At 41.2% G+C, this 71,941-nt stretch overlaps 2 protein-coding genes across 6 annotated transcripts; one reads left to right on the forward strand and one right to left on the reverse strand.

The window, feature by feature from the left end:
* The first annotated feature begins 16,778 nt into the window (after positions 1 to 16,778).
* On the forward strand, positions 16,779 to 34,683 carry TMEM14A (transmembrane protein 14A). Of its 5 annotated transcripts, none has more exons than XM_064287376.1 (7): positions 16,821 to 16,924; positions 20,523 to 20,608; positions 22,054 to 22,139; positions 23,017 to 23,118; positions 24,893 to 24,980; positions 26,280 to 33,115; positions 34,170 to 34,683. In XM_064287376.1, exons 2-6 carry the CDS (start codon positions 20,523 to 20,525, stop codon positions 26,389 to 26,391), a joined length of 474 nt encoding a protein of 157 aa, XP_064143446.1. In that variant the 5' UTR covers positions 16,821 to 16,924; the 3' UTR covers positions 26,392 to 33,115; positions 34,170 to 34,683. The 5 variants fall into 5 exon arrangements, with proteins under 5 accessions (XP_064143438.1, XP_064143442.1, XP_023400674.1 ...); XM_064287381.1 differs by lacking the exon at positions 16,821 to 16,924 and adding an exon at positions 16,935 to 17,387; XM_064287368.1 differs by lacking the exon at positions 20,523 to 20,608 and having other exon boundaries at positions 16,779 to 16,924.
* LOC100674860 (glutathione S-transferase-like) lies at positions 28,008 to 48,449 on the reverse strand. The gene is made up of 7 exons (XM_003404137.3): positions 48,369 to 48,449; positions 47,346 to 47,444; positions 38,602 to 38,653; positions 36,254 to 36,386; positions 32,522 to 32,663; positions 29,831 to 29,962; positions 28,008 to 28,178 (listed from the first exon to the last, which is right to left on the reverse strand). The coding sequence occupies exons 1-7, from the start codon at positions 48,447 to 48,449 to the stop codon at positions 28,008 to 28,010; spliced, it is 810 nt and encodes a 269-aa protein (XP_003404185.2).
* Between the last annotated feature and the right edge of the window lie 23,492 nt (positions 48,450 to 71,941).

Raw genomic sequence — 71,941 nt, forward strand, 5'->3', positions numbered from 1 at the left:
CCTTAGAGGCCCTATAGGAAAGAGTAGAACTGCTCTGTAAGGTTTCCAAGGGTATAAATCTTTATGGAAGCAGACTGCCACGTCTTTCTGCCTTGGAGTGGCTGGCGGGTTGGAACCGCCCAAGCACTTAACCACTATGCCACCAGTGCTCCTTGTGATGGTCTCCAGGCACCTAACACTTTGAGGATGGGGAATCCTTTCTCTTCTTTGATTGGAAGAACTGTGGTCCCAAGAAGGTGGTGCAAATGCCTGTTTTGTTGTTGTTTGTTTGTCTTGTTTTTTTGCTTTTTCTGTTTCCTCTGTCCTCCCACCACTTGCCCTCTGTAATAAAGATTCTCATCTTATGTTTGATATTGACTGCTGACAGCTTTCATGCCTTGTCACTTCCCCTGCCCCTTCTGTCCCACATCTAGCCAAGCTGATAAGAAAGCTCTTGTGCTCCTTTGGCACCACCAGGAAGTTCAAACATGCAAGCCCTGGCCTCATACAGCAACCCTCAGCCCAGCCGCATCCCCTAACCATCATGAAAACCAAGCCAGTCTCCTTTCTCAGCTCTCCCGAGTCATTTTCAGACAAACTTGGAAGCCTATCCTGACTTTCCAAAGCTTCATTATGTGAATAACGAACCTTTCATACCCTCATCAGTCTTAATATCCAAACTAAATTTTCTGGGTGGGGGGGTTCATCCCATTTCTTCTGGGTGACCACAATGGCCCTAGACATGGCTGTAGTTATGAGAAATGCACAATAGAGTGTAAGAAAGGAGGATCAAGAAATGAAACTCCAGGAAACCAGAAAGTACCAGGGAGATCTCAGAGAGGGAAGAGTTTGAAAAAGACCATATCAAGTTGTTTTTAAGAACTCCTGGGCTTACTACTGAGCAGCGTATGCATGAATCTGACCATTAAGAGTACATACCATGGACGTTGAGAATTGAACTATGGGAGACCATTGTGCAGGTGCAAGACCGGCCACTAGGTGGGGTTCATATCAGACAAATCTGAATAGCACTGCAAGAGCTTTGAAAACTGAACTGACACGGAAATCACAACTCACAGAAGCTGGTCAAACATGCAGCGTGAAACTAACTGATTGCCTGCTAAAACAAAAATGTCAATACTCCATAGGCCTTAAACAAGACTCAGAGTCTCAAAACATTCAAATGTCTAGGATACAATCCAAAAATAACCAGCATTCAAAGAACTAGGAAAACCTCAACTCTAATGAGAAAAGATAATCCACAGATATCAATGCCAAGATAACAAAGATGTTGGAATTATCTAACAAGGACTTTAAAGTAGCTATTATAAAACTGCTCCACCAAGTTAAGGTTAAACCAAACCCAAAGCAAATCTGTTGCCATGGGATCAATTCTGAGTCTTAGCGACCTTATAGGACAGAGTAAAACTGCCCTATAGGGTTTCCAAGGAGTGGCTAGTGGATTCAAACTGCTGACCATTTGCTCAGCAGCCGAGCTCTTAACCACTGCGCCACCAGGGTGCCAAGTAAAGGTTAAACCCAGTAACCCAGTGCCCTCGAGTTGATTCCGACTCATAGCCCAGGGTTTCCAAGTAAAGGTTAGCACTCTTGAAATGAAAGAAAGATAGAAAATCCCAGCAAAGAAATAGAAAATATATGGAATAATGAAACGGAAATTTTAGAACTAAAAAATACAATAACCAAAATGAAAGAAAAAACGAACAAACAAAAAACCTCACTGGATGGGCCTGATAGTAGAATGGAGGTAACAGAGAAAAAAGGCAGTAAACTTGAAGACAGACCAATAAATGTTATCCAGTTTAAACAAAGAAAGAAACAGACTGAAAAAAATAAACAAAAATTCCAAGGTATCTACAGGACACTATCAGAAAGTCTAACATTTGTGTTCTCAGCATTATAGAAGGAGAATAACTGTGGAAGAAATAATGGCTGAAAAGTTGCCAGACTGCAGTCATTCATATGTTCTCTGGCAACGATAAAATTTGACTAGAAATCAGTAACAGAGAGATAACAGAAAAATCTCCAAACACCACAATGGAACACTATGCAACAATGATGAATCTACAAAACGTCTCAGAACATGGATGAATTTGGAGGGCATTATGCTGAGTGAAATAAGTCAGTCACAAAAGGGCAAATATTGTATGAGATGATTATTATAAAAATCCAAGAAAAGGTTTACACCCAGAAAAAAAAAACAAAACAGAATGCTCATTAGAAGCAAGGATGGCAAGACTTTATCTCACATACTTTGGTCATGTTTTCAGGAGGGACCAGTCCCTGGAAGACATCAAACTTGGTAAAGTAGAGGCTCAGTGAAAAAGAGGAAGACTCTCAATGAGATGGATTGACACAGTGGCTGCAACAATGGGCTCAAGCATAACAATGATTATGAGAATGGCGCTGAACTGAGCATTGTTTTGTTCTGTTGTGCATAAGGTCGCTATGAGTTGGAACCAAGTTGAAGGCACCTAACAACAACAACATAAAAAAACAAAGCAAAAACAATAACACATGTGAGGAACGTGCTTCTTAGTTCAATCAAGCATACAAAACCAAATGGGCAATACCTGCCCAAAAGCAGAGAAGAGCAGGTAGTTAGGGACAGGAAAACTAGGTGAATGGACACGGAGAACCAAGGGGGAAAGGGAAAGGGGGAGAGTGCTGACACATTGCGGGGATTGCAACCAACATCACAAAAACAATTTGTGTATAAGTTTCTGAATGAAAAACTAACTTGTGCTGTAAATTCTCACCTAAAGCACAAGAAAATAAAGTAGAATAATTGCAGCCTAGAAAGCCCTATGGGGCAGTTCTACACATGGGGTCGCTATGAGTCAGAATCAACTCAATGGCACACAATAACAACAACCGTCATCTTTCAGGGTCGTGATGGGTCTGGCAACATCTCACCTGAGGCCATACAGCTAGTAAGGAAGTAGCAGAGCTGAGCTATAGACCAGAGACCATGCCCTTAGCCTATACTCTGACCTCTTAGTAGTTACTTTTTTTCACGATGTGATTTGTCAAAATAAAAACTTGGTAACTCTCTTGTCTCTTGTCTATTGCCAAATTGTTTTTGATATGTTGGTGGTCTGTGTAATCCAGGACACAAGGAGCCATTTGCCTAGAGAGTGGTTGGTCATGGATTTTAAAAAAGAACTGGAAACAGGTTTTTGATGACTGCTTTTCTATGTCGTTGTTAGGTTCCACTGTAACCTTTACCAGAGCAGATTGCCAAGTCTTTTCATCCGAAGAGCCACTGGGTGGGTTTGAACTGCCAACCTTTTGGTTAGCAACCGACTACTTAAGCATTGCACCACAGGGGCTCCTTTTTACTATGTAAATGTGTAAATATTTAAGTATTGTAAGCCTCATAAACCCCTAAGACGGATTTTAAAAATATCCAACCTACAGTCATGTATATTAGTGAAAGACAAAAAGAATCAATTAAAAAGATTCAATTGTACAGCCTATGGATAAACCCTCAAGCTTTGGAGTTGGGGAGGCATGGATCTGAATCTCTACTCCACTTTAGGGGCAGCATGAGCAAAGACACAAGGCTAAGTGGGCATGGGGAACTATAAGCAGTTTTGTTTTATTGGAGCTCTAGGTGTCAGGCAGAGAATGGCAGGAGAGGATGGTGGAATGCCCAGGACCAGGTCATAGAAGACTTCAAGTACCATAATATACCACATTTAACCCTATAGGTCATCCTATCTTGGATTTGACCCTAGTTCTGTCATTAACTCAGTCATAATAAAAGTATGGTACTCCTTTGGGTTTTGTTTTTTTGTGGCAGAAACTATTGGTGTGCACCGATATCTGTATGGTCTTCTCTGTTTCCCAGCCTCCCTTGTGCTTAGCTGGGCTGCGTAATCAATTCTGCCTAGTGGATGAGAGGAAGTAATGCATGTCATACTCTCATACTCTCAGTCTGGAGAGCTAAAGTATCCGGGGTGCCTTTCCTGAACTCTCTTTCCCTTCCACAGTCTCATTACCTATTGACCTGTTGCCATCAAGTCAATCCTGACTCATAGTAACCCTATAGGACAGAGTAGGACTGCCCCATAGGATTTCCAAGGAGCAAAAAGTAGAAACAATCCAGTTGTTTAAACAAATTATGGTACATCCACACCATGAAATATTAAAAAAAAAATTTTTTTTTTAAAAATATTACTCAGGTATAAAAAGGAACAAGCTATTTATACATGCTAGAGCCCAGGGAATTATACTGAGTGAAAAAAGCCAATCCTCAAAGTTGCATGCTCTGTAATTTCATTTATTTAACACTCTTGAAATGACAGAATTACTGAAATGGAGAACAGATTAGGGTTGCCAGAAGTTAGGAGGGGCTGGTGGGGAAAGAAGTGGGTGTGGGTATAAAAAGGCAGCATGAGGGGTCAGTATCCTGGTTATGATATTGTATTATAGTATTGCAAGATGTTACCATTTTGGGAAACTATGTAAAGGACACAAGCAAGGTTTTGAACCCATTTGTTCTGGATGGAATCCCTGAGGATGATTTGCATTTCTAACAAGTTCCCAGGGGATCCTAATGCTGCTGGTTAGGGATCAATTCTGAGAACCACTAGCAGAGCTGTGGTTCTCAAAATTTATTATACATAGGCATCACCTGGGGAACTTATTAAAAACGTAGATTCTGATTCAGTACATCTGAGGTGGAAATGCAAATTCTCATCAGAGGTTCGAACTGGAATGAACCAGTTTGAAGCCCCGGGCACAAGGAATCGCTCAGTGTTAGCTCTCATAACTGCATGTGAATCTACAATTATCTCAATATAAAAAGTTTAATTAAAAAAACAAAACACTTCCAATGCCTGGGTTGCAGCCAATACCAATTAAATAGAATGCCTGGGGGTGGGGAGCCAGGCATCAGTAATTTTTAAAGATTCCCAGGTGGTTCACACCGGCAGCAGATTCGGGGACCACTTTATTAGGCATCTCAGAAAAGAAAATCTCTAAGAAGAGGAGGAAAAAAAAAGTTTTCCCGGAGTCTGTCTACAGAAGACATCTTTGTGAAAGGGAAGGGCACACTGAAGCTTCCCGTTACATTTTGGCTACGACCCAGTCAATATGAGGGAGAAGCATTGGCAATTCCTTATTCATTTGGCAAGTCCCTAGCCTTGAAGCTTCACTAATTGAAAGCTTAAGACTAAAAGCCAATATTATTAACTACTTTGTTACTGGAGTAATTTACCAAGATTTTTAAAAAGCCATTTCATAAATAATGCAATTTCTTCCTCTTTGTCTTCATCCAATAATCTTTATTAACTCTAGCCTGAGAAGGTGAATTATACAGATGCTGCCAAGTGTTCCAGGGCCTGCCTAAGGTATTACAGGTGCATTGTTCTGTTTTAAAATGAACATTCCATCCATAGCTCACTTGCATTTTAGATTTAATATTCATTCCCGTTCTTTCCAAGAAATTTCTTGGAGCTAGCACTTAAACTTGCTAGAACAAATAGCCCTGCCTGTCTTAGTCATCTAGTGCTGCTGTAACAGAAATACCACAAGTAGATGGCTTTAACAAAGAGAAATTTATTTTCTCACAGTCTAGTAGGCTAGAAGTCCAAATTCAGGGGTGTCAGCTCCAGGGAAAGGCTTTCTCTCTCTGTCGGCTCTGGAGGAAGGTCCTTCTCATCAATCTTCTCCTGGACTAGGAGCTTTTCTGTGCAGGAACCCCAGGTCCAAAAGATGTTCTCTGCTCCCGGTACTTCTTTCTTGGTGGTATGAAGTTCTTCCCTCTCAGCTCACTTCCCTTTCCTTTTATCTCTTGTAAAATAAAAGGTGATGCAGGCCACATCCCAAGGAAACTCCTTTTATATTGGATCAGGGATATGACCTAGTAAGAGTGTTATAATCCCACCCTCATCATCTTTAACATAAAATTACAATCACAAAGTGGAGGACAACCACACAATACTGGGAATCATGGCCTAACCAAGGTGACACATTTTTGGGGGGACACAATTCAATCATGACAAGCCCCTTAAACCAAACCCTAAGAAGAAAAGAGAGAAAAAAGGACAAAATCTTTCTTCTCATTAAACTTGTATTCATTTTCACGTTTACAGTGAGTCCTGGTGCATTGCTGAGAGGATTTTTAGAATGTTCCTCAACTGCAAGATTTCAAGTATTATCACGCCCTATTTTTCTGGCCTAAGCATTCTCTTGGAACTTTTTCTATTAAATTAAAAACATTTAAAATGAATTATCAAATTAATGAGATGCAGAACAATGAGATGCAGCAGCTTTATCAGACAAGATAATCTGCTTTTCCTCCAGGATATTTTTATTCCATTAAGTGTTGTTTCCTCAAAGGGATTTGAAGAAGACCTACAGAATAACCCTGTCCATTAAGTCCCTACCCTCATCAAGCCAAAAGGTTGGCAGTTTGAACCCACCAGGTGCTCCTTAGAAATTCTATGGGGCAGTTCTACCCTGTCCTACAGAGTCACTATAAGTCAGAATTGACTTGATGGCAACGGGTTTGTTTTTTTTTTTTGTTGCTCACCAAGCCAGTTTTCTGTTTATTTTTATACTCGAAGTATCATAAGTACAGTAGCTGCTCCATGAAGACTAAAACAACAGAAAAGATAGAGCTATCTTTAGTATTTGTTTTTGCTTTTAATTTCCATGAAGTCTACTTTGGCTAAGATGAACTTGTCTGTATATACTACTGAATACCTGCACATCTATTTTACCATAGAGAAGAAGAAAATTCTTTCACTATTAAGCAAAATAGAAGAGTAAGAAGTCATTTCATTCAAGACAGAGGCTCAACTGGACTTAAGTGTACACAGACATATAGCATTAAACTCAGTTAAGGACAACCAATGAAAAAGAAGCTACCCAAAAAGATTATCTCCTACCCGATGATGCAAAGTTTCCACCCAGCAACATCTGGTGACCGCAAAGTCTAGATAATTTAAAAAGAAGACTCACAGGCAGGAAACCATACTTGGCCCTGGCTCTCTGCGAACACAGCTTGTCACTAAACCAATTCATCTGCTTCTTTTTCGCAGTTCTCCAGCCCAAACACCTTCATTTGATTCTCCCAAACCATGAAGTCCTTCCCCCACATAGGCCCTTTGCTCAGGCCATTCCTGCTGTCCACGGTGTGCCTCCCCTGGCTCTTTGTCTGCTGGCTCCCTCTCAGACTTCAAGTTTCAGTTAAAATAATATCCCTTCCTATCCTCTCCTCTCCAGTGTTAGTCTCTGTCTCAGCACCCCGTTTGTGGTCTAGCCCCATTTCAGTGCTTGATGTTAATATAGAAATATCTGTGAAATTAATAAATGCTTCCTGTCCAGGCTTTAAAAAGTAAGTACCACGTTATTACCTTAATGGAATTTTAATGACGAAAATTGACTACATTTTTAGTTAACACACACACATATGATAATCAAACACAAAGGATGTAATAATTAGCTCAAACCAGTCAGGATCAGTGGGTGCCTTCTAATGGCGACAAACATGTCGTTTGCACAGAATTTCAAGCACCTGCCACACAGAGCAATCTGTGACCCAGACCTGACCATTCTGTTTTCACATCAACTGTTCTCTCTTCTGAACACATATAAGCATCTGCCCCATTAACCCATTCTGTAGGCACCTCTAATGCTTTATGAATCTTACTGTTCTCTTCAATTAGATTTCAAGCTCCTGGAGGGCAGAAACCACTCTTTCCGATAACAATGGCACACTCTTGAGTATTTCCTGCATCCCAGTCATAATATTATGTGCTTTCCTGCTTCATGATTTGAATCCCAGCAGACTGACCACGGAGGTTGCATGTGTACCTTTTTCTTAAACTTGGATCTGACACTTGTTAGCTGTTTGTCTGACCTTGGGCAAGTTGCCTCAGCTTCTTTCTCTGTAAAATGGGATGGTACTAGTACCTACCTCAGAGGGTTGTCGTGAAGACTGATAAAGTGGATGCCTGTAAAATACCTAAAATGCTGCCTGGCACCCAGTAGGTACTCATGAAATGTCTGTTGTTATTGTTATCATTATTGTTTGTAGGAACATCAAGAATCCCAGAAAACCCCTCCATCCCAGGTTTAGCACAGGAAGTCCTCTGTTCCCGGCACAAGCTCAAAATGGGTCCAAATGGCAGGCCCTGGGGCAGGGAAATGGCCGTCCTGACTCAAGGCCTGGTCCCCCGTTTGTGGTCACTCCTCACTGCCCTGCCTCTTTCTCAGAGCCCAACTCAAAATTCCGCTGTAATAGGATTTTTTGCTTCCCCGCCACAATAGTTCAGGAAACGGTACTCCTTAGTCAACAGGTTACTGTGCAGATATCATATACCTTTTCCACATAAACATTCTTCTAACCAGGCTCTGTTTTCCCCATTTGCTGTTCAGTTTTATAAACGGCCGTTTTCTAAGCGCAAACTATTTGATGTTTGAAAATAACTGGCAAGATTAAAACGCGTGGACTGCCGAATGAAATCAGAGCATCTAGGGCCCCCTGCTGCCTTTTCATAGGAAAGGCAATCAAACTAGAAAAGCTTGATAGTGAAGTTTTACTTAAACCAACCAAGCAAACCTATCGCCTCGATTCTGAGTCAGAGCGACTCTATAGCCGCAGAACCACCCCATACTGTTTCCAAGGAGTGGCTGGCGGAGGCGAATTGCCGACCCTTTAATTAGCAGCCTTAGCTCTTAACCACTGCGCCACCAGGGCTCATGGAGGTCTGCGAGGGAACCGGTATAAATGTCCTAAATGTGAAGTCAGATCAGTGGGGCTTTATTTTTTTTTAATTCAACTCTTGAATTTTAGTTTTCTGCTTTGCCAAAATTTATTGTTCTTTATACTTTTCTTGTTTAGATTTGCTTCCCTTGAATTTGCATTTGGCTCTTTGCTTTGGAAATTTAAACTTGTTTTGTCTCACTCTTGGCCCTTTTTCACTTCCAACGAGGGAGACGGCCGCGTCCCAGCTCTGCAGCGGACCCCCACAGGTCTCGTCCGGCCGGGCGGAAGGGACTCGCAGCAGAGCTCTGCCGAGTTCCAAAATGAAGAAAGGCCCGCCCAGATCTGGGGCGTGTGCCGTCAGAGCCAATGGGACGCTGGACAAGGCTGAGTGACGAGCGGGTGCAGCCAATGAACGTACAGTGTGTGCGCGTTGGTACCATCTTGGCGACATGGAGCTGGTGGGGGCTGGGTCTGTGGCCCAGCTGGTCCCGCGGCGTTGACTGCGAAGAGGCAAGCGGCCGGGTCAGTCCAGCATTTCGGAAGCAGGCGAGGACGAGCAGCTCATGGAGACGGCGGGCGCCACCGAGGCGAGTCGCTGGCCGGGGCTGGGGCGCCCCCAGTCGGGGGCTAGAACGGCTGCAAGAACAGAGAGAAGCCGGGGTCAGTGCTGTGGAGTTAGTTCTTGGATGAACTTCTTGGCAGCTCCCGGACCGCCCGGCGGAGAGGGCATTTACTCGGACCTGGGCTGAGCCGAGCCGAGCCAGCTCTGGGTCTGGCTCCGAAGCCCGGGCCTCACTCGCGCGCACGCCCAAAGCCTCCCTCCTTCCGTCCAGCCGAGGACAGAGTGTGACCGGAGTCTCTGCCACAGGACACCTGGGCTCCTTGAGAGTGACATCTGGGCGCAGGTGAAGACAGGGATAGATGATAGCGCTTTGATCCGAGGTTTTTTTAGGATAAACTAACTTCCAGTTGTGACCAGTGCCCAGGGCCTACACCCTGGCGACAGTATCTTTCTTTTCCTTCTCCCAGCCTGGAGGTGTTGTGATGCTGTGGCCTAATGCTTTGCTAGAGTTTAGGTAGAGTTGACTCCTTGGTGGTGTAGCGTTTAAAGACCTCGGCTGCTAACTAAAAGGTGACAGTTGAAATCCACCAGCCGCTCCTTGGGAACCCTGTGGGGCAGTTCTCCTCTAGGGTCGCTGTGAGTAGGAACAGACTCGAGGGCACCTTAGCAACAATAATAAGGTGGAGTTGAGATCTTAAGGGAGGTAGCATAGATCTGTTAACGTCTTTCAAAGGTATCTTTGCAGATTTAGAGTGGCTGTAGACCTTTGCCCTAAATGATGGCTTTGTTTGTAATCCTTCCAGTGAAAGCTTTGGGAGGTCCAGCCCTTCCTAAACTCACGGCTTTCTTCCAAGACTTCTTGTCTCCATGTGTCTCACCTTGCCATTTCAGAAAAATGTTCTTTGGTGGCCTGAGCTGGGATACCAGCAAAAATGACCCAAAAGACTGCTTTATCAAATTTGGAGGAATCGTTGACTGTGCTATAAAAATGAATCCCAACATTGGAAAATCAAGAGGGTTGGGGTTTATCAAACTCTTTAAAGGTGCTGCCAGTGTGGCGAAGGTAAATGAGGTACTCTGTCAGTGGTCCCTGTGTACAAGATTGGATTTATAAGAGAACTACATTTCTAGATCATGACAGCTTGTCATGCTATGCATGTGGCCAAGTGCTTTGGGGAAAGCAGAGTTTAGGGACTTGTTCCTTTACAGATTAATTGGGGAGTGGGACTTATGGACTGGAGTAGTTTAGAAAGAGGATAATGGATATTTATGACCTGTTTATGTGTCTGTTTCAGGCACTGTGCTAAGCACTGCACATGTGAGGATTAGAAAGGAATTCAAGGGTGCTATGGGATTTTTTTATGGGATAGGCTTTATTTTTAGTACCCTGGTGGTATAGTGGTTCAGCACTCAGCTGCTAACCAAAAGGTTGGTAGTTTAAATACACCAGCCACTCTTTGGAAACCCTATGGGGCAGTTGTCTGTTCCACAGGGTCTACTTTATCCTACAGGGTCACTGTGAGTTGGAATTGACTCGACAGCAACGAGTTTTTTTTTTACAGAAGAAAAAAGTCTCAGAGAAGGTTAAATAACTAGAGGGAATTGCACAGCGAGTAAGGGGTGCACGACAGTGAGGATTCCAGCTCCAGCAGCCCAGACCAGCCTGTGCTCTTAATCCCTGCTGCTTTACTTCTGGACCAGACAATGCTTAGATTGGGACTGTCAGGACTGGAAGAAAGAAAGGCACTCAGCAGGGACAGAGGGGGAGGGAACTGATTTATATGTGCTTAGGCAAACCCCAGCCTGACTTCCGAATTCTCTCCAAACTTGAAATCCAGCTGGTTTGCCTCTTGTTGGTGTTATGTGCTGTCCAGTCGATTCTGACTCATAGCAACTCGATAGAACAGAGTAGAATTGCCCCACAGGGTTTCCAAGGAGTGGCTGGTGGATTCGAACTGCCAACCTTTTGGTTAACAGCAAAGCTCTTAACCACTGCATGACCAGGACTCCATGATACAATCAAGTACTTGCAAAAAAATAAAAAGATTTTTGTTTTCCCAAAACATGCCAATGCTCAGTCAAAAAGAGCAGCTGCTGAATTAGCTTGGGTGTACCACACAAACACGCATTCTCCTATCGTTCCTTTGATTGCTCTATGAAGTTGAGTAAAGTAACATTTCTGATTCAGAGGTTATGACTAAAATATCTTGGGGGTGAACAAAAGGGGAAATTTTGATAACCGATGTGTTAGCCCTGTACGATGTAGAGCTGATTCTGTCATACCTTACCCATGATCATGCTTCGTACAGGGTTTCAACTTCAAGTGGTACACTGAATCAGGCAACCAAAAACATTCACCCTAGCTCTTAGTTACTTTGATTTGAAAAACAGAGTTTCACATTGTCTTCTTGATTTCTGTGAGGATTTTAATGAAACCGCCAAAATCATAAAACAAAAGATCGCTGACATTTTGTCCAAATACAAACCAGACTTAGCTCTTCTATCTACAAATTTGGCAGAGAGCGCAGAGGTAAATTTTGGGAAATTCCATTCAGTCTATAAACTTCTTACCAAAGAAAATGAAAAGATCTTACCTGTTTAGTGTCCTGCATACCTTGGAGACAACATGCTAAAAGGGGGTGTGACTTGCTCAAATATGATATTGAAACTTTCATAGTGAAAGTTTTTGGTCACTTTTCAGTGTCTTCAAAATGTGCAGAACCATCTGATGAGATTTTTGACTCATTAAAGAAATGGAAGGAGGTAAGCTCTTTAGACATGTGCTTATAAGAGGCCTATCATTGCTGCCAGCCATAGAAAAGATGCTAAAATGTTGGCCTGCCATAAATCATATATTCAAAGTGTGGGACAAGAAGAATGTCCTTCTTTGGTCTGGAAATGTATTGAGGATGAGAATGGAAAAACAGATTACAGTAAAATAGAAATTTATATGCTATTTCTCCAGAACTGTTTGATGATCCGTGAAGAGGCCACGAAGAGCGTAGAGAAGGATGAACTGACTGCCCCCGAGTCGTCTGATGTTATGAATAGGTTGCAACAGAAACTCATACAGAGAAAAATGGACTCATTCTTTGGTAATAAGACTTCTTAAGAGCTACAAAAAAAAAAAAAAAAAGTCACCAGAAAGGGCAGTAAGTTAAAGAGGACTTTCCCAATTTCTTTACTAAAACTGTAACTTATTTAGAATCTAACTTTGATTTCACCCGTTCAAATTACCTCTGTGCTTTAAACCATTTTCCTGCAGAAGGAGATGTTTAACTTATGAGGACATCCAGCGTGCTTCAGAGTGTTTAAAAATAATGGACATTTTAGACATGGACAGCCTATATGATGGATTTATGAATGCAAAGGACCTGATTGACAAACAGCTGTTCTCTCAAAACAAGCCTGTAAATACAAAGTGGGCGGACATATTTGAGAAATGGAAACTAATTCCCAGAAGTCTAAAAACCTGCTGTTGTTAGTAAGTAAAATCCTAAGTATTCCCTGCTCAGACACCTTTGTTGAGAGGATATTTAGCTTGATGTCATCCCACTGAACTGACAGTAGGAATCAGTGTCAGGTGGGCTTGAGGAGAGCAGGGCTGCAATCAAAATGAATTTTACCTTTGACTGTCTTCAGTTTTACCACTACATGAAAGAAAAGAAGGATCTCCTAAAGGCTGTAGGCAGTTCAGAGAAGTATTCTTGGAAAAGGAAACAGTAAAAATATTCCGTGTCACAGGATAGGAAGGAACATGTCGTTATTGTTTTTATTAAACATAGGAAATATCTGTTCAATTAACTTTATTGTGTTCTCCTTTTAAAGTCTAACATGTATCCTATCTTGGTTTATATATTTGTATTCATAATATCCATTGAGTATTAGTACAACAATATATTGTACTATATACATATATGGCTTGTATTGGCTTGTATCACAAACTGGATGCCTGAAAACAAAAGTTTATTCTTTCACAGCTCTGGAAGCTTTGTTGTTAGTTGTTTGTTGCTGTTGAGTCGATTCCGACTCATGGTGACCCAATGTGTGTTAAGAGTACAACTGCCCTGTCGGTTTTCAAGCCTGTGTCCTTTTGGGAAGCAGATCACTACAGCTGTCTTCCAAGCTGCCTCTGGGTGGATTCGAACTGCCAATCTTTTGGCAAGCGGAAGGCTGAAATCAAGATGTTGGCAGGGTTGTGCCTTCTCTGAAGGCTCTAGGGGTGAATATGTTCCATGCCTTTCTTTTAGCTTTTGGTGTTACCTCTAATCCTTGATGTCCCTTGGTTTGTGGACCTATTGCGCCAGTCTCTGCCTCCATCGTCACATGACGTTCTCCATGTGTGTCTCTTCTCTTGTAATACCAGTTGTATTGGATTAGGACCCACCCTAAGGACCTCATCTCAATTATATCTGCAAAGACCCTATTTCTAATTAAGGTAACATTCACAGGTGCTGGGGGTTGACTTTAGCACACCTTTTTGGAGGACACAATTCAGCCTGTAATTCAGCCTTGCTCAAAAGCTTTTTACTGAAAGCAGAAGCCTAAATGAAAAGTAGCCATGTGAGATGTAGAAGAGAGGTGTCAAGGGCCTGAAGTGGGCTTTTTTTTTTTCCCCCCTCCACTAAGTCCTTTGTGATTTTGGCTTTTATGACTTGAGCTCCCAAAGCCAGTTTGCCCCTAGAAGAACCGATACGCACTGGGTTTCTGAGCATTTGAAGAGGAGAAAGGGGCGCAGGATCCACAAAGCACTCACCAATATATTAACATTCCGCAAGTCCCTGCCTGAACAGCCAATCTGTTCGTCAGGTGGGCTTTCAACTTCTCTCTCCCGTCCTCTAATTCCGTCTATATACAACTTATGAAAACTTGCATTACAATAGGTTGGGGGTTCTCAAAGAGGTCTGAGGATAGAATTTATGGGAGTGTGAGAATTTGGACGGGAAGAGAAATTTCTATTTTCACTAGCCTCTAACTAAAATTTCCCTTAGAAATGTGGGCAACGAAAAGGAAGTATTAATAATATGTCTGACTGCCATCACTAGGAATCACAGATATTCACATTTTACAATTACCTCAAAGTATCATTTATTTCCATTACTGTTTTGAAATTATGGTAGTTATTGGACCCATTCCTAAATCTTGTAATTTAATGTGTTAATGAGAAACAATCTGCTACATCATAGATTTGAATGTTTAATAATTTGATAACTATTTCAATAACATTGTCTTCCTTCCAATCCTACGTATTTTTTTTTTGCATTTTTTCAGACTGCCAAAGGGGTCGCTGGCACACTGGAGGTTAAGAACCTCTGCTGAGCTTGATGAATAGCAAGCTTTACAAACAGATAGAGGTGACTAGGCATCGCGGCAGCTGGTGGCATATGAGTTAAGTGGAGAATGGCCCTTCTGCCTAAAACCTCTTCATTCCCACATGTCTAAAAATATGGAATTCCCATGGTCTACAAAGAGTTGTTCTTTAGGTTAAGGAGAAACTGTCCTGCATAGGAATAATATGAGGCTGTTTTTAGCTTCTGATATTTCAGTAGCAGGGGTGGGAGGAGTCTCAGAGAGCATTTAGTGTAAGCTGCGTTTTTTAAATCCAGGCACTGAGGTCTAGGGGGACGTTTTTTACCCCAGTCATATCAGTTGAAGATAATGCATTCTGAGAAGGTTTGGGTTTTATTCTGAATAGGGAGAGTGTCCTAGGTGTCTGAGGAGAGAGAGGAGGTGGCTGGGGTAAGGATGACTATAGAAGGGAATGGGTGGAAAGGAGAACTCAGAGCCAAACTTCTGGACACCACTTCCTCCACTCCACATTCCAGTGCCTTAGCCATCAACTCTCCTGTGAACCTTCCTTGGGAATTTTATTAACTCTCTAGGACCAACTTGGAATTCTGATAAGTTAGATACAATCATATTACTTCCCTAAAGCACTTTCTTTTTTCCTGAAGCACTTTTAGGCACAAGGAATAGATTCTGTGAACAAAAAATTCACAAGATTCAAAATATATTCTTAGTTTTTTTTTTTAATTCAAAATTATTTTTTTGAGTTCACAAATCAATTGGTGGCTAGGTTCTAGGCTAGCATGCATTGGGAATGACTCTGCTTCAACTGTATTTCTCTACCTCCTGGGGCAGACAGGCTAGCCTGGGCATGTTCTTCTCACAGCAATGTCAGAGGTCCAAGAGAAGAAGAATAAATATATTAGTATGTTTTAAATTTCTGATCACATCACTTCAGCTGACATTCCATTAGCCAAAGCAAGTCATATGGCAAAAGCCATGGACACTAGAAGAAATAAAGAATTGGAGCCATTAATGCAATCTTCCACAACATTCATGAACTCTTACCAGTCTTTTCAAGGGCATCTTGAATGCATTCTTATTTTCCATCTACATTTACACTGCCTAAATTTGAACATCATCATATTTTGTCTCAAATATTGGGATAGTTTTAAAATGGTTTCTCTGCCTTCAATGTTGCCTAACTTCATCCTTCATACTCGTAACTACATTTTTTTTTTCTAAAAAAATTTTTTTGTTTTGTCTTGTTTAAAATTCCTATTGACTAACTTTCAGGATGGCTCACACACACTCCTAAACTAGAACAACCTAACCCTATAGTCTCCTTTTTTACTATTGTTTCTATTGCAGCTGGTACTCCAGCTAACCCGTCTTTTTTCATTTTAAGGAATTTTGTTATCATTCCCAGCCCCACAGCACTTAGAGCTGCCTGATGAATCCTAGGCGGCAGCCTTCTTCAAATCTCTGAAGGTCTGTTTTGAGGAAGGGGATTGGAGTTCTGCATACAGCCTAGAAGACAAAATGAATGAGATGAGTAGATGTTACCCCAAGACATAATTCCAGGTCAACCTAAGGTCCATCTTTGAGGATGGGTTACACTGGGACTAGACAAGATTTAGTGTGCCTTCCAACTCTGAGATTTTGTACCTTTCTCCTCAGACATCTAAACCCAGCAAATCCTGGGTGTGGGGTATAAGGCCAGGATGCTGATCTCTCAGTCACATACAGATTATCCTGCAGACGATGCGGTGTACTGAAGGGTGCTTTGGTTATGTAGCTCTTGCGACATTCAGGTTCTAACCTCTGCAGGCCACTTAGCTAAGACTTTGAGCAACTAAATCACTTCACCTTTCTGAACCTTAGCTCCCTCCACTGAAAACGGGGACAATCTGCTGGAGCGTATGTAAAAGGTATGGGTTGCTGTAGAGGTCCCACAAACGGCCCTTGAATGATGAACGGATTTGACTGTCAAAAACCTTTCCCTCCCGGGATCCCTGTTACACCCAGCCCCGCCCCCTGCAAGTGCCTCTTCGTCCAGCAGGAGGCAGCAGACCCTGACACCTTCCTCGGCTCAGGGCCAGGGCCGAAAGGTAGGCAGACGGAAGAAGTGGGCAGGTCCGGCCGCCACCCGGGATGCTGCCCCACCCGCGCTCTGCGTCGGGCCGTCCGGGCTCCGCCCCTCGGCCCGCTGGGCCTAAGCGGGGCCGAACAGAGGGGAGAACAGGGAGCGGCGTAGCGCATGCGCGCATCCGGGAAGGAGCCGCCGGAGCCGAGCAGGGGAACGTAGAACGGAGACTCGTAAGGCGCTGGCCGCTGGCACCGATTCTGGATTTCAGGTACGGTTCTTGCCAGCACCTGACCTCCTACTTGCCTGTTTTCTGTAACGAGGAGGGCTCGGGGCTGCAAGTGAGGTGTGCATTCCGTATTCGAGACCTTCCCACCGTGAATTTTCTTGCAAAGACGCAGAAATAAAAATGGTCTTTGCTGGGCGTGTCCTCCCCCCACCATCCCTACAGCTGGCAACCGTGCAGGTGACCTTGGGAGGATTTTGCAGCGGCTGGGGTCTGCCCTCCGGAGGATCGCCTGTCTCCTGCTTATGGGAGTTCCCCGAATTTCTTCCTCCTCTTGGTCTTGAACCTCCCACGTGCCCTTTCTCCTACCTTCGTGGAACTAGAGAGAGTTGAAGACGGGATTGGGACTCATGGACCATTGCAATTATACTTGGTAGGGTTTTAACCTTCCCACCACCTCCCTGACTTCACTAAAAAATATCTCTTCCGTGTCCCAAGGAGCCCAAGGGTAGGTAATTTTCGATACTCTTAGCACGTGAAAATGTGTTTTATATAGTAGTTTACGAAAATCTCCTAGTGGGTTTCCCAAAGTTTGGAAGACTTGGGCTGGGGGCGACGCAGGGCCCTGTCACCTGTTATGTATGCAGTGTAGTAAATCATTTTACTGCATTGCACACAAGATGCTTTCTGGCTTTTTTAAGTTCTGAGCATCACGGTTGAAGTGGGAGCATATGATGTGCTGAGCGCATAACCTCTCTTCCCCATTCACTTTCACGCAGTCCTCTGGATTTCTGCCTCTGGTCACGCCAAATGGCCCTGCCATGGGAAGGAGCAAGAGGGGTAGTTTGTGCTTCGTCTTAATTTTCAGTGAGAAGAGAAACCTCTTGCAAGGATTGGGAATAGGTTTTATTTTATCTCCTTAAGGAAAATGACATTCAGTTCATTGAGGAGATTAAGAGGCTAGGTGTTTTCTTGGCAATTGAGCTACAGTATGTGTGTTACAGAATGTCTTAAGGCAGAAGCTGTGTCTTCTTCCTTCCTTGGAAACCCTGCTGGTGTAGTGGCTAAGTGCTACGGCCGCTAACCAAAGGGTTGGCAGTTCAAATCTGCCAGGTGCTCCTTGGAAACTCTATGGGGCAGTTCTGCCCTGTCCTGCAGGGTTGCTAGGACTCAGAATTGACTCAACGGCAATGGCTTTTTTTTTTTTTTCCTTTCACAAGCACCTGCAGAAGTGCTGGGCTGTGTCTTGGTGTTGTGAGGATGACAAAGATGAATTGAACCTGGTCTTTATCCTCAGGGAGCTTGATTGGCTGGGAGGAGGGATAAGCCCAACCAAATCGAAGGGAATGGGGTCCAAAAGAGGTTTACAGGAAGAGTTGGGGGCTCAGAGGGAGAAGAGGAATTGGTGCTTCATACCAGGTGCTGGGCTTAAGGAGAAGATTAGGTCCCCAGATTACATCTTTATGACGAATGAGCTCCCTCATGAGCTTCAGATCAGAATGCAAGAGTGTTTTCCTGACTGTGCGTCGGGCATCTCAGACTATGTTCCAAATAGGTCTCACCATCCCTAGCCACCACCCCCAGCCTCAGAGACTAACAGCAAGGCTCCCCCATCCAACATCTATCCTAGTGGTCCAATCCAGAAACCTAGGCCTGATTTATTTCGTACTCACTCCCCCTGTCCAGGCTTGTGGGTTCTACCTCCTGAATCTCTCTCAAATTCACCCATCCTCAGTGCCATTTTTCCAGGCGAAAAAAAACCAAACCCATTGCCTTCGAGTTGATTCTGACTCACAGCAACTCTATAGGACAGAGTAGAACTGCCCCGTAGAGTTTCCAAGGAATGCCTAGGAGGATTCGAAATGCCGACCTCCTGGTTAACAGCCGTAGCACTTAACCACTATGTCACCAGGGTTTCCTTTCTCCAGGCCAGGCTCCTGTTATCTGTTATTTACCCACAGCTGCCTCCCAGCTTATCTCCCTGCCTGACTTCAGCCCATCTTCCACCACTGCAGCCGGGAAGCACTTTCTCAAATTTAGTCTAGATTGACACTCCCTTCATTGATTCCTTGCTGTCCTGAGGACAGACTCCCTTACATGGAGTAAGGTGATCTGGTCCTGTCTTTCCCACCAGCTTTGGGCAAACCCCTGGTACTGTCTTTTTGTTTTGAGAACGTGCCATGCTTTCTTGTGCCACTCGGCCTTGCACGTGTTCACCCTTCTGCCTGGAACACACCCTTCCTTGCCACCCTCTTCACTTGGCTTACTCCTGCTCTCCCGAAGGCCCCAGCTGGGACCCTACTTCCTCTGAAATTCTTCCTTAGGCTCCCAAGCCCTTGTGGTGTACCCACCTCTCCCCATAGAGCTCATTCACATGTGCCTCCTCCACTGCACTGTAAGTCCTGGGAGACCAGAGCCTTGTCTGGGGGCTTTTCATTGCTTCCTAACTGCCTCCCACAAAGAAGACACTCAATACATAGTTGTTCAATGGAGTCAAGTATAAGTATCAGTTGTTTTTAATATTATGCTTTCATTGAATGCCTGAATCATAAATTTACCCTATCTCATTTGCTTTCTAAGTATGTTAAAATAGTGACGGCCTTAAGCATACCAAGCTTAAGAATGGGTATAAGGATGAAAGAGAATAATAATAATTATTAGAGCAGCTCATATTTGTTGGGAGTCCCTGGGTGGTACAAATGGCTAATGTGCTAGGCTGCTAACCAGAAGGTTGGAGGTTTGAGTCCACCCAGAGGCACCTCGCGAGAAAGGCCTGGCGATCTACTTGCCCCAAAAATGAGCCATTGAAAACCCTATGGAGCACAGTTCTACTCTGACACACTTGGAGTTGTCATGAGTTGGAATCAACTCAACAGCAACTGGCTTTAATATTTGCTGAGTGCTCAGTATGTACCAGGCACTGTTCTAAGTGCTTTACAGTATTAACTCATTTAATTCTACAGCAACCCAGTGAAGTAGATATTTTTATTATCCCTGTTTAAAAAACAGAGGAATAGTTAAAGAGAGGGCAATGATTGTGCTTAATGTTGTATAGCTAGTGAGTGGTGGCATCAGGTTTGGAGCCAAGCATACATTGTGGAATATGATTAGCTCCTTGAGAAAGACGGTAAGTAGGACTGAACAAACCGAAATGGAAGACAGTGGATGGAAGACAGTGCAGTGAGGTCACATATATTAAGCCAAGCAGAAGTGATTAATCCAGAATTAAAGAACTCTGAACAGCAGCTTTATTTGCATATTACTTTCCTCAGCCAGCTAACTCAGTTATTAAAGATAGTATTGTATAGTAGTTAGGAATGAGGCTTTCCTAAGTGAAATCCTGGTTCTGCTGTGTGATGTCAGGCCCATGGCTTGCCCTCTCTGTGCCTCAGTTTCCTTACCTGGATAATGGAAGTAATGATAGTACTTACCTCATAGTGTTGTATAATGATTACATGAGTTTGATACTTTAAGTCCTTAGAATGGTGCCTAACACATGGGGATTGCTCACAAATGTTATTATTTATTCATCTTTCAATCAACAAGTGGTTTTGTACAGAGATCCTTCCTACATGGCAAATTCCACTATGTACCATTTCTTGGGCACAGATGAGCTCTCCTGTCTTAACTCTTCTTCCCACAGATGTTGAGGATTTTTCAGTGTTGCCTCCTTTTCAGCACTGTCATCTCCTGTGCCTCAGACTCTCTCCCCTCAGATTCTTCCTCGCAGTAAGTTCTAACTTACTCTGAGATAAGCTTAAAACTGCTTTTTTTGTTCTTTGGGATAAATTTGTTACCAATTGCTACAGGGAATAAAAGACTGGGTTAACTTAAATGGTGAGCCATGAAAAAATTGTAAAAATACATAACAAATATGTACAAAGATGATTAATTTTCCTGTGGGGGAAGTATAAATATGAGAAGGTTAAGTTATAAAAGTACCACCGGAAAACTTAGAAGTTAAAAAACAACCGGGAACTTTATAGCTCATCTCATCTGTTCCCCGCACTTTCAGGGGATTGGGAATGGGGTGGGGATGGGTCATGGCCCAAGGACTAATGGTCAGCTGTGACCCGTACCCACTTCTCCAGCCTGGAACCAGCACATTCTACTATATCTTAGAGGATCGTGGACAAGATTTCAGTGGAATTTTTCATCCCTGGATATATGTTTCAAGTGTACATAGGATATCATTATTCAGTTAGCTTTCATGCTGGGACATCATTACACTCTTCAGTGATTTACCGCTCATTAAACGTGGATGTCTCTGCCACCACAGAAGAGCTGTCTCACGGCAAAACTAGTGACAAAGCAGATGCTTAAAAGTGAATCTTTGGCTAAATCAACAAATAAAAACATCCATGTTACCCCTCTGTTCTTTGGTTGGGGAGGATGCTGGGTCTGGGGGTCTAGGGAGGGGAATATGAATTATAAGATGAAGTCGCACAAGTCAAGGAATTTAGAGGAGGAAGAAGCAAATTTGCTCTAGACCAGTTTTATGATCCAGGCTAGAGGGGTTAAGAAGATTGGGAGGTAGTTAATAAGGACAGAAGTCAGGAGAAAGTTCACAAGAAGGTGGGGTGTAGAGGGTGGTTGGAGTTTTGTAGGTGGCAGAGAGGGAGTATGTTCCAGCATGGAAATAGAAAGTAAAGATTGTATGGTAGGGTTAGGGTCCAGTGGAAACCCTGGTGGTGCAGTGGTTAAGAGGTACAGCTGCTGACCAAAAGGTCAGCAGTTCGAATCCACCAGGTACTCCTTGAAAACCATACATGGTAGTTCTACTCTGTCCTACAGGGTTGCTCTGAGTCAGAATCGACTTGACACAATGGGTTTGATCCAGTGAAGAGACCCAGCTGACCAGAGCAGAAGTCTTATTTGGGGAAGTGGAGGGGAGATAAACAGCTGAGGGTACGGCAGGCCTTGAAGACAGGAGTTTCCCGGAGGGTGCTTGAGGGTGACAAGGATGTGGGGACAGTGATTGAGTGTTGGGCTATGTCACAGATTGAATGACTAAGGCAGGCTAGATGAAAAATGAGGTTAAGTGTTCGCCTCCCTTTCTTTAGCAGACTAGAGAAATTAATTTCTATAACTGTGTGGGTTGTATACACTTTTATACAAATTTACTCCCCAAGCATCTTCTTATTTTATCTAATTTGCCCTTTCACTTGCCTTAGAATTGCTACCTTGCCAATGGACCTGATTGGTTTTGGCTATGCAGCCCTTGTGACATTTGGAAGCATTTTGGGATACAAACGGAGAGGTAAGTCCAAACCAAATTTTTGATAAAAGAGACTTGACATGGGGCTGGAGATTATGCTAGGAGCAACTGAGAGTCTGTGAATTAAACTCGAAGCTAAAGACAGCCTAGAGGTGGCTGAGGACCAGCATGTTGTAGAAGTGTTTCATGGAAGGAAGGTGGGTTAGGTGGGCCTGGACATGATGGACATGATGGAACATTCCTGTGTGGGGGTTCTGGGCCTCTCCTTGCAACAAAATTCTAATTTTACCTGTCATTATTAATTACATGAGTAATTGATTTAACTTGCTTATTAGCAAATTAGGATTTTTTTTGTTTACGTAATTGTGGTGTCAAAAACTGAGTTGTGTTGCAAAGGGAAATTCATTAAACATGTTTCAGGCCACTTCCCTTTTCTCAGTATAGTCACAGTTCCTGAGTCCTGACATCTGGAGGCTTGAAAGTTTAGCTATTCAGGATAGAACCGTTGCTTGGAACAGGATCTGTCTATATAAGTTAAAAATAATGTTTGCACCTCATTTTCTGTTGTCATAACTTCCCAGTAAAAAGATGGGGGCAAGGGGAACAGAAAAAAATGGAGGGCATAAAGAAGTCAGACTGATTGCCCAAATTCACGCAATCCATGTCAGAACCACTGCTAGGAGGCAGGTGTTTTACTCCCTCGAGCAATCTTCTAACCGCTACATTCCGGGTTCCTCTGCCTTGCATTTAGGTTCCAGCATGAAATAGTTATTTCTTATAAACTCTCCCTGAATAGACATATATATAATTTGACTTTGTCCGGTTAAAATGCCCAAGTAGGAATATATTTGAAGATGCAAGTATCATGTTTGATTTAGGATTCTCTTTCTGAACCCATCTCTCCCCTCCCCCACTGCAGGTGGTATTCCATCTTTGATTGGTGGTCTTTGTGTTGGATTTTTGGCTGGCTATGGAGCTTACCGTGTCTCTAATGACAAACGAGATGTAAAAGTATCACTGTGTAAGTAACGCATTTTTCCCAGTTATGGAGAATCAGACCTTTGGGGTGACTTTTTTTGATACCCTGTACTGTAGTGTCGCTATGAGTCAGAATCAACTTGACAGCAGTGGTTTTGGTTTTTATAATAGGTATAGAGCCCTGGTGGTGCAGTGGTTAAGAGGTTGGCTGCTAACCAAAATGGTCGGCAGTTCGAATCCACCAGCAGCTTCTTGGAAACCCTGTGGGGCAGTTCTGCTCTGTCCTGTAGAGTTGGAATTGACTTGACAGCAACAGGTCTGGTTTTGGTTATACTAGGCATACTAAAAAAATATATACTGAAATGGCAAGTGGCCATATGCTGGTATTGAGGCTGAATGCGACTCTTGTTCTTTTTAGACAGACCAAATCAGAATTAATGGTGCTGCTGCCAAGCTTTCTGACAAAAGAATATTTCTATAAAATTTGTTACTAGAAAAAAAAATTAGAAAAAGCAGGGAATTATTCCCAGATATTCTGCTAGATCTCTTAAATGTATATTTAGTATAGGTTTTTTTCTTTTTTGGTTGCTATGAAAGTACCTAAAAAGAGACAGCCTTGTATTATTTAATTTACAAACAGCGTTTAGATCCTGCTTTGCCTTAAGACTGAATCTAGAAAAGCAAAGTTGATCCCTTTTTAACTTCTTCTCTTGTTGGACTTAGTAGGAAAAGGTCCAAGGCGGGGTGGGGTGGAGGATGGAAAGTTGTGTGTGTATAAAACCTCTAGGACGCTTGGCTTTCCTTTGTCTAACTTGGAAGAGAAATACAGTGAAGGTCTGGAAAACAAAGCCAGGGAAATGGCTTCAGTATGGCTGATTATTATTCAGAGCACCATGGTGCGATTATGGAAGAAAACATAAATGAATGAAGACAAAATTGTATCAGTTCTGTATTTGAGGAAGGGAAAGAGGATTTAGTGGGTTTTTTAAATTATTATTATTATTTTGAATACAGAATAGGGATATTTCTTACTGTCGAGATTGTATCAGAAGAAAAAAATGTATCAGCAAGATGTAGATATAGTGGGCTTTTTATTCATAATGCATTTCAATAGCTAACACCTGTCTATTGTCATTTCATTTTTTATATCAATAAACAGTTTTTCTTTGAAGGCCATTTTTAAATTGTGACATCAGTCTCTGACATGAAACCACCTCTCTCTTCTTACTGGTACAGCTTCTAAAAGGCAGATGTGATGCTTCTGAATATAATATTATTGCTTAGACAGTTGTTACCAGATTCTCTGAAATGGAATGCTTAAAAAAAAAAAAAAAAAGCCGTCAGCCTTCTTCCTGGTATTATTTTATTAATCAGATCTTAATTTTTAAAAACACTGATAATTTTCCTTAGCATTCAGTTAATTAAATGTTTATTGAGTTGTCTCCTGTGGTTCCAAGTATACTGCCTGGTGTTCCTGATACAGAGTTGAATAAGACAGTCCTAGCCTTCAAGGACTCTTCTACAAATAGAAATACAGCTCGGAAAAAGACTGTGCCTTTTAAAGATATTTCAGGAATGGATTTCATCATGTTCATTTACTCCAAACCTTCTATCTGATAAGCTGGGTTTATAAGATGTTTTTGTAGAGCACTATATCTTTTCAAAGAAGTAGCAACTCAGTATCTGCACAAAGTAATTACAGTTGTTGAGGGAGAAGCAGGCAGTAGGTATTAGAAAGCTGAAATGTATCCATTTTTTCAGTATCAAGCATTGATAAATGTTGGAAACTCTGGCTTATGGATTGGTTGGTTTTTCAGTTACAGCTTTCTTCCTGGCCACGATAATGGGTGTGCGATTTAAGAGGTCCAAGAAAATAATGCCAGCTGGACTGGTTGCAGGCTTAAGGTAAGAAAAAGTTGTTTTGATCTGTCATTTCCTCTGCCACTGTATTTTGAAGTGCTGAAGTTTGGGGGGAAAATGAGTTTTAATTTGAAACATTGTAATAATTTTTATTACAGTAAGCCTGGTGGTAAAAACCTTTAAGTACCATGGATTCAGTCAGTCCTTGGTTTACAGATGTGCACGTGGACTTTTTTATTGGATCTGCTTGTATCTGATAATGTGTACACACTTACCTTTTTCAGAATAAAAAACTAAATTCAGCCTCCTTTCTGCTCAGGATCCGCCTACCTGAGACAGTAACTGCGTTCCGTTAAATCTCAGACTCAGTGTCTCTTAGAGAATTGAGCAGAGTGACAGCCTGCTGCAGTTAAGTTTTTTAAGGGAAAAAGAAGAAGTAATGTTTTCTAAAAAGATAAATAAGGAACCTCATGTTAATTTGACCCAACCAGTAATTCTATCCATGAGGTTAGTTATATTTTGAAATAAAAATATAGAGGTAGTATTTTAAGTTCTCCGTTATATGTTGAAAGCCATAAAATTGTTTGTTTCCTTTGATATGTATTTCCAATTTTTAGAATTTATTCCAAAAAAGTAATGAGACAGACACAAAGACTGATGTTCATTGCAACTTTATTTCTAATGGAAGGCATGATAAACTGAAAAACTAGAAACAGCCTAAAATTTCACCAGTGAGGAAATGTTTCAATAAAAGTTGTATGTTCTTTTAATGGAATATCGGACAAGCAGTACATGACATGTTTTCACATACTATTTAGTGACACTGGAAAATCTTAATGACATAAGAAGAGATAAAAACAGGATCACAGACAACCAAATATAGTGTGATCCTAATTTTTTTTTCAAAAAGTGTGAGTATGCAAAACTGAGACAGGAAGGAAATACCTTAAAATGTTAGTAGTGTTTATCTTTGGGTGGTGGAATAATGACTAATATTAATTTTCTTCTTTTCACTTTTATGTAGAGTTTTCTACTATGGCTATGTATTAAGTTTATAATTATGAAAAAAATATGATTACAAAGAACTGCTTTCCAGCTGTAGTCCTGTTCTAAAAATGATATTTGTTGGTGGGAAGCATCAGAAGTCAGATTTATGGATCAAGAAGAAAAGACCCCAGTATCTAAGATTATAATTATAACTCCTCCTCCCAAATTGCTCATTGAGTCTTTTTTCAAGTTGTTTTACTGTACTAGCTTTTGAAAGTTTTCTTTCCAAACTTCTCACTCCTAAAACCTTATCCCAGATGTTCAGAATACCAGGTTCTGATTCTCTCACACATGCAGTGAGCATGCAGACTTGTCTGGCAGGTTGGCATACAGGGATAATGAGACCATCCTTACCCCAAGGACTGGAAGGTGGAGCAAGCCCTTGAAGCCAGGTCAGGTGAGCATATGACCCCCTCTATCTTATGCCATGTAAGAATGACCTTCCTTTGTGCCTTTCTTTTATTTTAATCCAGCCTCATGATGATTCTGAGACTTGTCTTACTGCTGATCTGAGAGTCTGAGGAGCTGAGAACTGAGTTCATGTCATTCCACCGTAGCTGGCAGAGCAAACTCTTTGTATTTAAAAGATAAAAGTCTCTACATGAAATACCAAGTGTCTTCTTTTATGTTACAGACAAAAGTAACACTGTCACTTCTAATGTGAACACTAGTTTTGAAGTTGTTTTTTTGTTTGTTGTTTTAAACAATTCTAACTGTCAAGCACTGTTATCATTAAGGGGGCTTAAGAGCCATGATGCTCATTCATTTACTGCGTCTATTTTATGTACAGTCAATCCTCAGTATTCACAGATCCCAATTTTACGAATTTGCCCACTGGCTACAATTTATCTGTAATCCCCAAATCAACGCTCTAGGCACTTTTTCGGTCACTTGTGGACTTACACAGGGAGGCAAAAAATTTGAGTTGACCCTGCTAGCTTAACCAAATAGGAAACTCAAACAAAATCCTTTGATGTACTTCGAAGATATCCATTAATTCTAATGTAAACCCTAATGGTGCCCAAGAGGTTGTTATCACAAGCATGGCTTGGAAAAGCTGTTGTCACTAGGGTGCTCCCCTTACCTGCCAGCTGTCAAAGATGACTCAGAAGAACCTTCAGATTCCGATTGGCAAGAGCTTAAACTATGATTCGTCGGAGGCAGTGGTAGTTTAGTGGTAGAATTCTCACCGTCTGTGCAGGAGACCCAGTTCCGTTCCCAGCGAGTACATGTCATGCATGGCCACCACCTGTCCGTCAATCAGTGTAGGCTTGTGTGTTGCTATCATGCTGAACAGGTCGTGCGTGGGGTCGCCATGAATTGGGGCTGGCTCAACAGCAGCTAACAACAACATGGCTATTATACTGCAGTAGAAACTAAACGTGAAATTGACCAAAGAAATGTATACTGTGTTTCTCGGTAAAAAAAAAAAAAAAAAAAATTAATAAATTTAATATACTCGTTTAATGTATGTTTCCCTTCCCTCTTACCCCACCCTACCCACCCACACACACGTCAACAGCTGCTATTAATGGCATTTCTTACATTTGATTATAGTTTAGAATTGAAAAAATAGGGTCATTGATTTTCTTTTGCTAAGTAAGTTTCTCTCGGAGCTCCAAGTCCCCCATTTTGAACATGGATTCCTACTGTGAAATACTTAGTGGTTGAAAATTTAAGAAGCAAGTGTGAAGCTGTACTGTGCCCTGGACCTCTCCCGAAATGTGGTGAAAGTGGGTGATGGTGATGTATGTGTTTGTTTCAAGAAATCCTGAACATCTATCTGTTTGCTTATGAGTTTATTCTTTTGCAATAAGTAGAATGCTAAGGAATTCTTATTTGGATGTTTCTGATTAATATTTGATTGTCTTATGAGAAATAGAAAAAAGTTCTTTGATTTACAGACGGGATTCCTGATATCCTTATGCGTTCATTACTTTATTTCAATGGCCTTGTGATATTTTGTGGGCACTGCTACAGGTGTATGGTGAAATATTTACTGAATTCCTTAGAGCTCTTCATTTGTTAATAGTCAGCTATTACAGCACCCATGTTTTTAAGATACATGCCATTTTCACAGTTGAATGTTTTTTTCATAGTCTCCAAGGATTCTTCATCCAAGGGGGGCTTCCTCTGGCTCCCAGGCTGGAGGAATTTGTTAATTGTGGGGATGTGGCTGACCCTGGCCTTGAATTCCTAGGATGCAAAAGGATATTATCCATGAGAGAAGACTGAAGCAAAATAAACCAAGTAAAATGTAAATGGGGGTGGTACAAATGGTTAACATGCTTGACTGCTAACTGAAAGGTTGGAGGTTCAAGTCCACCCAGAGGCACCTCTGAAGAAGGGCCTGGTGATGTACTTCGAGGGGAAAAAAAAAATCAGCCATTGAAAACCCTGTGGAGCACAATTCTACTTGGGTACACATGGTGTTGCTGTGAGTTGGAGTCAACAGCAACTGAAAACAAAATTCTAAAATGCAAGAGGGCATTATCCATGAAAAAAGAATATAGCAAAGTAAACAAAGTGTAATATAAATGAGGCACATTTTTGCATGTGGGGAAAAATATTTAAAATTTATATTCCCACTGCTGGTGGAGGTGGAGGTAAAATGGGATTTCCATATATTGGGTGGCATTGCACAATGATACTATCCTTGTAGAAAGTAAGTTAGCAATATTTCTCCAGAACCACAAAATGTCCAGAGGCTGTAACCAAGCAATCTTGTTTTTAAAATTGTGCCCTATCGATATAATCTTACATGTGGAAAAATCTGTACCTGTGAAGATGCCTTTGCAATGTTATTTATAAAAGAAAACATGCCAGAGTAGCCTGATATTCAACTAATAGGAGAAATTCCTCGTTTTTCTTATGTCATAAGCATTTTTTCATGTTGTTACATAATCTTTGAAAATGTAACTTTAAGTGGCTGCATAAAATTCTACCTGATACATGTCTCCTTGTTTGTGTGGATGTACCTCAGATATTGCCATTTAGGTCGTTGATGACTTTTACTACTAAAACTTAGGTTATTCTGAGCACAATCCATGGAATATTATATAATCATGAAAAATTACAAAAGTGTATGTAAAAGACTATATAAAAATGAGACATTAAATAACAATATCAAAACATGCTTATAATATAGTGTGAGGTAGAAAACTGAGGGTGCAGAATTGTCATAACTCTGATTACAACTGTTTTAAATAAGCATATTTTAAAAGATGGCAAAGGAACCCACAGATGTAGCAAAGTGTTTTAGAACTCAGGCATCAGACAGACTGATGTTTGAGTCCCAGACCTGTCACCTGCTAACAGTGTGACTTCAGGAATGTTATTTAACCCCTCTGAGCCTTGTTTCCTGTCTAGTTTGAGAATGGAATGAATTCAGTGAGGTAATGTGCGTTCAGTGCTTGGTACAGTGCCTGGGCTATAATAAGAGTTCAGTCAGTGTTTATTGTTCTCAGGTAATAGCTGTGTTAGGATATTATCTTGTTTCCCCCCCATTTTATCTAGAAGGAAGCAACTTTTATTGAGGTTCTACTACATTCTAGGCAAAGTCTTTGATATTGATCTTTGACTTATGCCCTGCAAGAAGCCTGCCCCAGATTCCCAGGGTGGTCCAGGTGACCCTCATCTGTTTTCTGACATTGTTTTATTTTTTAATTTACTATGTTATATTGAAGCTATCTGTCCATGTCTTTTCTCCCCCTCCCCACCCCAGGTATGTCCCTTTAGAGTACCTTTGTATCTCTAGCACAGGTTTTGGATAAAGAAATTAGTGGATTCTTAAATGACGATAAATTCATTCTCCCTGCAGTTCTTAGAAGCTATTGAGATAGCATTACCTGCAGCAGAGGGAAACCTGAGAGGACACTGGGTTTGCACTCTTCAGCCATTAAGATGACTTCAAGGAGCTGTATGTCAGCCCAGCTCAGCCGATTGCCCACAAGAAAATCTTGCCCATGGTCTCTTAGTGCCTGCATGATAGTTGAGAAGGAGAAGGTAGAAGATTTAGGATCATAACTAGCATAAAATTTAAAGTCAGCGTGATTTGACAGCAAGTCTTCTAAAAGTCCAGAAACCTGGTTTCTAGTCTTTGCCGCTGGCTAGCCGTGTGACCCCAAGCAAACCTCATTTTTCTGGAGACCCCAGCTTGTTCATCTGAAGGAGGTTGGAATATTTTTTTTTGTATATATGCACACATATATATAATTTATTTGTTTTTGAGAATATACACAGCAAAACATACACCAATTCAACTATTTTGCATGTACAATTCAGTGACACTGGTTACATTCTTCGAGTTGTGCAACCATTCCCATTTTCCTTTTCTGAACTGTTCTTCCCCCCATTAACATAAACTCACTGCCCCCTAAGCTTCCTATCTAATCTTTACGAGTTGCTGTTGTCCCTTTAATCCCAATAGATAGATCTTAAAAAGCATAATGCTCAAGGTAGACATTTTTTACTAGTTAAGCTAAACTATTGTTTGGTTTTAAGAAGATTTTGGGGCATATTTTTGGTTTAAGGTTTAAAGATTATCTCAGGGCTTTGGTTTCAGGGATTCATCCAGCCTCCATGAATCAAGAAATCTGAATTCTGTAAGAATTTGAAATTCTGTTCTGCATTTTCCCCCTTTTGATGAGAATTCTTCTGTAGCATCTTTGATCAAAATGTTCAGTAATGGCGGCTAGGGAGTTTAGAATAATTTAAATCCACCCAACGTATTTTGAGCATGGGAATTACCTTGGTCTTGTGTGCTTCCTCCCCTCCCCCCATCTCCTTGCACCTACCTTGTGAACCTCTATAGAATGACTTTACTCCATAGCTTGAATTTGTGGCTTCTCCAGGTACATAAAGACATTCTCTCCTTGCACCATCTGAGGGCAGGGTCCTGAGGTTTGCTGCTCTTTGAAGACACTTTGTTTGCAGGGAGAGCATCATTCTCACAGGGACCCAAGCCTCGCTTTTCTAAACAAATGTCCTTCTAATAAGGCTGTGACATATGGGTCACTTAGAGTCAAAATCGACTGAATTGCAAAATGAAAGATTGGTGTAGTAGATCACTAAGGTATGCTGTAGCCCTGAAACTCTAGGATTTTGTGATACTTGGGCATAGGATCAGGTGTTGGAGAAATTTGAATGCAAGCTCCAACTTTATTAGTTGTATAACATTGGGCAAGTTACTTTGCCTCTTTAAGTTCTGGTTGCCTCCTCTGAAAATGGGGATAACAACAGTACCTATTTGATGGCGTTTTTATGAAGATTTAATGAGGTAATAAATGCAAAATGGACAGCATTTTGAGTCATCACCATCATTAGTACTTTGTTGATGATGTCGCTATTATTACTATTTTTAGCCATGAGCAAAGTCTCTGTACTTCATAGGACTGTACAACAAACACTTGAGTCATTGGAAATGGTGGGGCACTAAACATCCATTCCATTGTCAATATTAGTAAAGTTATAACAGAAAAATCTCTCAAATTATATGCTGAGTACAAGTGAATATATTGTCTTTTAAATACTTTTGAAGCAAGTGATGTGGAGAAAACCTGGGGTCTGGAATATTCATGGTTTGATCTATTTTGGTGCTACGGACCTGATAACTCACTAAATGCAATCTAAAGGAAAGGTATGTCAAGTACATATTTATTAAATAATATGTATTATATGATTTAGGTCCTAAGATTGTTGAGTGTGACACATATTTAAATTATGTATTAAATCATTCAATTAGGACCATCCTTTAACTCAAACCAGAAAGGATGGATTAAACCAGTATTGCAGGTGGGTTTGAAAAACTCATCAGTCATTTTTTTTTTTTACCAAATTTTAACATCTTCATCTTGTACCACATTCACCCATATTGTAATGAATGCACCTGGAGGTCAAAAGTATCGATAGCTCAACAAGACAGCCAACCCTGGTGGTGGGGATGGCACTATTTACTTAAAGCTCAAGTTTCCCCCCACCCCCGACATTATTTTTCAGCTGTTAAAAATGCAGACAGATGAAAAATACAGTGTTTTTTAAAACACTTTTTCTTAACTTTTTAGAATATTGCATGGAATTCTGCTAAGGTTTGTAAACTACCCTAAAGCCCTAATATTACCCTATGTATTTTAGAAATAATATCCATTGCCCCCCCACAACAGCTCTCTAATTAGTATGGGATCCCCTCACCCCAAATCCTGATTATAAATGGCTCTATTTTACTCCAGGTTGTATCAGATAAATCTGAAATTCTTCTATCAGCACCAGAACTACAAATAGTGATGAAGTTAAGGCATGAAATCTTGAAAAAAAAAAGGAAGGGAGGGAGGGAGAAAGGAAGGGAGAAAAGGAAGGAGGGAAACCCAGAAGACTAAGGCAGGAAGGAGCAGGTCAGATGTATTTTATAATTGCAATTGAAGAATTTTGAGCTTTCACGAAGTGTTCTGGGATCTTTCATCCACCAATAAAATTCTTCCTCTAATTTTGTTTTTCTCCCCCTTGCTCTAAGTCATAAAGGAGGGCAGAAGTTTGTTGTGTACCTTCTCATAAACAGGAAAGAATCTTTTAGTGGCTCTTTCGAGAATGTAGTCAAGGCTCATTTTCTTCTCTTCAGGCAGAGAGAATGGAAAGAGCATAATCATATCATTCAGGTCCTTCAAGCCTTCCACATACATGTCGATCCTAGAGAGAGAGAGTGATGAGAAAAAAGAGTTTGCAGAGAAAGGGAACTATTCTTGAGCCAAAGAAACATTTTAAGCAGTGCCGCAGTTCACCTGCGTAGTTACCAGGGGTCTCAATGTTCCACGAGCCAAGTTTTTCTATCTGCATGTTGTTTCTCTGGATATTAAGAAAAATCTGGAAGGTAGGAAAATTATAGGACTAAAGTGTATTAATGATGATGTGTGGATGTGTGAATGTTAACAATGAAAGGCTAATGTTGGAGTCCCTGCAGATGGTTAATACAGTTGACTGCTGACCGAAAGGCTGGAAGTTCAAGCCCACACAGAGGCACCTCTGAAGACAGGTGATCTCCTTCCAAAAAATCAGCCACTGAAAACCCTGTGGAGCACCGTTCTACTCTGACATACATGGGCCATCATGAGTCTGAGTCAATGACAACTGGTTTTTTCCTGGTAAGGTTCATGTTAACTAAAACACATACATACAAAATATTAAAATAACCCCCAAATGGTAAATTAGGTAAAGATTGTATTTTGTTATTTAAATGTTATAATAATGGTGAAATAATTTATACTGACACATGTAGAGGAAGGCTTCTATGCTGCCAACCATCTCTACATCCAAATTGAAAGTTCTCAAACTTAGTAGGCTAATTCAATGGGGCACAGAACTTACCCCCTAACATCAGCTTACCACTTGATGCCACTCAAATCTCTATGGCAGAATGAATGGAAAGATGGGTACTATGTTTGGCAAGGCATCGTGGCATAATGAAAAGAGTGCTGGTCTGGGCATTGGGAAATCTGAGGCCTGGTCCAATGAAAGTATCTTAATCTCTTTGAACCATAGTTGCTTTAACTTTAACCTAGGATAGCAATGGGTGTTTGTGGAAGGTTTACAATGGCCTCAGATTCTTTACTCCTACTCCCATTGAGAGTCAAAGACCTCTCCCCTCCTTTTGAACCTGAGCAAGGCTTAGTGACTTGGTGGACCAATAAAATGTGGTGAAAGTAATTTTCTGAGACTTCCAAGGCTAAGTCACAAGAAACCTTACAGCTTCCACGTGGGCCTCTTGGAATGTTATCTCTAAGAGAAGCCAGATACCATGTAAGAAGTCCGACCACCCTGAAAACTGCATGCTGTGAGGAAGCCTAAGCTAACCACATGTGGACAGAGAGAGATGCCCAGCCAGCCTCAGCTGTCCCAGCCCTTTACTCGTATGTGCCAGACGTTAGAGTGGAGAACTGCATGAGTGACACTGGGTGAGAACCACCCAGCTAAGCCCTGTTAACTCACAGAACTGTGAGAGAATGTTCCGCAATAAAAGATAACCATAGAGAACCATTCTGAGAATCAAGGTTGTTGTGGGATTACATACGTGAAAAGTTTTAAAATATAAAATTTTCAGCGCATAGAAAGCTTTATAACAGTGATACACCAATGAAGGCATTTTAAATATTAATTCATTTTCAATTTATAAACATTAGTTCTGTTAATATACCATAGACTGCCAGGAGAATGCACAGGTCTGTCTTGGAAGAAGAACAGCCAGAATGCTCCTTAGAAGCGAGGATGGCAAGACGGTGTCTCACATACTTTGAACACGTATCAGGAGGGACCAGTCCCTGGAGAAGGACATCGTGCTTGGTGAAGTAAAGCATCAGGGAAAAAGAGGAAGACTCTCAGCGAGATGGATTGACACAGCGGCAGCAACAACAGGCTCAAACATAGCAAGGATTATGAGGATGGTACAGGACCAGGCAGTGTTTGGTTCTGTTGTACATAGGGTCACTTTGAGTCAGAACTGACTCGATGGCACCTAACAACAACAACAACTGTTCTGACATGCGTTAAAAGGAACTAGGGTTTCTTAGAGAAATGGCTGATCCCAGGTCTGGAGCAAGAGGTGTATAGGATTAACCTGGATCATCATGTCACACCAAGTAACAAGGAAGCTACCAGAGACCACTGGGGTCAGATCAAAAGTTCCTAGGAGCCACTTGGTTCCCACTGGGCAAAGGTAGGACATTTCGAGCATCGATAATAACAACTGTCTTTCCTATAGGAATCTGTACCTCTAGGTAATCAAAAATAGATGAAGGGATGTTTTTCTTTCTAGAAGTATTCCAGATAATAAATGCAGAGGAAGTGTAGCCCTGAATATCAATGATTACTAATATCATAAAGGATAGACAGACTTTTTATGCTCCCCAACAGAGGAATGCACCAACACTATGAAGTAGTCTTGCAAAAACCGCTAAAACTTGAATCTGATCAAGCCTCTAGATTCAATTACCAATTTGCAGGAAATACAGAGGATAGAGAAAAGTGTTTAACTACACTGTAGGATGCAATCAGCAGAAAGTTGGCAGTTAGAAGCTACTAAAACACCAGAGAAAGTTTATGTTGAGATTTTAAAATACGAGATCAATTTAAAAATTTTTACTGCATTAAAATTTTTTAAGCTTCTGAAAATATATACGTTTTTAAAATAAAACAACAGCTTAAGCTATGAGACATTTAAAACACACACATCACTTAGTAAAAATGAAATATTTTTTGTCAACCAATATTTTTCTAATTTTGTGCAATAATTTACAATTTAGGGTTGCTGTTTTGAACTCCAAGTAAGACAAGGCCATTTTGTCAATTTATAGATGGGTCTGCCCATTGCTAAAGGACTGATGTGTGCAGGTGAGAATTAACTAATCTCTGGGAGGGTGGGTTAGATATCTGGTGTGATGATAGACTAACAAGGTGGTTTCCAACAGCCATTTCCAGAAGAATTAGTTTCACAGAGTTACCTGTTGCGGTCAAGTGGGTTCTGACTCATAGCAACCCTACAGGGCAGAGTAGAACTGCCCCAGAGTGTTTCCGAGGCTGTAAATCGTTAAGGAAGCAAACTGCCATATCTTTCTCCTGTGGAGTGGCTGGTGGGTTCAAACCACTGACATTTTGGTTAGCGGCCAAGTGCTTTAACCACTCTACCACTAGAGTTCAGACCCCCCGCCCCTCAAAAAAAGTTTTGAGTCTGTGTTTTTGTGATTTACCCCATGGGCTACTCCCATCCAGTGGGCGTAAACCCAGACAGAAAGCAGATTTCCTTACAAAAGTGTTTGTCCTTACTTTATACATGAGAGCTAGCTGCTTAACACTAAATATACCCCAAAACCCACTTCTGTCGCGTCAATTCCAACTCATAGCAACCTTATAGGACAGAGTAGAACTGCCCCAGAGTTTCCAAGAAGCGCCTGGTGGATTTGAACTGCCAATCTTTTGGTTAGCAGCCATAGTAGCACTTAACCACTACGCCACCAGGGATTCCAACACTAAATATAGAATCCAAAAATTAAAACTCTGTAATTGGCCATGAATTAATGATTGTTGAAGGTAAATGTTGTGTGCATAGGGTTTGCTATATTATCCTTTCTCCTCTGGTATGCGTTTATATTTTTCCATTATAAAAAGTTAACAAACAAGAGAAGAATTTTTTGCTAATCTGTGAAGAACTATACTAGATAGGACTGCTCATAAACCTAAAAGCTAGCTTTTATTTTAGTTTTGTTCTAAGCAAGAAATGATTATTGTACCAGGCTTGTTCCTTCAGGTTCCTTCCGTACAAGTCGTATTTCGCAGCTATGTATCTGAGGATGGCTCTGGTTTCTACCAAATTCATTCCATCGATTTCAACCATGGGCACTTGTTCATACATCAGACTTCCACCTTAAAATCCACAAAGAAAAGTTGGATTATTTACTCTCCCAGAGTAAGCACCAGATTTTTTTTTTAAATAAAGGTGCTGCAAAATGGGATTATGTTATCAAATAATATCAAAATCTTCTTAGGGACTTATCTAAAAGGAGGAACATTTTTCCATTCATTCATACAAAAATGTATTAAATGCAAGCTATGATGTTGACATACAAAGCTTTCTGATCAAAGATGTCCCTTTTTCATTACTTTCACTCCATTCCTATGGCCACTCTATTAATTTAGATTCTTTTTACCTTCGAACTACCACAATAATGTCCTAATTGTAAACTTAGCCTCTCTCCAGATTTATAAAAAACAACATCAAACAAACAACAGACCAGTTGCTGTTAAGTGGATTCTGACTCATGACGATCCCATGTGTGTTAGAGTAGAACTATGTTCCATAGGGTTTTCAATGGCTGATTTTTCAGAAGTAGATTGCCAGGCCTTTCTTCCGAGATGCCTCTGGATAGATTCAAACCACCAACCTTTCAGTTAGTAGCTGAACACCTAATTATTTGCACCACCCAGGACTCCTTCCTTCCAGGTGGGCCTTTTTTTTTTTTAATTTATTTAGATGAAGATTTACAGAACAAACTAGCTTCTCATTAAATAACTAGTACACATATTGTTCTGTAACATTGGTTGCCAACCCCACGACATTTTAACACTCTCCCTTCTCAATCTTGGGCTCCCTATTCCCAGCTTTCTAGTGCCCTCCTGCCTTCTCGTCCTTGTACCTGGGCTGGTGTGCCCATTTAGTCTCGTTTTGTTTTATGGGCCTGTCTAATCTTTGTTTGAATGGTGAACCGCAGGAGTGACTTCATTACTGAGGTAAAAGGGCTCCAGGGCCCATACTCTTGGGGTTTTACCAGTCTCTGTCAAGCCAGTAAGTCTCGGCTTTTTTGTGAGTTAGAATTTTTTTCTACATTTTTCTCTAGCTCTGTCTGGGACCCTCTGTTGTGATCCCTGTAAGAGTAGTCAGTGGTGGTAGCCGGGCACGATCTAGTTGTGCTGGACTTAGTCTGGTAGAGGCTGTGGCACTTGTGATCCATTAGTCCTTTGGACTAATCTTTCCCTTGTGTCTTTGGTTTTCTTCATTCTCCAGATGGGCCCTTCTTATTCACCCTACATGCACTCCCTGAGTTGTTTTCCAGAGGTTATAAGGCTCTGCTTAAAACTTGTCCATGACCCCCTTCACTTATAAGAGAATGACGATTAATCTCATCAGCCTGAATTCAAAGTGCTCCTTGAAGTTTGCCTCCATGTACCTTCCACACATTATTCCTCACCACTCACCAAATGAGCCTCCCATCCCCTTTCTCTTCCTTTACCCCATCAGAACCCAGTGCTCTCCCATCTGAGTGTCAGCTCTCTGTTTTAGGCTTAATTTTTCAACCTTCCAAGGAATCTTTGCATTAAAGCAATGGCTTAATTCAAAAGAATGAATAGACTCTCTCTTTTCTCTTTCTGTCCGTGTCAGTCTGTCTGCCTTGGCAGGACAAAAGTAAGGCTGGCCCTGTACTTTCCCATTTAACACCTTAAATTGAGCCAATTTTCCTCTCCATTGTCTCCCATTTCTTTGGGCCAGCTCCATGCAAGATATTCCTGGCTTTTCTGCCCTTGCCGCCAGGTCTAATAGTAAAGACATTCTCTGCTTCCTAATTACATCAGTCAGAGTCCTACTGGGAGACAACCACACCAGCCACTTTAGCAGAGAGAATTTAATATAAAGAATAGGTGCAATTACAGAAAGTATACATCATTCTTAGGGCTGAGAAAACAAAAGGACGAAGTTGGAATTATTACAATTAGAAGGTTGCAAGATCCAAGCACTGCTTTCCTGACAGAGGGATATTGATAAACAATGCCTATGTAATTTTTACTGCTCTGGTGTAGAATGCAGAAAAATGGCGTAGTGGTTAAGTGCTACGGCTGCTATCCAAAAGGTCTGCAGTTCGAATCCACCAAGCGCTCCTTGGGAACTCTGGGGGGCAGTTCTACTCTGTCCTACAGGGTTGCTATGAGTTGGAATCGACTCGACAGCACTGGGTTTTTGGTGTAGAATAGTTGAGTGTGTGCGTGGGGAGGGGACGAGGGGGTTGTCTGCCTTTCATAGTAATGGAGAGACTGTCTCATAAACTTGGTCTAATGCAACATCATGAGTAACAAGGCTTTTTCTCACCTTGGATTAGTTTCTCAAATTCTTCACGTGTTTCAAAAAGTTCTTCTTCAAACTAAAGAACAAACACAGGAATATATTGCCGTCATCATTTTTATTGTTATTACTGTTGATAATCGTGATAGAAGGAAAAGGCAAAGTCACCAATTAAACCAATTTACGAGTAGCTCTTGAACCCATGCTGTCTGTTTCTGAGTCCTGTAAAACCAAAGAAGTTTTCATATAAAACCATAACAAAGGGCTTACTTTGTTATCTGGTAATAATCTAACAATAGAACTGAATTAACTCAAAAAACCCTTTGTGGCATTATTTAAGGAAATGTGAATCAAGGTGGAGTTTATTACTGATGATTTCAAGATGTATTTCTTTGTCTTTAGTTTTCAGTCTTGTTAGATTATTACCAAGTAACATCTGGACACTTTCTTTTTAAAGTACACCCACAAATTGAACGTATAAATTTTGCATAGTATAATTTTAATATAAAATTTAAAGCAGTGAGATTTTCTGCATTATTTTCTAGCTTGATTAGAGATCTACACACCCAGCACATAACTGGAAAATATTATATTTTCCGAAAGATCCCAGTCTACCTCCTTTCCAACAAAAAATGAATAATTAAAAGAATTTGGCCATTTATTGCTTTGTAAAAATTGGGTCATCAGACAAAGAAATGACAAACTCAAGGTTTTTTTTTAAATTTTATATTGAAAAGTATTTAATGTCCCCCAAAACAAATAGTATTTTCAATAGGTAGTCTTTGGGTTCACATTGTCTCCTGTGCAGGTTTTACTGTATTTTGTTCTGGTCTAATTCTAAATAAAAACTGAGGTTTGAAAAACAATAAAAATTAATGAACAAGAGTCTGCCTCTGTTTCCGCCCCTCTCTGTCTTTGTTTTCTCTCTGCCTCTGTCTTCTGTTCTCTCTCTCATTACTATCTATTTATCTGTCAATTATCCATCTCTAAATGGATGAAACAGCACACAAGTCGATGCCGTATATTGTTGGATAGAGGTTGCTTAAGGATAGCCAACAGGGGCATAGGCAGAAGATGGTGATCCAACTGAGTTTTTTTTTTTTTAATAATTTTTATTGTGCTTTAAGTGAAAGTTTACAAATCAAGTCAGTCTCTCACACAAGAACTTATATACACCTTGCTACATACTCCCAATTACTTTCCCCCTAATGAGACAGCCCGCTGTCTCCCTCCACTCTCTCTTTTCATGTCCATTTTGCCAGCTTCTAACCCCCTCTACCCTCTCATCTCCCCTCCAGGGAGGAGATGCCAACATAGTTTCAAGTGTCCACCTGATCCAAGAAGTCCACTCCTCACCAGCATCCCTCTCTAATCCACTGTCCAATCCATGTCTGAAGAGTTGGCTTCGGGAATGGTTCCTGTCCTGGGACAACAGAAGGTCTGGGGGCCACAACCACCAGGGTCCTGCTAGTCTCAGTCAGACCATTAAGTTTGGTGTTTCTATAACAATTTGGGATCTGTATCCCACTGCTCTCCTGCTCCTTCAGGGGTTCTCTGTTGTGTTCCCTGTCAGGGCAGTCATCGGTTGTAGCCAGGCACCATCTAGTTCTTCTGGTCTCAGGATGGTGTAGTCTCTGGTTCATGTGGCCCTTTCTGTCTCTTGGCCTTGTAATTACCTTGTGTCCTTGGTGTTCTTCATTCTTCTTTGATCCAGGTGGGTTGAGACCAATTGATGCATCTTAGATGGCTGCTTGCTAGCCTTTAAGACCCCAGACGCCACTCTTCAAAGTGGGATGCAGAATGTTTTCTTAATAGATTTTATTATGCCAATAGACTTAGATGTCCCCTGAAACCATGGTCTCCAGACCCCTGCCCCTGCTACACTGACCTTTGAAGCATTCAGTTTATTCAGGAAACTGCTTTTGGTTTAGTCCAATTGTACTGGCCTCACCTGTACTGTGTGCTGTCTTTCCCTTCATCTAAAGTAGTTCTTATCTACTATCTAATTAGTGAATACCCTTCTCCCACCCTCCCTCCCTCCCCCCTCTCGTAACCACAAAAGAACGTTTTCTTCTCAGTTTAAACTATTTCTCAAGTTCTTATAATAGTGGTCTTATACAATATTTGTCCTTTTGCAACTGACTAATTTCACTCAGCATAATGCCCTCCAGGTTTCTCCATGTTATGAAATGTTCATAGATTCCTCACTGTTCTTTTTCGATGTGTAGTATTCCATTGTGTAGTATTCCATTGTGTGAATATACCATAATTTATTTATCCATTCATCCACCAATGGGCACCTTGGTTGCTTCCATCTTTTTGCTGTTGTAAACACAGTGCTGCAATAAACATGGGTGTGCATATATCTATTGGTGTAAATGCTCTTGTTTCTCTAGGATATATTCCAAGGAGTGGGATTGCTGGATCGTATGGTAGTTCTATTTCTAGCTTTTTAAGGAAGCGCCAAATCGATTTCCAAAGTGGTTGTACCATTTTACATTCACACCACCAGTGTATAAGTGTTCCGATCTCTCCACAGCCTCTCCAACATTTATTGTTTTGTGTTTTTTGGATTAATGCCAGCCTTGTTGGAGTGAGATGGAATCTCATTGTAGTTTTGATTTGCATTTCTCTAATGGCTAATGATCGTGAGCATTTCCTCATGTATCTGTTAGCTACCTGAATGTCTTCTTTAATGAAGTGTCTGTTCATATCTTTTGCCCGTTTTTTAATTGGGTTATTTGCCTTTTTGCAGTTGAGTTTTGTAGTATCATGCAGATTTTGGAGATCAGGCGCTGATCGGAAATGTCATAGCTAAAAACTTTTTCCCAGTCTGTAGGTAATCTTTTTACTCTTTTGGTGAAGTCTTTGGATGAGCATAGGTGTCTGATTTTTAGGAGCTCCCAGTTATCTAGTTTTTCTTCTGCATTCTTAATAATATTTTGTATACTGTTTATGCCATGTATTAGGGCTCCTAACTTTGTCCCTATTTTTTCTTCTATGATCTTTATCATTTTAGATTTTATATTTAGGTCTTTGATCCATTTTGAGTTAGTTTTTGTGCATGGAGTGAGGTATGGGTCTTGTTTCATTTTTTTGCAGATGGATATCCAGTTATGCCAGCACTATTTGTTAAAAAGACTGTCTTTTCCCCATTTAACTGTTTTGGGGCCTTTGTCAAATATCAACTGCTCATATGTGGATGGATTTATGTCTGGATTCTCAATTCTGTTCCATTGATCTATGTATCTGTTGTTGTACCAGTAACAGGCTGTTTTGATTAATATGGCAGTATAATAGGTTCTGTAATCAGGTAAAGTAAGGCCTCCCACTTTGTTCTTCTTTTTCAGTAATGCCTTATTTATCCGGGGCCTCTCTCCCTTCTGTATGAAGTTGGTGATTTGTTTCTCCATCTCATTAAAGAATCTCATTGGGATTTGGATCGGAATTGCATTAAATGTATAGATCGCTTTTGGTAGAGTAGACATTTTTATAATGTTAAGTCTTCCTATCCATGAGCAAGGTATGTTTTCCCACTAATGTAAATCTCTTTTGGTTTCTTGCAGAAGTGTACTGTAGTTTTCTTTGTATAAATCTTTTACATCTCTGTTAAGATTTATTCCTAAGTATTTTGTCTTCTTGGGGGCTGTTGTAAATGGCATTGATTTGATGATTTCCTATTCGATGTTCTTTTTTGTTGGTGTAGAGGAATCCAACTGATTTTTGTATGTTTATCTTGTATTCCGATACTCTGCTGAACTCTTCTATTAGGTTCAGTAGTTTTCTTGGGGATTCCTTAGGGTTTTCTGTGTAAAAGGTCATGTCATCTGCAAATAGAGATACTTCGACTTCTTCCTTGCCAATCTGGATGCCCTTTATTTCTTTATCTAGCCTAATTTCTCTGGCTGGGACCTCCAACACAATGTAGAACAAGAGTGGTGATAAAAGGCATCCTTGTCTGGTTCCTGATCTCAGTGGGAAAGTTTTCAAGCTCTCTCCATTTAGGGTGATGTTGTCTGTTGGCTTTGTATAAATGCTCTTTATCATGTTGAGGAATTTTCCTTCTATTCCTGTTTTGCTGAGAGTTTTTACCATGAATGGGTGTTGAACTTTGTCAAATGTCTTTTCTGCATCAATTGATAAAATCATGTGATTCTTGTCTTTTGTTTTATTTATGTGGTGGATTACATTAATTGTTTTTCTAATGTTGAACCATCCCTGCATACCTGGTATGAATCCCACTTGGTCATGGTGAATTATTTTTTTGATATATTGTTGAATTCTATTGGCTAGAATTTTCTTGAGGATTTTTGCATCTACATTCATGAGGGATATAGGTCTATAATTTTCTTCTCTTGTGGTGTCTTTACCTGGTTTTGGTATCAGGGATATGGTGGCTTCATAGAATGAGTTTGGTAGTATTCCATCCTATTCTATGCTCTGAAATACCTTTAGTAGTAGTGGTATTAACTCTTCTCTGAAAATTTGGTAGAACTCTGCAGTGAAGCCGTCTGGACCAGGGCTTTTTTTTTTGTTGGGAGTTTTTTCATTACCTTTTCAATCTCTTCTTTTGTTGTGGGTCTGTTTAGTTGTTCTACCTCTGTTTGTGTTAGTTCAGGTAAGTAGTGTGTTTCTAGGAATTCATCCATTTCTTGTAGGTTTTCAAATTTGTTAGAGTATAATTTTTCATAGTAATCTGATATGATTCTTTTAATTTCTGTTGGGTCTGTTGTAATATTGCCCATCTCATTTCTTATTCAGGTTATTTGCTTCCTCTCCTGTTTTTCTTTTGTCCGTTTGACTGGTGGTTTATCAATTTTGTTGATTTTTTCAAAAAACCGCTTTTGGTCTTGTTAATTCTTTCAATTGTTTTTCTGTTTTCTATTTCATTTAGTTCAGCTCTAATTTTTATTGTTTTCTTCTGGTGCTTGTGGGTTTCTTTTGTTCTGTTTCTATTTGTTCAAGTTGTAGGGATAATTCTTTGACTTTGGCCCTTCTTTTTGGATGTGTGCATTTATTGATATAAATTGGCCTCTGAGCACTGCTTTTGCTGTGTCCCAAAGGTTCTGATATGAAGTGTTTTCATTCTCATTAGATTCTATGAATTTCTTTATTCCATCCTTAGTGTATTCTATAATGCAGTCTTTTTTGAGTAGGGTATTGTTCAGTTTCCAAGTGTTTGATTTCTTTTCCCTGCTTTTCCTGTTATTGATTTCCACTTTTATGGCCTTATGGCCAGAGTAGATGCTTTGTATTATTTCAGTGTTTTGGATTCTGCTAAGGCTTGCTTTATGACTTAATATGTGGTCTATTCTAGAGAATGTTCCATGTGCACTAGAAAAGAAAGTATACTTGGGTGCTGTTGGGTGGAGTGTTCTGTACACGTGTATGAGGTCAAGTTGGTTGATTATGGCATTTAGATCTTTCCTGTCTTTATTGAGCTTCTTTCTGGATGTCCTGTCCTTCACCAAAAGTGGTGTGTTGAAGTCTCCTACTATTATTGTGGAGCTGTCTATCTCACTTTTCAATGCTGATAGTTTGTTTTATGTATCTTGCATCCCTGTCATTGGGTGCATAAATATTTAATACGGTTATATCTTCTTGGTGTTTTGTCCCTTAATAATCATTGTAGAGTGTCCTTCCTTATTCTTTATGATGGATTTAACTTTAAAGTCTATTTTGTCAGAAATTAATATTGCCTCTCCTGTTCTCTTTTGATTGTTGTTTGCTTGATATATATTTTTCCATCCTTTGAGTTTTTGTTTGTGTCTCTAAGTCTAAGGTGTGTCTCTTGTAGGCAGCATATAGATGGATCTTGTTTTTTTTAATCCATTCTGCCACTCTGTCTCTTTATTGGTACATTTAGGCCATTTACATTCAGGGTAATTATGGATAGGTATGAATTTAGTGCTATCATTTTGATGCCCTTTTTTTTGTGTGTTGACAGTTTCTTTTTCCCACTTAATTTTATGTGCTAAGTAGATTATGTATTGTCCTTTCCTCATATTTTTGTTGTTGGTTTTGTTTCCACTGAGTCTCTATTTTTTCTTGTGTTTTATTTTGATGAGTAGCGTAGTTTGTCTCCTTTGTGGTTACCTTAATATTTACCCCTATTTTTCTAAATTTAAACCTAACTTTTATTTCTTTGTATCACAATAAGTTGTATGAATACATTTCTTAGTCCCTCTCTTTATTATTTTAATGTTGTCTTCTTTTATACGATAACATCGTTGTTACCCTGTTTTGAGCTTCTTTTTTAATTCTTGTTTCTTTTTGTTTGGATTTCCCTGTCTGCGTTGACTCTGGTTTCTCTGCCCAGTGTTCTAGTGTTGGGCTGATACCTGAGATTATTGATTTTCTAACCAAAAACTCCGTTTGGTATTTCTTGTAGTTTTGGTTTGGTTTTTATGAATTCTCTAAACTTCTGTTTATCTGGAAATGTCTTAATTTCATGTTCGTATTTAAGAGACAGCTTTGCTGGATATATGATTCTTGGCAGACAATTTTTTAAATGTGTCATCCTGTTGCTTTCTTGCCTGCATGGTTTCTGCCGAGCAGTCCGAGGTAATTCTTATTGGTTCTCCTTTGTAGGAGACTTTTTGTTTATCCCCAGCTGCTCTTATAATTCTCTCTTTATCTTTGGTTTTGGCAAGTTTGATTATAATATGTCTTGGTGACTTTCTTTTAAGATCTACCTTATGTGGAGTTCGATGAGCATCTTGGATAGATATCTTTTTATCTTTCACGATATCAGGAAAGTTTTCTGCCAATAAATCTTCAACAATTCTCTCTGTATTTTCTGTTATCCCTCCCTGTTCTGGAACTCCAGTCACTTGTAGGTTATTTCTCTTGATAGAGTCCCACATGATTCTTAAGGTTTCTTCATTTTTTTAAATTCTTTTATCTGATTTTTCTTCAAATATATTAGTGCCATGTGATTTATCTTTGAGTTCAGAAATTCTAGCTTCTACTTGCTCAAATCTTCTCCTCTAACTTTCTTTTAAGTTGTCTGCTTCTGTAATTTCATTGTTAATCTTCTGAATTTCTGATTGCTGTCTGTCTATGGATTTTTCCAGCTTATTAAACTTTTAAGTATGTTTCTGAATAATCTTTCTAATGCCTTCAATTGATTTATCTGTGTGTTCCTTGGCTTGTTCTGGGTATTGTCTCATTTCCTTCCTAATGTCTTGAAGGGTTCTGTATATTAAACTTTTGTATTCTGGCTCTGGTAATTCCAGGAATGCACTTTCATCTAGAAGATTCCTGGATTCTTTGTTTTGAGAGCCTGTTGAGGTGATCATGGTCTGTTTTTTTATGTGACTTGATATTGACTGTTGTCTCCGAGCCATCTATAAATTATTGTGCTAGTTTATGCTTGCTTAGTGTGTCATAGCTTCTTGCTTTGCTTTGTTTTGGTATACCCTTATGGGTTGCTTGAGTGAGCTAGCTTGATTATTTTCGCCTTTGGAGCTCTGATGTCCTGTCCCCAGATGGTTAGAGCTGTTATCAGGTATATCAGTCTAGGAGTCCATTCAGTTTTCTTGTATGTATTCCGCTCAGGTTTCCAGGTAGCTGATCATCATGTATGTGGTACACACTCTGTCCTACAGTCTTAGAGGGGCAGGGGTGATTGGCATATATGCCGGTATCTGATTGCAGCAGAGGGTCACACTCTGAGCAAGGCAGGGGGCTGAGAACCGACCCCCGAGTGTCTCTGAGGAAAGCGCGTCCCTGTTCCCTAGAGTGTACAGGTGGGTGGGTTCTGCAGACGGACAATGGACACCCAAAGTTTTTGGTTGTGAGGACTGGGGGGTACCAGTTATCTTTGGACCCCTGTCGCGGGTGGCTGGGTGACCTGAGTGGAGCTACCAGTCCTTAAGCCCCTGATGTGGGTAGGTGAGGACCTTGTTTAATAGGAAAAGCAATGTCAAACATCAAATGCCCACCTCTCCACCGCACAGCTGAAATGGTTGTAGTCTGCCAACAAGGGCCTATTGTCCCGAAATAGGCCCCCACAGGTCCATGCAGAAGGGAAAGGTGCTCAAAGTCCACGGACCATTTATGCCTGGACAGGAGCCGCTTCTGTCCAGAGTTCCCCCCCCCCCCCCGTTTAATGCAGCTAGCAAATTATCTTTTCCCCCAGTTGTAATTTTTTTCCTTCCCCAAGGCCAGGAGGATAGCTCTAGGTGCTCAGCAGTGCCTTTCTCAAGCTCAGGGAATTCAGCCGCTGAAGCCGGCTTGGGGGTGGGGGGACACATTAAAATACACACAAGTACTTGGCTTTTGCCAAGAGTGCCGTTCTTCTTAGGTTCTGGAGGTGTGAGTAGGCTGTGTGGCTGGCTGCTTCTCCCTGAGGAAACTGCAGCCGAACGCTAGTATCAGTCCACTGCCGCCGCTGCTCCAGAAATGGTATGTGAGGGCTCGCTGCGATTCAGGTCCGGTAACTACTCTCCACTTCTGAACCATCTCTTCCTTCCCCTGCCCCTCAGCTCATTTTCTAAGTTTGCGTTTGAAGCTCAGGTCTCCCAACTTATCACAAATATACTCGTTTCACTTGTTTTTTTCTGGTCTCTGTTGTAAAGACTGCTTGCCGGAACCGTCTGTCTCTTCCGCCATCTTGGGCCCACCTCATCCAACTGAATTTTAACTTTATGTGTTAATTTTTTATTTTTAAAACAAAATTATATGAATATATCGCCTGTGTTTTTTTTTTTTTTTTTTTTTTTTAGTCTGAAGGCAAATATTCCTTCCCACTTCCTTTTTTCTCTTACCTCAACTCCAGCTGCAGCCAGGAGCCAGCGGATGCTTTCCATTCTGCCTCGTCCATTGAAGTAGTAAAGCTTGGGCTTCCCAGCCATGCTTAAATGTTCCTGAAAAACAGCAGAGACTCATTAAGACTCAGTATGCAACCTTTTTACATTGTGACCTTGCCCCTTCTTGACAGAGCAAAAGTCTTTACAACAGTCCTCACAAAAGACAGGTCTGTTTGGAATACTAAGAGCCCTGGTGGTGCAGTGGTTAAGCACGTGGCTGCTAACCAAAAGGTCAGAGATTCAAACTTATCAGCTGCTCTGAGGGAGAAAAAGGTGGCAGTATGCTTCCGTGAAAGATTTGCAGTCTGAGGAACCCTATGGGGCAGTTCTACCCTGTCTTACAGGGTCGCTACAAGCTGGAATTGATTAGACAGCAACAGGTTTGGTTTTGGGGTTTGTTTTGGTAGCAATATTAGAGAGAAAGAGGATGAGAGTGAGAAAGCCAGACCAATGCAAGGGATTCAAGAGTCAGACTCTGACCAGTTTTTCCTCCTGTGGCAGGTGGCAAGATTTGAGCATTCCTTTTTCTCTCTCTTTTTCTGTATACGCCCTCCACCCATCTGCTGCCAGGACCAAGCCTAGACTCAAGAAACTGCGGGGCTAGGGGAGGCCAATGTTTTTCACTTTCCAAATTAATGTTGATATTTTAATTCTGGCATCCTCCAAAGCCTGGAGAAAGAACCCAGGAGGATTTTCAATGACTCAATGGAATTTAAAGCAAAACTGCAGAGTTAGGTAAAACATGTCTTTTTCATGCTTTTTTCCCTTTTGAAAATGAAAATGTCTTTATGAGAAATAATTCATGCTCATTTTGAAGAAGTTAAAATAGGACAGAAACAGCACACAGAAAAAAAAAAAAAAGGCAGAAATTAAAAGCCCCTCCACTCCCTGCCCCGAGATAGCCTATGGGGCTTGTGGTATATGGCAGAGTAGCTATGGGTGAGGTGACAGGCCCTGGATACTCCAAGGAGCTTGGGGTACCTGGAGGGTGTCCTCGAAAGTAAACATGCTGCAGAGAAGGGTGGAAGTGACTTTAGGAGTAGAAGGAGTGAATGTCTTCATGGTATGAAAGGAAGCTGATTTCTTTTGCAGTTTATCAACTTGTTCACTTTCTAAACCAGCACTTGTACATATCAAGAGCTCAGTAAAAGAAATGCAGAATAACTGATAGATGGAGAATATCCCCATTTTGGAAATCAGAATAAATTATCTAGGCCAATGATTTTTAACCCTAGGTGCCCATTAAAATCATCTAAGAGACTTGACACATGAACGCAGACATACACACACACACCTGCACCATGCACACATGCACACACACACATGTATACACATGCACTTCCTGGACCCCATCCTGAGAGATTCTGATTTAAATGATCTGAATAGGACCCTGGCATTGGTGTCTTTTAAAATCTTCCCAGATGATAAATAATGGTGTAGGCAGAGTTGAGAACCACCGATCTAAGCAATGATTACTAATGGCTACTGAAAGGGTTAATAGGAAGCTCTGCAATACAATGGAAAGATTGGGCTGACAATTCTAAGCATCCGACATCACTGAAAGTGGGACAAGCAGACATCATGTTCCTCCCGATGTGGTGTGATAGAAAGTAAGTCTGTGAAGAATTCTTGCCAAAATAACCCGTTGCTGTTGAAATGATTCCAACCCATAGCAACCCTATAGGACGGAGTAGAACTGCCCCATAGGGTTTCCTAGGCTGAAATCTTTATGGGAGCAGATTGCCAGGTCTTTTCTCCCACAGAACAGCTGATGGGTTCGAACCGCCGACATTTCAGTTAGCAGCTGAGTACTTAACAACTGTGACCTGGAATTCAGTCAAGTCTCTAGATACCAGTGTGCTGGAAATACAGAAAACAGAGGAGCACTTCAGGCATGCAATTTAGTAAAATCAGCAAAGATTTTAATGTGGAATTCAAAGCCTTGCTATTCAGAGAGTGGGCTCCAGGCCAGCAGCATCAGGACCATCGGGGAGGTTGTTAGAAATGCAGAATCTCAGGCTACACCCCACACCCACCAAATCAGGCTCTGCATTTTAAGAAGGGCTCCCCAGGAATAAAAAAATATATGGTAAAATTGAGGGAATTTGAACTATGATGGAACATTTTTTTATTAAGGAGTTACTGTTAGTTTTTTAGGTATGATAATGGTATTATATGTTAAAAAAATCCTTATCTTTTAGAAACTTATTTGAAAGTATTTATGGATGAAATAATATGGTGTTGGGATTTGTTTCAAATCAACTCACTTGTGTGTGGGGGGAGTATAGATGTAACATGAATGGCCTTTTGTTGCTAATTGCTGTACCTAGGTGATGGGTACATGGGGTTCATTATACTATTCTCTCTACTTTCATAAATGTATGAATTTCTCATCATAAAAAATTTTTTTAATTGCTCAGTGAAAACTGAAGTTCATTACAATGGACTGAAGCTTTAAAGGCCCTGGGGTTGCTCCTGAGTCATGAGGAGATTTGGAACAGTGTTAGTTACAGCTTAAGAGATGGATGTGTGAGATGAATGCTAGCCCCAATAAGCCTTCTGGACTCAGGTTTAATGATCCCAAGCCCTGTGGTCATTGTCCCAACAATATCTTCACAAACTTATCACCACCACAGACCTTACACAGAAAGGGCAATAAGGTGCGATGAGAAATAAAGCTTTTAAGTCTAGGTTTGACTTTGTACAAATAACTTAATTTCTCCGGGCATCAATTTCTTTGTTGGTAAAATGGGGGAAAATAACACCAGCCTCCTGGGTTGTTGAGAGTTTTTAATGAGATAAGCAAGTAATGTGTTTAGCATAAAGTATGCCCTCCATGAATGATGAGTAACTACAGTAAGTTGTCCATATCTATGGGTGGATGGAAGGGAAGCAGACCCTAGAAGAGGAAGGAGACTGAAAGCATCAGAAACTGTCATCTCAGCTGTGGGATAGTTGAGGAGATGGTGATGAGGACAGGAGAGACTAGGATGGAGTCCATAGTAAAGAGGTGAGAGCTCTTTGGACTCTACTAAGATTTAAGGAAGAGGCAGGTGAGAGACTTCCAGGCCCAGAGCAGCAAGGAAGATGTCATGAATTGAATAGTGTCCCCCCAAAATATCTGTCAACTTGGCTAGGTCATGATTCCCAGTATTGTATGACTGTCTACCATTTTATCATCTGATGTGATTTCCCTTTAGTTTGTAAATTCTACCACTATGATGTAATGAGGTGGATTACTGGCAGTTATGTTGATGAGATCTACAAGATTAAATAGTATCTTAAGCCAATCTCTTTTGAGATATAAAGAGAGAAGCAAGCAGAGAGACAGGGACAGGGGGACCTTATACCACCAAGAAAGCAGTGCCAAGAGCAGAGTTTGTGCTTTGAACCTGAAGTTCCTGCACTGAGATGCTCTCAGACCAATGGAAGACTGATGACAAGGACCTTCCTCCAGAGCTGACAGAGACAGAAAGCTTTCCCCTGGAGCCAGAGCCCTGAATTCAGACTTTTTAGCCTACTGGGCTGTGAGAGAATAAGCTTGTCTTTGTTAAAGCCATCCACTTGTGGTATATCTGTTATAGCAGCACTAGATGACTATTATAGAAGAGATGACTGAAGACACCCCTGACAGAGAGGGTCTGGACACATGATGTTGGGGACTATTTCTGCTGGGTGGGACCAGGCAGAGAAGCCAAGCCATTTGATGGTATACAGAGCTGGGAGCTGCTGCTCTTCTCTGTGTAAGGAGTGTATGAATCTATGACAGCCATGTGACAGGACAAGATGTGGGCTCCTGGGGAACCTCTCAGGCAAAGGGGTAAATCTGTAGGAAATCTATGAGACAGGGTTAGAGCTACAGAAATAGTATTGGACTAATGCTGTTGTTAACCAGTTGTACCCCCATGCTGATTGTCTAGAAAATACCTATGACATTTTAGAGATCTGGCCCCACCTGGACGAGAAGCCCTGCAGTAGCCATGTTCTTTTGTTCTTTGATCTTCAGTTCCTAGAAGTGCCTGGCTCACTGGAGATTATTCTCTATGGTTAGATGGGTGAGAGGATGGGTAGGGAGATGAATGGATGAATGAATGAAAATTATATTTAATCACAAAGATTGTTTGGATGGTTTAAAAAAAAATCACTTGCCATCCAGTTGAGTCCAACTCATGGTGACCCCATGTGTGTCAGAGTAGAACTGTGCTCCATAGGGTTTTCAATGGCTGATTTTTCAGAAGTAGATCATCAGGCCTTTCTCCCAAGGCACCTCTGGGTGAACTGGAACCTCCGATCTTCTAATTAGTAGCCAAACACGTTAACCATTTGTATCGCTTGGATAATAGTTTACTAATCTTCCCGAGCTGACGCCCTTAACATTTAATAAAAGGTGGGACAAAAAAAAAAAAAAAAGTAGACTATAATAAAATGTGTCTTAAGGATGTGTCATTCACCCACCCACTACATGTTTGTTGTGTGCTGCTGTGTTCCAGGCACTGTGTTAGGCACTAAAAGTACAATAGCAAGAAAGACGAGACTGATTCCTGCTTTTGTGGAGGTGACAATCTAGTGGTCTATTATGCATCAGGCTGCAGTCACATACATTATAGGGTAAAAACCTGAAGCGGGGGCTTGAACCCCACAGGACTCTACCTATCTCTGTCATTCATGTCTGTTCCTCTGCTCATTTCCTTCCACACAGAGGCAGTTATGACCTTTGGCTGCTCCTAAGTTTTGCATATTAGAGTTACTGCAAGTGTATAGAAGTCTGATTAAATCACCTGATCTCAAATCCAAAACTACAGGACAAGTAGCTAATCTGCTCAGCTGGGGTTCAGAGTCTACTCTTCAGGAATCCATCACCTGTTAAGAGGGGGAGGGATGGGTCACAGTGGAACATTGCAACTCCTGTGAGCTACTAGGATGGAGAGAGAAGAGTCATAGTTCCCAGCTGTTTCTTTTTCAGGGAGGCATGCGGGGGTGGGGGGGTGGTGGGAACAATTGGGAAGATGAAATAACAAGTTCCCTCTACAGAGACAAGAAAGAAGATGGGATGGGGTGGATTAATGTTATTCATAATAATATCTTCTAGTGCTTGCATCGTTTCCCTGGGTGATGCAAACAGTTAACACTCTCTGCTGCTAACGAAAGGTTGGCCATTTGAGTCCACCAAGAGGCATCTTGGAAAAAAGCCCTGGTGATCAGCTTCTGAAAAACCAGCTGTTGAAAACCCTATGGAGCACAGTTCTACTCTGACACATATGGGATAGTCATGGGTCAGAGTCGACTTGACAGCCTACACATGAGAAATGAACAGAAAGTGCCCACACATGAGACATGAACAGAAACCATTCACTCATCAACTGAATTGCTGTTATCTCCTTCTTCAAGGTTTGCCTCCCATGTCTAAGTACCTACTCCTTAGACATTGTTCAAAAAAAGTGGTATCCTCATTATCTGGACTGATTCGCCTGCCCACCTACCCACCACCCTGAATGTTGTTATGGTCCCAGCATGCTCCAAATCCTTAGGTAACCAAAGGATGATAATTATATTGTTTTTCAAGTCAATACGTTAATTCTTTTTCTTCTCTCTCAAGAATTAAAATCCTTCCCTTTTGGTAAGAAACACAAAACACTTCACCATGTGCATGTCATACCCTATTCACCTTGGGGTGGGATAATATTTTGAGAAAATCAGAACCCTATAACCCATAACCCATTGCCATGAAATCGATTCCGACTCATAGTGGCCCTATAGGGCAGAGCTGCCCCATGGGGTTTCCAAGGATGGAAATCTTTATGGAAATAGACTATTACATCTTTCTCCAGTGGAGTGGCTGGTGGGTTCAAGCCTCTGACCTTTCAGTTAGCAGCCGAGCTCTTAGCCACTGCATTGCTAGGGCTCCTTCCTATAATACATAAACCAAAAAAACCTAAACCCGTTGCTGTCGAGTCAATTCTGACTCATAGTGACCCTAATGGACAGAGTAGAACTTCCCCATAGGGTTTCCAAGGAGCTCCTGGTGAATTCGAATTGATTTGGGGTAGTAGCTGTAGCTCTTAACCACTACACCACCAGGGTTTCCCCATACCTCCACCCTATTCACCATATTTCCCTGTACCCATTGTCTCTCCCGACTAATTCTGAATTCAGTAAGTGGCAGAGAAACAAAGATGCCAAGACTATAGAGTTGCAAAATCTGAATTTTGAGCTTAAAAGACCATAAAGTATATGTCATGTTCTGATTATGTCTTGTGGCATAATTACTCCCCAAAACTTAGCAGCTTAAAACAATTTTGCCCGTGATTTTGTGGCTTGGAAATTGGGAAGGGCCAGCTAAGTGATTATCATTTGGGATTTTTCACACAGTTTCAGTCAGATGTTGGCAGAGGCAGGGGTCATCTGCAGGCTCTACTAGGCTGGATGTTCAACATGGCTCGCTCACTGGCTGTCTGTTGATGCTGTGTTTTGGCTGGGAGCTCAGCTGGGGCTCTCGACTGCAGTTATCCAGGCATGGCTTCTCAGTGTCACTTGGGCTTCTTATAGTGTGGACACTGAATTCTAAGAGGGAGCATCTGGAGACTGAGCATTCTGAGATCAAGGCAGAAGCTGCAAAGCTTCTTGTTGTTGCTTTTGTTAGGAGCCACTGAGTCAGTTCCAACTCATAGTGACCCTACGTACAACAGAACGAAACATTGCCTGGTCCTGTGCTATCCTCACAATCGCCATTATCACAAGGCTTCTTATCTAACGTCAAAAGTCATTCAGTGTTACTGCCACCACATTCTGTTAGTTTCAAACTAGTTACTCAGGCCAGCCTAGATTCAAGTAGTAAGGAATGATACCCCACCTCTCTACAGGGGAAGTGTCAAACAACTATTAATGGCCCAGGCCCTTCAGGAATGAAGGTTTATGTCACCTCACCAGGCAAAAAGCCACGATCAGCTGAGGTACTTGCTGAGGGTATGGGGAATATGGAATGCGTGGTAGAAGAAGGTAGTTCTGAATACCAGCTATGACCATGTGACCATTTGTAAAAACGAGGACTGTAATTGTTATGAGTACTTCTTCCTTGCATATATGAAATATTTTTGTTTTCTTCACTTATATAAATGTAAATAGGGCTAGTGTGTTTTCAGTTGTACATATGTTGGTTGTATCATGTCAGGCACAAGTATGACTTTATAATGACCTTTATTTAGAGATTATGTATGGTTTAGGGACGTGTGTACAGGTGGCAAGTTGACAAGGGGCAGATTGTGATGGTTAAGGTTGTGTGGCAACTTGGCTGGGCCGTGATTCCCAGTGGTTTGGCACTTATGATGTAGTTTGGCAGCTATGTAATGATGTAATCACCTCCATGATGAGATCTGCTATGAGCAGCCAATCAGTTGAAAGGGAGTTTCCTTGGGGGTATGGCCTGCATCTAATATTTGTGGACTTTCTAGCAAAGCTCATGGGCTTTTACTCACTTTGCATCCTGCAGTTAGCTCCTGTTCATCTGACCTCTGGCTCTTAGGTCTTGAGCTAGCAGTTTATCTGCCCATCTTGGGATTTGTCAGCCTCTATAGCCTGCGAGCCAGGGACCTGCTCTCTGACCTGCAACCTTGGGTTTGCCAGCCCCTGCAGCTGTATGAGTCAGGAGAAGCTTCCAGCCTGACCCACGGACTTGGGACTTTCCAGCCTCTACAACCACATGAGCCATTTCATTGATATAAATCTCTCTCTTTCTCTGTATACATATATACTTCACTGATGTTGCTTCTTCAGAGAACCCAGCCTAAGGCAACCACCAGAGGAACCTTGGAAGACAGGCCTGGAGATCTGCTTCCAAAAGGTTACAGTCTTGAAATCCCTGTGGAGTAGTTCTACTCTATACACATGGGGTGGCCATGATTCTGAATCAACTCAAAGGAAGCTAACACCAGCCTAGAAGTATAAAGAAAGTCTTGCATTCTTGAGATTGTGAACTGATTCATCCCTATTTCCACACACGACATAAAGTTCCCTTTCCAGAGTGGGCGTTACTTAGAATCAACTTTCATAATCAGTAAAATATTAATTATCAAAAGAAAATAAATCATATAACAGATGCATTCTACATTACAGAGAATAGGAGAAAAATCATCTTGTTTTGTATTCAGAAGTCTGTTTTTTACAATAATTTCTGGGACAGATCTCAAAATTTAAGAATCATAGAAAAATAGCCTGGTTGAAATTTATTTTGAGTAGCAGAACTGGCAATGTTTTAGTATATTCTCAATGCACGTGACTAAATTAGATGCCTGGTTAAACAAAATGTCTCAGTTTTAAATTCTAATGGAGAGTTTATCTCCTAGAGAATAAAGCTAGATTATAGGTGGGTCGCCTCTGAAAAGATCTATCATTCTTCTAAAATAATTTGTAAAAGTGCAAATCAAAATTAAGGTACCCTAATTTTTATGAAACTTGAATCCAATTAGCCAACTAGCCAAAAAAAGGCCTTTAAAGAATTAAGTAAACTTGAGCATTTTAAACATGGCAAATAGATTACTGATTTATACAGAAATGTGCTCTTGATATTTTGTCTTCCAATGTTTGTATTTTTAAAAATAAAAGTATCCACATAGATAACATATCATAACAAATCCCCATTTCACTCATTCAAGTTGTACATATTATTAATTTGAGGTGAGCGAGTAACAAGTGTCTTTGGCAAATGTAACTGAAATATAGGGTGAATTCATTTTAAACCATGTGCATTGTAAGTTTTGCTTTCATTAAAGCTGTAAGTTTATCATACACTTCAAAAAAATAGAAATATTTTCAGCATCTGTGACTTAAGTATTCAGCATATATTAAACACATTCTAGAATAATTTCTGGATTAAAAAAATACTGAACTTGTGTACTTGAGAGAACGTACTGACTTCCTCAGATGATACTAAACAGGACTCTGGGCAACAAGTATTAATAGAATTTTATCTTGTGCCAGGTTTTCCTAGCTCTCTCTTCCTAACTACTCCAAACCGATTTATTTATTTATTTATTTATTGTGCTTTAAGTGAAAGTTTACAAATCAAGTCAGTCTCTCATACCAAAACTTTTACACACCTTGCTACATACTCCTAGCTGCTCTCCCCCTAATGAGACATCATATCCCTGCTCTCTACCCTGTACTCCCCGTGTCCATTCAGCCAGCTCCTGTCCTCCCCTTTCTTCTCATCTCGCAACCAGACAGGAGTCACCTACATGGTCTCATGTGTCTTCTTGAGCCAAGAAGCTCACTCCTTGCCAGTATCATAATCTAATCAGTCCAATCCCTGTCTGGAGAGTTGTCTTCAGGAATGGTTCCAATCAGGTTAAGAAAAGGTCTGGGGACCATGACCTCCAGGGTCCCTCCAGTCTCATTCAGACCTTTAAGCCTGGTCCTTTTACAAGAATTTGAGATCTGCATCCCAATGTCCTCCTGCTCCATCAGGGATTCTCTGTTGTGTCCCCTGACCTGGCAGTGATCGGTGGTAGCCGGGCATCATCTAGGTTTTCTGGTCTCACGCTGATGGAGTCTTTGGTTTATGTGGTCCTTTCTGTCTCTTGGGCTCATCTTTGGCGTTCTTCATTCTCCTTTGCTCCAGGTGGGTTGACACTAATTGATGCATCTTAGATGGCTGCTTGCTAGCATTTAAGACCCCAGATGCCTCTCACCAAAGTGGGATGCAGAACGTTTTAATACTTTCTGTTACGACAATTGGCCTAGGTGTCCCCTGAAACCATGGTCCCCAGACCTCCATCCCTGCTACTCTGGACTTTGAAGAGTCCACATCCATTTTTAAGTTAAAAGAAAAATATTAAAAGAAGGCACAATAAGCTCCAAGAACACTGATCGTAGTTCTCTCCATCTATTTGCAGAAAAGAAGAGATTAGAAGTAATTACTGTGCATTTATTTCTTTCTTGCCAGAAGTATTTCAGCAAGAAGGTAAAGCTGCTAAGAAGGTAATTTCACAGCTTTCGTGTGTGCCTTTAAAGTAAAAATTCAAAGGAAATAACCCATGTTTACGGTGTGTGAGAATAAAAGGAATTAAATATACCAGTAGTTGAATGCCTTGTTTTTATTATATTTATCCTCAGCCTAGGATTCTGGAATTTCAGCTCCAATCTTCTTGGCATCATGCCATCATTCTACTTTGTCTATTGAAACCAGATTTTTGTCCTGTAGCTTTTTGAGTAATTGCAGAGAAAGAATAAAGATTTTTCCCTCTCTAAAAGTCAATCTAGGAGCACTGGTGGTGCATGGTTAAAGCACTGAGATGCTAACTGAAAGGTTGGCAGTCCAAACCCACCAGCTGCTCCATGGGAGAAAGACGTGGCAGCCTGCTTCCGTAAAGATTTCAAGCCTTGGAAACCCTATGGAGTCACTATGAGTTGGAGTTGACTTGATAACAATGGTTTTTTTTTTTTGTTTGTTTTCAGTAAAAGTCAATCTAAAGGAGGGTGAAAATGGTTGCACGACCCAAAGAATGTAATTGGTGTCACTGAGTTATACATGTAGAAACTGTTGAATTGGTGTATGTTCTGCTGTGTATATTCTCAACAACAACAACAACAAAGTATTAAAAATTAGAAAGTCAATCTAGTAACCTAGCATATAGCACATTTTCATGTGTCTTTGGGTATTGAATACATATTTTCTGCCTTATGGAAAATATGTCCCACTTATGATATAACATGGTGATTGCCTTGCTCCCACGAAGATGCTGTCTTGGCACATATCGGTCTAATTTGGAAGTCCGTGCTTCAGCCTCCTCAAAGGAGCATCGTTTGGTTGTTGTTGTTAGTTGTTGTCAGGTCAGTTCTGACTCATAGTGACCCTGTGTGTGCAGAGTAGAATGCTCCATATAGTTTTCAAGGCTGTGACCTTTTGGAAGTAGATAGCCAGGCCTGTCTCCTGAGGCACCTCGGGTAGGTTTGAACCGCCACTGTTTCGTCTAGTAATTGATCACGTAACCATTTCCACCACCCAGGTGATGTTGTTTCATGCTAGGGACTAAATTGTTACTTACCGTGGAAATGAAACATTGTAATCAGATAAACAAATGCATTAATTGGTTTAAACCATGTTGGAAAAAATTAAGCAAAATCAATTTTTTCTTTAAGAAATTCCAATGACATGTTATATATTAATCCAATGTGTAAAAATTGTCAACCAATCTTAAAACGTGAAACTTCGCAATTAAGTGCAATTAGGCCCTTAAGCATTTGGTATGAGTGTTAGTTGCTTATGTGTATGCGTTTGGAAGCACCTATGTGTTCTTGTCCTGGAAGCTTCCTTTCAAGAAAGCTTAGCATAAAAATATTAATCTATAAAACACAATACTAGAGACAATTATTCACACGACTACAGGGCTGCTTTTGGTTTCAAGAAGATTTGCTGTATTTCTTTAAGTAGGAAGCTCCCTGAATATATTTAGATTGTTCTGTTAACTGTTCTGATTCACACTTTATTTTTCAGTGAGCTGCACCTGATAAATAGTAGTCCCAGATACAGCTATTAGCTGCTCTCTGTGCTGTATTATGGCAGTCTATCCTATTTCATTTATTTTATAAATTTCATAAGTTATTCCAACGTACTTACCCATTGAACTCCAGAAAGATAATTTAATTTTGTCTGGCAAATCCATACACTGATACTAATTTTCATTTTTGTCTTTACACTATTTTAGTGCAGAAGCAGGATCAGATTTTCTCCTTTAGTTTAAGTTATGCTTTCAAAGAGCTGTAGTGTAAAACTGTACCTTCTAAAACACTGCGTCTTCCAGGCAAAATCTGTATGGAAGGCAAAATCTGTTGCACCTAGAATAAAATTCCAACTCCTTGATAGGACTGGAAGGACTGTGTCATTTGTCATCTGCCACCCTCTCCTCAAGCCAAACCCCCATCCCTTACTCTCCAGCCAAGGTACCAAACCAGTAACCAGTTGCCATCAAGTTGACTCCTACTTCTGACAACCCCATGTGTGACAGAGTAGAATGGTACTCCACAGAGATTTTCAATGGCTGATTTTTCTAAAGTAGATCGCTAGGCCTTTCTTCTGAGGCACTCCTGGGTGGGCTCAATCCTCCCTTTCAGTTAGCAGCCAAGCATATTAACCATTTGCACCGCCCAGGCAGGGGCTTCCTTTGTGTTATACCAAAAAACCAAACCCAACGCCATTGAGTTGATTCCAGCTCCCAGCGCCCCTATAGGGCAGGGTAGAACTGCCCCATAGGGTTTCCAACTCTGTAACCTTTACAGAAGCAGACTGCCACATCTTTCTCCTGAGGAGCGGCTGGTGGTTCAAACTGCCAACCTTTAGGTTAGTGGCCGATGCTTAACCACTGCACCACCGGGGCTTCCTTTCTTTTATAGTCCTTTTAATTTTCTTCACCTCCCTTATCGCAGGCTGTAATTACTATGATATTTATTGGTTTACTTATTTGTGATCTGTTTCCCCCAACTAAAATGTAAATTCTTTGAGGACAAAGGCCTATGCCCATCTTGTTCACCACTATTTCCCGACACCCAGCACAAGATTTCATATATTAGGACTCAGAAAATATTTTTTTGAATCAATGAGTAATGGTGGGAAAAGTCTTTGGCCTGTGATTCAGGAGACTTGAGTTCTTGGCTGATTCTCCCATGACCTGAGACAAATTCCAACCTCTCTGGATCCCCATTCTTTCATCTGTAAAATAGAAAGGAGAACTAGATGCATTGAGATTAAGATGGCTGCCAACTTTAGATGCTTCTTCTTTCCTTGTAACAGTACTGGAAATTAGGACATTGGGGCAAACTACTGGTTTGAAAAAAAAAGTTTTTTTTTCAATCAAATCTTCTAACCAGATATGTTCAGTAAAACACTATCTGGGCGGAGGCAGAGGTGTAAATCCTGGGAGGCAGAGAAGGCAGATGAGGCAGGCAGGGAATTTAAAGAAGGCTGGGGGCATGACGGGTAGACAAAGGGAAAGTCCAGTGGGGTGAGGAATGCTACGGATGACAAGGCTGGACATGGACATGGGAAGTCAAGGAGCTAGTGAGAGACCACTTCAAGGGGGTGGGGAGGAGACTGGAGGCCACATAAAGGTGAAGGTTGACAAGGTTAGCAGAAGTAGAATAGTGAGATGGGATAGACTCAGACAAAGAGGGGTTTGGGTGGAGTACGTTATGATACACAGAATGTTAATAAATATTATTAAGAGGCACATAAAGGGAAAGACTAGGAGTCCCTTAAATAGTTAAGCGCTCAACTACTAGCTGAAAGATAGGCAGTTTGAACTCACCCAGAGGCACCTTAGAAAACAAGCCTACCAATCTGCTTCCAAAAGGTCACAGCCTTGAAAACCCTATGGAGCAGTGCTACTCTGCACACTTGGAGCTGCCACAAGGGCAACTAACAGTAACTCTGAGAAGTTAGTCAGCCTCAGACTTCATGGGTGAGCACCAGATGGCGGTCTTTCCAGAGCAAAGTGACCTTGCTGATGGTTTTAACAATGCAAGTGGCTTAGGGAACCACTACCACTACTGCAGACAATTCTAGGTGACTTTCCACAATTGCCAATGAAACTGAACCCAACCAACTTAACTTTCCCTCTTTTTTATTCTAGATTTCAGAAGAAGTCAGCAGTCTCATTCATCTGCTCTTTTTTGGAGCAAAACTTCTCAAAAGGGCTGTCAGGAACTGTTATCTCCATGTCTTCATTCCCCAATCTCTGCTCAACCCACTCTCATTAGGCTTCTTCTCTGCATCACCCTTCTGATGAACACCTTCTAATAGCTTCTCATTGCTTAGAACACAATCAAATAATGAAATAATACATGTTTGTTACTTTAAGCACCAAATTTTGAGGTGATTTGTTATGTAGCAACTGATAACTAATATGCTCACATCAAGGAGCCCTGGTGGTACAACAGTTAAGTGCTCACCCACTAACTGAAAGGTGGTGGTTCGAACCCACCCAGTGGCTCCACAGGAGAAAGACCCGACAATATGCTTCTGTAAAGATTATAGTCTAGAAAACCCTTTGGAGCAGTTCTACTGTCACATTGGGTCACTATGAATCAAAAAATCTACTCAATGGCACCTAATGACACCAACAGCACTCACATCTACCTTTGTGACCTCTATTGACCTCATCTGTCAATATTCTTCCACCTTCCTCTCAATGCTCCATACACTGGCCTGCCTACTATGCCTGAAACACATCACATTTGTTGCTTGCCAAGGCTCTTGCCCTCACTGTTCCCTCTGGCTAAAGTCCCCTTCTCATATATATTCTCATGCCTGGTTCTTCTTGTCATTTAGGACTTAGTCTTCTTAGACTGTTCATTCTCAGTTAACTATCTCCTATGTCTTAGGCTGGCTTCTCTAGAGAAGCAAAACCAGTAAAATGTATAAATATATATGTATGGATTTATATCAAGGAAATGGTTCATGTGGTTGTATAGGCTGGAATGTACCAAGTTCATGGGTCAGGATAGAGACTTCTCCTGATTCACATGGCCACAGGGACTGGCAAACCCAAGATCAACAGGTCAGGGAGCAGGGTTCTTGCTCACAGGCTGCACAGAGTGATGAATCCCAAGCTGCTAGTTCAAGTCCCCAAACCAGAGGTCAGATGAACAGGAGCCAGATGCATGATCCAGGGCGACCAAAAGTCTGCGTGATTTGCCAGAGTGCCCACTTATATTTGATGCAGGCCATGTGCCCAAGAAAACACCCTTTCAACTGATTGGGTACTCACAGCAGATCCCATCATGAAGGTGATCACATTATATCAAATCTCATCATGGAAGTGACCACAACATCATATGACTGCCAAACTACACCATAACTGCCAAACCACTGGGAATCATGGCCCAGCCAAGTTGACACACAACCTTAACTTATCACAGTCCACCTCTTGTCAACTTGGCACTGTACACATCCCCTTAAACCATACATATTCTCTGAATAAAGACAGTTATGAAGTCATACACGCACCTAACATCATACAACGAGCACACATACAACCGAAAATGCACTAGCCCTGTTTACAACTTATATTTTATAAGTGAAGAAAACAAAAATATTTGATGCACACATGCAAAGCAGAAATACTCATAACAATTACAGTCCTCATTTCTGCAACGGATCAGGTGGTTGTAACTGGTATTTAGAACTACCTTCTTCCACTACCCATTCTGCATTCCCTTTGCCCTCAGCAAGCACCTCAGCAGGTCGTGGTTCTTTGTCTGGTGGGATGGCCCAAACCTTCATACCTGAAGCATCTGGGCCATTAGTAGTCATGTCAGAATTAGGTTGCTGTAGTTTTCCATTGACTTTAATCACAGGTCGTGGTTGTACTAAGAGATGCCCTAAGGAGTCACTTGTATTCCACACATACTCTTCTTTTCCTTCATTATGTAATATCAACCAGATTTCCTGTTAGTAATCAGGATTAATCACACTAACTGATCATAAGGAACAACCCTTGAGGCCATAGGTGTAGACTGGGAGATGGAAGGTAATGTGACAGGAATGGAGACCATGGACATTTGGGCCACATCCTCATGCAACTTACTTGTGCCTTCAGGTCCTGTTTGGGCCTGATCTTGTATACCATTTCTATTTAATGACAGAGTGCTGCTGTGCATGTCCAGCTTTTTGACTCTGTGGGTCAGACAATATCCAGGTCATGATGGGCAGCTCAGGCCTAATGCTGACTTGGTGTCCCATGGTTAAGTGTTCAGTCTCTACTAACCCCAGTGACAAGCCAAAAGCTGTTTCTCAAAATGGCAGAGAATGGCAGGGCTTTATTCCAAAATCCTAAGGGTCTCCATTGTGATTCGCCAATAGGAGCCTTCCAAAGACTCCAAACAGCATCTCCATCTGCCATTGATATTTTAAGCACCATTGAATCAGCTGGATCCTATGGCCAAAGGGGCAGAGTGACTTGCACAGCAGCCCGAACCTGTTGCAGAGTCTTCTCTTGATCTGGGCCCCACTCAAAACTAGTAGCTTTTCCAGTCACTTGATAAATAGACCGGAGTAGCGCACTCAAATGAGGAATATGTTGCCTCCGAAACTCAAAGAGGCCCACTAGGCATTGTTCCTCCTTTTTAGTTGTGGGAAGAGCCAGATGCAATAACTTACCCTTCACTTTAGAAGGAATATCTTGACATAACCCACACATTGGACCCCTAGAAATTTCTCTGAAATGGAAGGCACTTGAATTTTTGTGGGATTAATTTCCTACCCTCTAGCACACAAACGTTTTACCAGTAAGTCCAGAGTCATTGACACTTCTTCCTTACTAGGTCCAATCAGCACAATGTCATCAATATAATGGACAGTGTGGCTTCTTGTGGAAGGGAAAGGTGATCAAGATCCCTGCAAACTAAATTATGACATAGGACTGGAGAGTTGATGCAGCCCTGAGGTAGGCAACTGAAGGTGTATTTCTGGCCTTGTCAGCTGCAGGCAAACTGCTTCTGGTGGTCCTTCGAAACAGATATGGAGAAAAAGGCATTAGCCAGAGCAATAGCTGCATACCAGGCACCAGGAGATGTATTAATTTGCTCAAGCAATGAAACTACATCTGGAACAGCAGCTGCAATTGAAGTTGTCACCTGCTTAAGTTTTCAATAATCCACTGTCATTCTCCAAGACCCATTTTGCACAGGCCAAATAAGCAAACTGAATGGGGATGTGGTGGAAATTACCACCCCTGCATCTGCAAATCCTTGATGGTGGCAGTCATCTCTACAATCCCTCCAGGAATGCAATTTTGCTTTTGGTTTACTATTTTCCTAGGTAGGGGCAGTTCTAATGGCTTCCACTGGCTTTTCCTACCATAATAGCCCTTATTGCATTTGTCATGGATCCAATGTGGTGGTTCTGCCAGTTGCTGAGTATGTCTATCCTGATGATGCATTCCTGAACTGGGGAAATCACTACTGGATGAGTTTGGGGACCCACTGGACCTATTGTGAGATGGACATCAGCTAAGACTCCATTAATAACCTGATCTCCATATGCTACCACTCTGACTGCTGGACCACAGTGATGTTTTGGGTCTCCTGCAATTAGTGTCAGTTCAGATCTAGTATTCAGTAATCCCTGAAAAGTCTGATTATTTCCTTTTTCCAAAGAACAGTTGCTCTTTTAAAAGGCTGTAGATCCCTTTGGGAAAGGCTGGGAGAAAGATTAACAGTATAAGTTTTGGGCAGTGTACTGGAGTCCTTCCTCAAGAAAACCCAGCCTTCCTTTCATTCAAGGTATTGTGGGTTTTTAAACTTGCAAAAGTCTGGGAGTTGATTGAGGGGCCCTGACTCTCTATTCTGGTGATTACACTTAGACTGCTGTTCCTTTGACCTAGAATTCATCTGCTTCTACAGATCAAGTAAATATTTAGTAGATTTCCTATTTCACTCCTAGGTACACCACAACTAAGTAACCAACACCATAAGTCTACATGAGTCTGACTATTCTGATTACTGCTTTGAGACTGCTGTCCATTATGGTAACCATGTCCACCCTGTCTTTGTTGATTGAGTGCTGCCACTTGGTCCTTACCAGCATGGGTTCAATCAGCCCCATTGTAGTTAGATGTCTTAATTCAGTTAGGGCAGTTTCCAATGTCAAAACTGACTTACACAAAATAGCAATCACAGCAGACTTCAAGGATGCTGGGGCTCCCTTCACAAATTTGTTCCTCATAGTTGTGGTGAAAGTCATGTCCTCTGGGCACTCCACATATGGGTCCATGCGTCTAACCTGATAAATCCACTCTAGAATACCAATTTCCCTACACCTTTGAATACCTTCTTCTACAGTACACAAAGGCAATTCTGGTACTTCAGCTTGATTTAGTGTAGGCCACTGCATAATCCATGCTTCAGCAACCCAACCAAATAAACAATTAGATTGTTTCCTAACTTCTTGAGCTGAAACACTGAATGAAGAATCTGTGTTTAATGAGCCCATATCAATAAACTCAGGCTGATCCATCTTTATGTTCCTTGAACCATTATCCCACACCCTTAATAGCCATTCCCACACATATTCCCCATATTCCAAGAGTTCTTTTGAAGTGTAGCATACCTCCTTCTGGGTCATATTTTGTACTTCACCTTTTGGGGCTTACTGGTACTTAATTCTAGTTATAGGTCTAGAAGCCAAAATTGGTGGTGGAGAAGTGTTTTAAGAACATTCAGCACTGTCTTGTAAAGCTTATGCCTCAGGGGATGTCCTAGGCAATGACTCAGCCAAAGTTCTTTAGATGGAGCTATTAAATGGGGGCAAAGAGGCTAATGCTTTTACTGGGAAGGGTGGTTTAGCAGACAAATATAGAGTAATCTCTTCCAATGGGAGTGAGAGGGCTGATTCTGTTGGCAGGAATGATTCAATGGAATTTAGGGACTCAGTGTCTCCAGGTTCCTGAATATCTGCCCATATGTCCCCAGCTGAAGTTTCAGGATCCCATTTCTTCCCATTCAATGCCCTCACTTTAACTTCAGACACCTCTCGAGGTTGGCAATTGAGTTGGCGTTGTAATTCAGCTGCTCTGTTGCTACAAGAAATAGGCTTTCTTTCAAGGCACAAGTGGAAACTTTGAGGTCGTTTATCCAGCACTTAAGCTTTGAGTCTGAAGCCCTGAGCTCATTCTTTCTTTCATCAGTTTGTCTAGTGAAAGTAGGACCAACCAACCAGCTTTCTTACACTTCTGAACATGACAAAATTGTAGAAATGTATCACACATACCCCCCTCCCCCAAGTGTCTGTCAAAAAATTCAAGCCTCAAGTTGCAATATTGAAGGATTCTATGGGAAAAATATTAAAGAACACAGGAAGCATCGAAAGAAGATGGAAGGAATACAGAGTCACTATACCAAAAAGAATTGGTCGACATTCAACCATTTCAGGTAGCGTATAATCAGGAATCAATGGTAATGCAGGAAGAAGTCCAAGCTGCACTGAAGGCACTGGTGAAAACAAGGCCCCAGGAATTGATGGAATACCAGTTGAGATATTTGAACAAATGTATGCAGTGTTGGAAGTACTCACTTGTCTATACCAAGAAATTTGGAAGACAGCTGACTGGCCAACCAACTGGAAGAGATCCATATTTATACCTATTCCACTGAATGTGGAAATTATCAAACAATATCATTAAAATTTTGCTCAAGATCATTCAAAAGTGGCTGCAGCAGTATATTGACAGGGAACTGCCATGAATTCAAGCTGGATTCAGAAGAGGATGTGGAACCAGGGATATAATTGCTGATGTCAGATGGATCGTAGCTGAAAGCAGAGAATACCATAAAGATATTTACCTGTGTTTTATTGACCATGCTAAGGCATTCAACTGTGTGGATCATAACAATTATGGATAACATTGCGAAGAATGGGAATTCCAGAAAGCTTAATTGTGCTCATAAGGAACCTATACACAGATCAAGAGGCAGTTGTTCGACTAGAACAAGGACATGCTGTGTGATCTAAAGTCAGGAAAGGTGTGCGTCAGGGTTGTATCCTTTCACCATACCTATGCAAGCTGTATGCTGAGCAAATAATCCAAGAAGCTGGACTTTGTGAAGAAGAATGGAACCTATACACAGATCAAGAGGCAGTTGTTCGAATAGAACAAGGACATGCTGTGTGGTTTAAAGTCAGGAAAGGTGTGTGTCAGGGTTGTATCCTCTCACTACCTATGCAAGCTGTATGCTGAGCAAATAATCCAAGAAGCTGGACTTCGTGAAGAAGAATGGGGCATCTGAATTGAGGGAAGACTCATTAACAACCTGCGTTATGCAGGTAACACAACCTTGTTTGCAGAAAGTGAAGACTATGTCTCAACATAACAGAAGCACCCTAACAACTGGACCAATAAGCAACATCATGATAAACGGAGAAAAGATTGAAGTTGTCAAGGGTTTCATTTTACTTGGATCCACAATCAACACCCGTGGAAGCAGCAGTCAAGAAATCAAAAGTTGCATTGCATTGGTCAAATCTTCTGCAGAAGACCTCTTTAAAGTGTTGAAAATCAAAGATGTCGACTTGAAGACTAAGGTGCCTCTGACCCAAGCCATGGTGTTTTCGATCACCTCATATGCATGGGAAAGGGAGACGATGAATAAGGAAGATCAAAGAAGAATTGGTGCCTTTGAACTGTGGTGTTGGAGAAGAATATTGAATATACCATGGACTGCCAAAAGAACCAATTAATCTGTCTTGGAAGTAGTATGACCAGAATGCTCTCTAGAAGCAAGGATGTTGAGACTACGTCTCACATGGTTTGGACATGTTACCAGGGGGGATCTGTCCCTGGAGAAGGACATCATGCTTGGTAAAGTAAAGGTCAGTGAAAAAGAGGAAGATCTTCATAAGATGGATTGAGAGTGGCTGCAACAATGGGCTTAAGCATAACAACAATTATGAGGATGGCACAGGACTGGGCAATGTTTCGTTCTGTCATACATAGGGTCACTATGAGTGGGAACCGACTTGATGGCCCCTAACAACAACAACATCACACATGCAATCACCCAGAGCCTCACCTTTCACCAATACCTGATCTATTGGTGGTGATATTTTGTGTATTTGTATTGCCACCTGATGCCATGGATTAGCAGTGCCCTATTTACTACTGGAAGGAGAGTCATCAACATCTTTAAAACTAACCAGACTTGAGAACCAATTTAGAAAACTCATCCTTACAATTTTGTTTCTCTGGAACGATTCTCGGTACAAAATGTCTTAGGCTGCGTTCTCTAGAGAAGAAAACCAGTAAAGTGTATGCATATATAGACACAGATTTATATCAAGGAAATGGCTCATGCAGTTGTCGAGGCTGGAACATCCCAAGTCTGTGAGTGAGGGTAGAGGCTTCTCCTGATTCACGTAGCTGCAGGGGCTGGCGAACACAAGATCGCCAGGTAAAAGAGCAAGGGTCTTACTCACAGGCTGTGAAGACCAGTGAATCCCAAGATTAGCAGGCAAGACTGCAGGTAAGCTGCTAGCTCTCCTAAGAACCAGAGGTCAGATGAACAGGAGCCAGGGCAAGCAAAAGCATATGAGCCTTGCCAGAATGTCCACTTATATCTGATGGAGGCCACATGCCCAGAGAAACTCCCTTTGAATTGATTGGCTACTCACAGCAGATCCCATGATGGAAGTGATCACACAATATCAAATCTCATCATGGAAGTGTTCCCAACATCATACGACTGTCAAACTGCATAGGTGCCAAAGCACTGAGAATCATGACCCAGCCAAGCTAACACACAGCCTTAACCATTACATCCCATCACCATCTCAACTACTCTCCATCTCACTACCCCGTTTTAATTTCCTCATCGTGTTTATCACTAGCCACAATCAAGCTTTTCGTTGATTTGTTTGTTTACTCTCTTTCCCCACTGCAATGCCGCTGATGAGCAGGAATGTCTTGTGCACCATAGCACCGATCTTCCATGCCTAGAACAACGCAGGGAACGTAACAGATGCTCAGGAAACATTTATTGAATAAAACAATGGATTAAGTCCTTTAAATATTATTCACTGAAACCATAAACTCTAAGAAGATTTCACCGATTTCTGAGGTCAGGTTCTAAATATCTTTTTCTATTGGGTATGCTGGGCTGGTTTGTTGACTTAGAATGTCACAACTATGTTGAAAGTTTCAAAGGACAAAAGTATTGAAACATAGCTATTGGTTGCAGAGGGGAGATGAACAAAGGTTGTGAGAGGCAAGGGAGATCAAAGAGAACACAAACTTTAAAGTTGTGCCAACACATGGTTGCTTATCTAAGCAGCTGTGGTTGGCAGGATGTCACTAATACATATTTGTTCTTCCAGAAGATTTTGGAAAACGGACAGGTTACTGTATATAATGGCCCCAATCATGACACAATTCCCCCAGTACAGTCAGAAAAATTAATATCCACTTTCATTTCAATAGTATATGCAGTGAAACTTGTGAGTGCCAGAACTCAATAAGCCTACCTTGTTTTTCAGGGTCTCGCAAGTTTTCTGTACTTGACAGGGTCAGGTCAGTCTTACCACTTTTCTACTGCTGGTTTTAGTGGAAAATATTTTGAGTTTTCCTTCTCTGACAAATTTCTGCCTTATATAGTTTCCAGCTTTTGCAGGTTTTACTGTATATAGGATCTCTCCAGGAAAATGGGGGAAGGCTTAAGGATTAAATACCAAAATGTATATTTCTCCTTAACCACAATTTTTCACTATCACAATAATTTTTCACTATCACAGATTACCCTGTGACCATATTCAAAATACTTAATGTCTGGTATGGTAAATATACCACCACCCATCTGTCAGTTTGTTGTAGTGTGGTGGCTTGTAGGTTGCTATAATGCAGCAAAGCTATGCCACCAGTATTTCAAATACCAGTAGGGCCACCCATGGTGGACAGGTTTCAACACAGCTTCCAGACTAAGACAGACCAGGAAGAAGGCCTGGAGATCTACTTCTGAAAATTAGCGCATGAAAATCCTATTGCTCATAACAGAATAATGCCCAATATTGTGCTGGAAGATGATCTCTCTGGGTTAGAAGGCAGTCAAAATACACAGTGGCCGCAACAATAGACTGCAGTATACCAACAATTGTGAAAATGGCACAGGACCAAGAGTCATCATGAGTCAGAGCTAACTTGACAGTAAAGAACAACAACATGGTAAATATAAATTTGTATATACATATATGGAAACCCTGGTGGCGTAGTGGTTAAGTGCTATGGCTACTAACCGAAAGGTCAGCAGTTCGAATCCACTAGATGCTCCTTGGAAACTCTATGGGGGCAGTTCTACTCTGACCTATAGGGTTGCTATGAGTCGGAATTGACTCGATGGCAACAGGTTTGGTTTGGTCTTTTATACATATACATCAAAAATTTAAATATTTTTATTTCTAAAATAAGCTACATGTAGCATAAAAATGAATAAACCTGTACTGCAAATCAGTCACAAATCATTATAATAATTTCTGATCTTTTGTTGATTTTTATAAGCTGTGCATGTATTTTGGATTGTATGTTGGAGGCTGGTATCTTCCTCTGTGAAGGCCATCATGTGCTGGGGTAGCTTTTTCCTGCAGCTATGACTCTCAGTGGGTTTCTAGATCCTTTTACTTCTTTTTACACTTGTCTCATGGACGGCTAGAGGAGGTAGAGCCTTCTCAGTGTTGCTAGCCCCAGAGTGCTTCACCACCCCTGGTAGGCATTAACCCTGCCCTCAGCTTTATAAATAGGCATTTCATTAAAGTCTTCTTAGTCACCCCTTCTCCGCCTTTTTTTAATTGTCATAGATATACAGGTAACAAATCATTTGCCTTTTCAACATTCTTCACATGTCAAAATTTGGTGACATTTGTTATATTTATCATGTTGTTTAGTCGTTATCATTACCCATTTCCTAATTTTCCCATCATGCTTAACAGAAGCTCAGTGTCCCCTAAGTAGTGACTTGCCCATCCCCCTCCCCCCACACCCACCCCTGGTAGCCACTAATAAACTTTGGTCTCTATATACTTACCTATTCTAGATATTTCATATAAATGGAATCATACAATATTTGTCCCTTTGTCAGGCACCTTTTTTAAGTGCTCTTTTTCACTTCTTGCTGGAACTCTCCTTTATTCAGCTTTATATATTGATTTGTAATTCTTTATATGCATATCTTTTTCCTTACCTTGATTATGCACCTGTCAAGGGCTCAGGTGATATGATCTTATACCCCCAGCACCATGCACAATGAGGTAAATCCTATAAGGAAGTGCACAGGATAATAAAAAAGGCATTATAAAATGTACGTTATAACCTGGGAAAGGCCGGGTCTGACAAGGGTGAAAACCTCTGTTGGAATCAACTGGATGGCAATCAACAACGATAACAAAGGGTAACGGTATAAGAGTATATTGTTGAAAGGGGTTTAACCAAGGCTTCTCTTCCTTATAAATCCCTTGAGGAGTCTCCAGCTGGAAAGAAAGTGAGTAAGTGTGCAAAGGGAACTGGGAACCTCCTGAGAGGACATCTTGGAACATCTTGTTGGGCTGAGATGGCCTTACACTGAGTCAACAGAAAGGACATGATCCGTGTGCTCTGTCGGCCCCTCCCCATCTGTCCTAGTGCTTAGATAGAGTGCTGCTATAACAAATACCACAGGTTGGTGGCTTTAAAGAGCTGAGATGTATTTTCTCACAGTTCAGAAGCCTGGAAGTCTGAATTCAGAGTGTGACTATAAGGAGAAGTTCTTTATTTCAGCTTCTAGTACTTGGTGATCCTTGGAGTTCCTGGGCATATAGATCCGTGTGCCTCCATCATCTTCAGATAACATGTGTCTTCCCCTGTTTCTGCATGTTTCTGTGTCTAATCGGGTCTGTTTATAACTCAGAAGTGATTAGGTTTAGGACACCGCGTACACTGATGATGTAACAAAGAAAACCCTATTCCCAATCAGGCTCACATCCACAGGTATATTGGTCAGGATTCCAACACATATTTGGCGGGGGTGGGTTATGGGGGCACGCAATTCAA

The sequence above is a fragment of the Loxodonta africana genome, chromosome 1 (genome assembly GCF_030014295.1).
Source record: "Loxodonta africana isolate mLoxAfr1 chromosome 1, mLoxAfr1.hap2, whole genome shotgun sequence".
NCBI lineage: Eukaryota > Metazoa > Chordata > Mammalia > Proboscidea > Elephantidae > Loxodonta > Loxodonta africana.

Coding starts and splice junctions, on each gene's coding strand:
- TMEM14A (XM_064287376.1), top strand. CDS start 20,523: ATGTTGAGGATTTTTCAGTGTTGCCTCCTTTTCAGCACTGTCATCTCC. Junction 20,609..22,053: donor CCCTCAGATTCTTCCTCGCA/GTAAGTTCTAAC, acceptor CACTTGCCTTAG/AATTGCTACCTTGCCAATGG. Junction 24,981..26,279: donor GGACTGGTTGCAGGCTTAAG/GTAAGAAAAAGT, acceptor TCACACATGCAG/TGAGCATGCAGACTTGTCTG.
- LOC100674860 (XM_003404137.3), bottom strand. CDS start 48,449: ATGAAGACATTCACTCCTTCTACTCCTAAAGTCACTTCCACCCTTCTC. Junction 36,387..38,601: donor ATTTGAGAAACTAATCCAAG/GTGAGAAAAAGC, acceptor GTGGATTTTAAG/GTGGAAGTCTGATGTATGAA. Junction 28,179..29,830: donor CAGGTTTCCCTCTGCTGCAG/GTAATGCTATCT, acceptor TTTGCATCCTAG/GAATTCAAGGCCAGGGTCAG.